The 72,089-nt window shown below is 50.4% G+C and overlaps 3 protein-coding genes and 1 long non-coding RNA gene across 4 annotated transcripts in view; 2 read left to right on the top strand and 2 right to left on the bottom strand.

The window, feature by feature from the left end:
• Window positions 1-405, top strand: part of LOC142913951 (uncharacterized) — a 3,855-nt gene extending 3,450 nt beyond the window's left edge. The window contains exon 2 of the mRNA XM_076061079.1: window positions 1-405. This exon is cut by the window's left edge and continues 1,764 nt beyond it. The gene's annotated coding sequence lies outside the window, so the exon portion shown is untranslated.
• Window positions 406-18,548: 18,143 nt separating this feature from the next.
• LOC142913953 (uncharacterized) lies at window positions 18,549-23,092 on the bottom strand. The gene is made up of 3 exons (XR_012934990.1): window positions 22,853-23,092; window positions 22,242-22,401; window positions 18,549-20,998 (listed from the first exon to the last, which is right to left on the bottom strand). It is a non-coding gene; the product is annotated as an uncharacterized LOC142913953 (long non-coding RNA).
• Window positions 23,093-42,542: 19,450 nt separating this feature from the next.
• Window positions 42,543-46,784, top strand: LOC142913952 (pleckstrin homology domain-containing family A member 6-like). The gene is made up of 6 exons (XM_076061080.1): window positions 42,543-42,813; window positions 43,344-43,499; window positions 44,316-44,452; window positions 44,585-44,727; window positions 45,012-45,125; window positions 45,459-46,784. The coding sequence occupies exons 1-5, from the start codon at window positions 42,556-42,558 to the stop codon at window positions 45,095-45,097; spliced, it is 780 nt and encodes a 259-aa protein (XP_075917195.1). The 5' UTR covers window positions 42,543-42,555; the 3' UTR covers window positions 45,098-45,125; window positions 45,459-46,784.
• A 10,028-nt stretch (window positions 46,785-56,812) lies between these two features.
• LOC142913948 (volume-regulated anion channel subunit LRRC8E-like) lies at window positions 56,813-69,377 on the bottom strand. Its single transcript, XM_076061075.1, has 9 exons — window positions 69,046-69,377; window positions 67,151-67,308; window positions 66,576-66,689; window positions 63,005-63,309; window positions 61,217-61,726; window positions 60,813-60,960; window positions 59,911-60,069; window positions 59,111-59,260; window positions 56,813-58,918 (listed from the first exon to the last, which is right to left on the bottom strand). Exons 2-9 carry the CDS (start codon window positions 67,292-67,294, stop codon window positions 57,908-57,910), a joined length of 2,541 nt encoding a protein of 846 aa, XP_075917190.1. The 5' UTR covers window positions 67,295-67,308; window positions 69,046-69,377; the 3' UTR covers window positions 56,813-57,907.
• Window positions 69,378-72,089: the final 2,712 nt, after the last annotated feature.

Here is a 72,089-nt window from a genome sequence, read left to right as displayed (position 1 = left end):
TCACACAGAGACCCATAGACTCATCACACAGAGACCCATAGACTCATCACACAGAGACCCATTGACTCATCATACAGAGACCCATAGACTCACCACGCAGAGACCCATAGACTCATCACACAGATATCCATAGACTCATCACACAGAGACCCATAGACTCATCACACAGATACCCAGACTCACCACAGAGACAGTCGACTGATCACACAGAGGCCCATTGTAATAAAATAATTGCATTGTGAAAATTCTAAATTTTTCTGAAATGTTAATTGTGTAATGTAATGAACGATGTGTTAAAGTGTCATTACAAACGTGTGTGTTGTGTGTATCATTGTGATTGATATTCTTGTTTAATATGTATGTATATTATTATTTGCGGTTATGCATAAAGTTTATCACGACTTATTATCTTTCAGTTTACCTTGTGTTATGAGGTGTGGTTCAGAGGATGAGGATGGGAGAAAATCTGGGTCACGTGACCTTGATGGTTGAGGACCAGAAGTTTCATCCTCTTCCTCGTCTAGTGAGAATGATTCTGGTGCATCAGGAATCGGCAGTCCTTCTCCGTGGGGTCCTGGGCGTGTAGCTGATGGAATGTTTGGATAATGCCCAGTCCACTTTTAATTCTTTGACAAACCTTTCCTAACTGGAGGCGCCATGCAGAAGTAACAATTGCCGATATGATCTGTTGGCTCTCTCCAAATCATTGGCACTGCAAAAGGCATAGATTTCCTGTTCAACCACTGGTGATGATTCGTTGCACAAGTGTTGCAGTATAGAAGACAGTATATAAGGCTAGCGGTCACGAGTGGTAATAACAGGCTAGGTAGCAGAGAGGGAGCGATATTGGATCTTCAGGAAGGTTCAAGAACCTTCGAGAGAGTTCGAGAAGTAGGGGCGTGGCCAGGGGTGGGTGGATGGCCACGCTGGGGGTAAAAAGGGGGCGAGGAGCGAGGTTCTGGGCTGCCGTGGGAGTCAGGGGTCGTTGCTGTGTCGCAAGTCGTCGCTGTCAAGAGAACCCTCACCAGTCAGTGTGTCTGCGAGTCATTACACGTGGATTGTGTGTGTTGGGTAGAGGGGGCTAAATAGGAGCAGCCTGAACTTCTGTTGACCCCAATCCCTCGTGAAAACCTTCGTCTTAAAGCATCATTAAACATGTTCACTATACGCAGTATTAGGGAGTATTTAGCTGCTATAGATTTCCACATTTCATATAAGCCCCTTCGTTCAGCTATCATTTGTGATAACCGGGTAGTTTCTGGCTTTACCTAGTAAAATATATAGTTTAATCAGCAGTAGCCTACTTTAGGAGCTTAATATAATACATTAATTACCTGCTATAATCACCCAGAAATGTCTGTCCGTCCCGTGCGTGACGTCACTACACAGGAGGCCTACCCCCCGCGTGACGTCACTCCAGATGAACCCCTCTCCCTTCATTAATATTCACGCACGCATGGAAATTTACACTGACGCACAAGAAGGTCGCGCACTCCACATGCCGCACCCCTTTCCCTTCATGAATATTCATGAGCGGGTGACGTCACTCTACATGCCGCACCCCTCCACAACCATGAGCCGGAGACGTCACTCCACATGGGGCAACCCCCACCCCCCCACGATTAATAATCACGAGCTGAACAATTTTTCTATTAAATATTTAAGACTTACTGCAATATACACCCGTCCTTGGACGGGCAAAAAAGCTCGTCTCACATATTAAACTAAAACAATTTAATAAATCAAAATAGCAACCAGTAACGCCTAAAACAACTGTCTTATTAAGGTTACGAGCGCGAGGGGTGACGTCACGCGGGGGGGGGTGGGGTCCGTGACGTCACACGGTCGCCCGCAACCACTCTCCCGTATCGTGACGTCACGAACGCCTGCAACCAACCCCGCACCGTGACGTCACGAGCGCAGCTGCAGGGTGACGTCACCGAGCGTGTGTCTGGCTGAGGTAAAAACAATACAAAACTATATATTTTTCTATAAATCATATTAAACATTTCGGGGTTTATATCAAGTAGAGGACGTGGGGCGGCTGTTATTTTACGTTGCCGAGTAGTTTATTTATAAATACAATTTTACACGTCTTTTTTTTTAAGACTTCGGAGTTGCTACGTCTGAGGGGGGTTTTTTGTTCTTAATTTTTTTCTCACCCCTTGAAGGTCACGAAACAAGCGATAAAAAGTGCGGGAATCCGAGTGTTTATAAATAACAAAAACAATATTACACGCTGGGGGGGGGGGGGGGCGGGTTAAAAGTCGCCTCATAGAAAAAAAGAGCGGGAAACTGTAAAAAGTTGTGAGGTGATGGATTTATTTCATTTATTTTATTTTTTATTTGGTATCACGCTGTGAGCCACGACCCAGCGTCGCTTTCGTGAGGGTGAAACTTTCATCAGCCTCATGGGGTCCACAACATTTTACTTTGCTTGGAAATACGACGTTTTACACCACCCCCTCCCATCCCCAGCGATTCGATTGCTGTGCAGTGTTTGGAATGTGCTAGGAGATGTTAACTACCTCGCCTGTCATCATCACGGTGACTAGGAGATGTTAACTACCTCGCCTGTTGTCATCACGGTGACTAGGAGATGTTAACTACCTCGCCTGTTATCATCATGGTGACTAGGAGATGTTAACTACCTCGCCTGTTATCATCACGGTGACTAGGAGATGTTAACTACCTCGCCTGTTATCATCACGGTGACTAGGAGATGTTAACTACCTCGCCTGTCATCATCACGGTGACTAGGAGATGTTAACTACCTCGCCTGTTATCATCATGGTGACTAGGAGATGTTAACTACCTCGCCTGTCATCATCACGGTGACTAGGAGATGTTAACTACCTCGCCTGTCATCATCACGGTGACTAGGAGATGTTAACTACCTCGCCTGTTATCATCACGGTGACTAGGAGATGTTAACTACCTCGCCTGTCATCATCACGGTGACTAGGAGATGTTAACTACCTCGCCTGTTATCATCACGGTGACTAGGAGGTGTTAACTACCTCGCCTGTTATCATCACGGTGACTAGGAGATGTTAACTACCTCGCCAGTCGTCATCACGGTGACTAGGAGATGTTAACTACCTCGCCTGTTATCATCACGGTGACTAGGAGATGTTAACTACCTCGCCTGTCGTCATCACGGTGACTAGGAGATGTTAACTACCTCGCCTGTTATCATCACGGTGACTAGGAGGTGTTAACTACCTCGCCTGTTATCATCACGGTGATTAGGAGATGTTAACTACCTCGCCTGTCGTCATCACGGTGACTAGGAGATGTTAACTACCTCGCCTGTTATCATCACGGTGACTAGGAGATGTTAACTTCCTCGCCTGTCGTCATCACGGTGACTATTAGATGTTAACTACCTCGCCTGTTGTCATCACGGTGACTAGGAGATGTTAACTACCTCGCCTGTTATCATCACGGTGACTAGGAGGTGTTAACTACCTCGCCTGTCATCATCGGCGACCGGGCAACGTTGGGCGGCGTCGGCGACAGCGTCGGTGGCGTCGTCGGCACTGGCGGCACCGGTCGCGGCGGCGTCGTCGTCGTCGCCCCACGGCCGCTGCCGTCCGGTGACCGGCAGGGCGGTGCCGTGGCCGCTGGCGGCACCAGGAAGGGCGAGGGGTTGGTGGTGGTGATGGAGGAGAAGGGCGAGGAGGTGGAAGAGAAGAGTGAGGAGGTGGTGATGGAGGAGAAGAGTGAGGAGGTGGATGAGAAGGGTGAGGAGGTGGAGGAGAAGAGTGAGGAGGTGGTGGCCTCCTCCTCCCACACCGTCATCAAGCGTCAGCGGAGCTACACGGGGAGGGGCAGCCATGTTTCCTTCCCACACTTGGAGCTGCAGAGAAAAAGGTACATACATACACACATACATACACACATACATATATACATAACAACAACCGCCATTCGCCACTAAGTGGCGGTGACGTCACCACGACGCTTGTGCCAGGCTATGTGCACCCTGAGGCCACATGAAGTGTCGAACGCCCGCTGGCAGGAGGTCACGGGGCAGACCGAGGTGCCACGGGTCGACTGACTGAGATGACTGGCTGGGGCACCACCTGTGCCCCCTACTGTGCCAACCTGCTGTGCTTTAGCCACCCGGCGCTCCGCTCGTTGTTATGAGCATCGCTCCTCCGCCCTCCGTTGTTGTTGGAGGGCGACTGCCTCCAACTGCCCAGTAGCATCCTTCACGAACCTCTTCCACAGAGGCCGATCTTGACACCGCTGGTACCAGTCATCGGCAAGTCCACTCAGCTCCACGTCCTCCTGTACTGCATCACTCCATCTCTTCTCTAGCCTGTGCCGCGCCCGCTTAGCCCCCTCAATCCGGCCGAACAAAAGCTGTTTCGGCATGCGTTGGCTGGGCATGCGGGCTACATGGCCCAGCCATCACAGCCTTGCCCGCCGGAGGAGCTCACCGATGGGACCTTGCCCAGATCTTTCAAGGATTTGTGAGCTCCTCACACAATCCAGTCTGGTTAAACCCAGGATGGATCGTAGGCAGGCCAGCCTAAATGTTTCTAACCGGCGAAGATGTTCCATTAGGGGGGTCCACGTTTCGCAAGCGTAGAGAAGGGAGGGAATGACCGTGGCCGAGAAGACCTGAAGCTTAGTGCGGAGCGACAGACCATGTAGCTTCCACACAGCGTTACGCAACCGATGAAAAGATATTGCCGTTCGACTGATTCGGAGTGAGACCTCTGCTGTTAAACCAGAACCGGTCATGAGCACACTGCCAAAGTATGGGAAACTCTCCACTCTCTCCACAACTGCCCTATCCCTAATTGGGAGTTATGGGGGTGGAGTGTCCGATGGTACAAAATACCCAGGCAGATGCTTAGTTTTTGGTGGGGCTGATGGTAAGGCCCCACCTCTTAGTGGCATACTCCAGGTTCAGCAGCAGCGCCTCCAACTCCTCCTCTGAGTGAGGAGCAATTACCAGATCATCGACATACATAACGTGGTTGAGCAATAGGGAGCAATCCCTTGACCGCACCCGGGCATCAATCAGCCTCCTATTGTATCTGTACCAAGTGGAAATTCCTCCGGTACAGCTATTGAAGGGCTTCAAGAACTACGTGGTCAAAATAGATGTTAAATAATGTGGGAGCCAGAGGACATCCCTGTCGCACCCCAAGGTGGACAGGGAATGGCTCTGACTCCGGGCCACGTAATTTTACCCGGGCCTGCCCACCATCATGAAGGTCCTTAATGATTGTGAGCAGAGGGTCAGGGACTCCAAAAGCACGAAGAACAACCCAGAGCCCAGGCCTTCTTATGGCATCATAGGCCTTGACGAGGTCAATAAAGCAGAGATGTAAGTCTTGTAGGATTTCCTTATACCTCTGCTCTAGCAGACGGACAAAATATGGCATCTGTGCAGGACCGCCTTCTGCTGAAACTGCATTGGGGTTCCGCAAGCCTCTCCTCAGCGTGCCTAGCAAGTTGATGTTGAATAATCCTTGCCAGGACCTTTCCCGGCACACTGGGGAGTTAGATGCCTCTGTAGTTGTTACAGTCTGTGCAGTCCCCCTTCTTAAAGAGGGGGACCACCAGGGCATCCTTCCAATCCTGCGGAACCCGTCCAGTGGTCCAGACTGTTGTTATGATGTCATATAGGGCAGTCTGTGCACAAACGCCACCCTCCCTCAGCATTTCGCTTGGAAGATCATCTCTGCCTGCTGCCTTTCCTGGTCTCAGACTCTGGATCGCCTTCAGTACTTCCTCAACAAATGTCACTTCAGCCAGCCACTCCCAGGGGGTGACTTCCTCCAATATTTGAGGCACCGCATACTCAGCAGGGTCATCCCCATTTTGTGCCACGTTGTTTTCCTGGCTGAGGGATTTCCCCTCCCCCAGGACGTCACAGAAATGCTCAGCAAATCTGCAAATCTGTTCCTGGGGGTCAGAGATTGGATCACCGTTCTTTCCCCTAATGATGGAATTAAAGAGCAATTTGTGATCGCGGGCCACTTAGGCAGACTCCATTTCCTCAGCAATGCGCGACCACCACCCATCATTGCCTCAAGGCTCTCCGAACCTCCGAGTGAAGGCTGCGGTAAGCCTCCTCATTCTCCGACGTGGGATGCTGTAGCCGATGAGAGTGGGCCTGTCGCTTTTTCTCAGCCAGCCTGAACACCTCCTCTGTCAGCCAGGGTCTCTGGGGAGGTCTAAACCGCGTAACCAAAGCAGCCATTGCAGCTGCATGACCCACAGTCCTAAACCTCGCCCATTTACCCTCGACATCAGGAGGAGTGGGGGTCGATGCCAACCCCAGCTGCAAGTGATGATGAAATTCTCGCTTGCAACTTTCATCAGCTCGCTGAGACCAGGCGTCACCCTGTCATTACACACACATACACATATACATACACACATACACACATAAACATACATATGTCTCTGTGTGGTGAGTGTCACTGTGGGTGAGTGTTGTCAATGTGGTTACCCACAGCCCCGTCTTCGGCCGAGGAATGTGGTTGAAGAAACAAAGACGCACTTGGGGGCTACTGTCCGGCTCTAAGGTCTGTATGTGTGTGTACGTGTGTGTGTACGTGTGTGTGTACGTGTGTGTGTACGTGTGTGTGTGTACGTGTGTGTGTGTACGTGTGTGTACGTGTGTGTACGTGTGCAAAACAACCCCCTACCTCCTCGCGGTGCCGGACGGGCAACTCTGTCGTGGACAGCGCTGTGGGGGGAGATCCAATTTTGATTGGCTCCTCCCCTCATGGCATATGTGTCCACCACAGGGGCTAAACGGGGGCTCTGGACGGGTGCGAGGGGCTGGTAACCCCTTCACCTTCAATTAATTACCACGAAACCACGAATTAAACTGAAATATGTAACAACTAAGCTTGTGCCGGAGGCCCCGGGGGGCCAGGCGTCTATGACGTCTCCTGGCCAAACCCCAATTGGCGGAGCCAGGAGATTGAATACCTACCCTCGGGGCTACTCCAGAAACAACGAAAAGCCACTACGGGTGGCCACGTGGAATGTTCGAACGCTCACTGCAGAGGAGAGGCTGCCACTCCTCTGTCGGGAGCTGGACCGGTACCGCCTGGATCTATGCGGCATTCAGGAGGTCCGGTGGACCGGCTCTGGCTCCTGCCACCATGAGGGGTGGACAGTCCTCTACTCGGGGCAGCAGACTGCCAAACAACAGGGTGTGGGTCTTCTTTTGAACAAAAGAATGAAGGGGGCGTGGGAGCGTGGCGGTGAGGTGTGGGAAGCTGTAAGCCCCAGGCTACTTTGGGCTCGCCTTCCCATCAACCGGAGGCGAGGAATGGTGGTCGTGGTTACTTATGCCCCCACCGAAGATGAACATCCGTGGAGGGATGCAGGCAAAGCCGATGAGTCAGATGCCTTCTATGACCTCCTGTCACAGGTGCTGGCTAAAGTGGCCCCTCGGGATAGAGTCATCATGTTGGGTGACTTCAATGCCCGAGTTGGTCATGATACTGGCACCTGGTCTGGAGTGATTGGAGGGCATGGGCCAGATCAGCTCAATAACAACGGTAGGAGGCTGCTAGATTTTTGTGCAGCCCATGGGCTTGTAATTACCAACACGCTGTTCCGGCATCGGCGCATCCACACAACATCATGGATGCATGCCGGGTCCAAGCAAGAACATCTGCTGGACTACATAGTGACGGACCAGCGAATGCGAGCCCATGTCCTTGACACCAGGACCTACCGTGGAGCTGATCTGCCCTCTGACCATCGACTAGTCATCTGTAAGATGCGCCTGCCATTCTTCCACTCCGGTGGTGGGTGTACACCCAGGACCCCATTCCAACCTAAAGTGGCCTGGTCTCAGTTATCTGATGAAAGTTGCAAGCGAGAATTTCATCATCGCTTGCGGCTGGGATTGGCATCGTCCCCGACTCCTCCTGATGTCGAGGGTAAATGGGCGAGGTTTAGGACTGTGACTCATGCAGCTGCAATGGCTGCTTTGGGTACGCGGTCCAGACCTCCCCAGACACCCTGGCTGACAGAGGAGTTGTTCAGGATGGTTGAGAAAAAGCGACAGGCCCACTGTCATCGGCTACAGAATCCCACGTCAGAGAATGAGGAGGCTTACCGCAGCCTTCGCTCGGAGGTTCGGAGAGCCGTGAGGCGCTGCAAGGATGGGTGGTGGTCGCGGGTTGCTGAGGAGATTGAATCTGCCTCAGTGGCCCGTGATCACAAATCTCTATTTAACTCCATCAAAAAAGTAACCTGCAGCGCCACACCTATTACCATCATTAGGGGAAAAAACGGTGATCCAATTTCCGACCCCCAGGAACAGGTTCGCAGATTTGCTGAGCATTTCTGTGAGGTCCTGGGGGAGGGAAAATCCCTCAGCCAGGAAAACATCGTGGCACAAAGTGAGGATGACCCTGCTGAGGCTGCGGTGCCTCAAATATTGGATGAAGTCACCCCCTGTGAGTGGCTGGCTGAGGTTCCATCTGCTGAGGAAGTAATGAAGGCGATCCGGAGTCTGAGACCAGGAAAGGCAGCGGGCAGAGATGATCTCCCAAGCGAAATGCTGAGGGAGGGTGGCGTTTGTGCACAGACTGCCCTATATGACATCATAACAACAGTATGGACCACTGGACGGGTTCCGCAGGATTGGAAGGATGCCCTGGTGGTCCCCCTTTTTAAGAAGGGGGACCGCACAGACTGTAATAACTACAGGGGCATCTCACTCCTCAGTGTGCCGGGAAAGGTCCTGGCAAGGATTATTCAGCATCGCCTTGCCAGGCACGCTGAGGAGAGGCTTGCGGAGCCCCAATGCGGTTTCAGGAAAGGGCGGTCCTGCACAGATGCCATATTTTCTGTCCGTCTGCTACAGCAGAGGTGTAGGGAATTCCAACAAGACCTACATCTCTGCTTTATTGACCTGGTCAAGGCCTATGATACCATCAGTAGGCCTGGGCTCTGGGTCGTTCTTCGTGCTTTTGGAGTACCTGACCCTCTGCTCACGATCATTAAGGACCTTCATGATGGTGAGCGGGCCCGGGTAAAACTACGTGGCCAGGAGTCAGAGCCATTCCCTGTACACCTTGGGGTGCGACAGGGATGTCCTCTGGCTCCCACATTATTTAACATCTATTTTGACCACGTAGTTCGTGAAGCCTTCAATAGCTGTCCCGGGGGAATCTCCATATGGTACAGATATAATGGGAGGCTAATCGATGCCCGGGTGCGGTCAAGGGATGGCTCCCTATTACTCAACCACGTTATGTATGCTGATGATTTGGTAATAGCTGCTCAGTCAGAGGAGGAGTTGGAGACGCTGCTGCTGAGACTGGAGCGTGCCACTAAGAGGTGGGGCCTTACCATCAGCCCCACCAAAACTAAGCACCTGCCTGGGTATTTTGTACCATCGGACACTCCACCCCCACAACTCCCAATCGGTGATGGGGCAGTTGTGGAGAGAGTGGAGAGTTTCCCATACCTGGGCAGTGTGCTCATGACTGGCTCCAGTTTAACAGCAGAGGTCTCACTCCGAATCAGTCGAGCGGCAATATCTTTTCATCGGTTGCGTAACGCTGTGTGGAAGCTACCTGGTCTGTCGCTCCGCACTAAGCTTCAGGTCTTCTCGGCCACAGTCATTCCCTCCCTTCTCTACGCTTGCGAAACGTGGACCCCCCTGGTGGAACATCTTCGCCGGTTAGAAACATTTAGGCTGGCCTGCCTACGATCCATCCTGGGTTTAACCAGACTGGATTGTGTGAGGAGCTCACAAATCCTTGAAAGATCTGGGCAGGGTCCCATCGGTGAGCTCCTCCGGCAGGCAAGGCTGCGATGGCTGGGTCATGTAGCCCGCATGCCCAGCCACCGCATGCCGAAACAGCTTTTGTTTGGCCGGATTGAGGGGGCTAAGCGGGCGCGGCACGGGCTAGAGAAGAGATGGAGTGATGTGGTACAGGAGGACGTGGAGCTGAGTGGACTTGCCGATGACTGGTACCAGCGGTGTCAAGATCGGCCTCTGTGGAGGAGGCTCGTGAAGGATGCTACTGGGCAGTTGGAGGCAGTCGCCCTCCAACAACAACGGAGGGCGGAGGAGCGACGCTCACAACAACGAGCGGAACGCCGGGTGGCTAAAGCACAGCAGGTGGGCACAGTAGGGGGCACAGGTGGTGCATCAGCCAGTCATCTCAGTCAGTCGACCCGTGGCACCTGGGTCTGCCCAGTGACCTCCTGCCAGCGGGCGTTCGACACTTCACGTGGCCTCACGGTGCACATAGCCTGGCACAAGCGTCGTGGTGACGTCACCGCCACTTAGTGGCGAATGGCGGTTGTTGTTGTTGTTGTTGTACGTGTGTAGGGAGCAGTAGTGTAGCGTTTAGTGCCACACTGCACTATGAACCCGGCGAACTGGATTCGATTATCTGAACCGGTCCTGGGCCTCGCCTAGGTATACTCAGCCTCAAATGAGTACCTGGTGCAGTGTAGTAAACATCGCCACTCGGGATACAAAGGCGGTCGGGCGTGGTGCTGGCCACCCACCCCCTCGTGTACCGTTCCGGCCTTCATAGGTGCTCGCTAACAGCACTTGCCCCTACATTCTATTAAGGCTATAATAGGGAATCTTTGTATGACCATGTGTGTGTGTACGTGTGTGTACGTGTGTGTACGTGTGTACGTGTGTGTACGTTTGTATGTGTGTGTGTACGTGTGTGTGTGTGTGTGTGCAGATATTGTCTCTGGAATCGTACGTCTGGAAAACGGTCTACGAAGACAACGAAACCGATGACGACTTTCCAAGCACACAGACTCAGTGACACACAAACGCAGAGACACAGACACACACAGAGACACAGACACACACAGAGACACATAGACACACACACAGAGACACACACAGACACATAGACACACACACAGAGACACAGACACACACACACAGAGACACATAGACACACACAGAGACTGATAGACACAAACGCAGAGACACAGACACACACAGAGAAACATAGACACACATGCAGACACATAGATACACACACAGACACATAGACACACACACGCAGACCCATAGATACACACACAGACACTCATGGACACACAGACACATAGACACACACAGAGACACATAGACACACACAGAGACACATAGACACACACACAGAGACACACACAGACACATAGACACACACACAGAGACACACACACAGAGACACATAGACACACACAGAGACACATAGACACACACACAGAGACACACACAGACACATAGACACACACACAGAGACACACACACAGAGACACATAGACACACACGCAGACACATAGATACACACACAGACACATAGACACAGACACGCAGACACATAGACACACACACGCAGACACATAGATACACACACAGACACATAGACACATGGACACACACGCAGACACATAGATACAGACACATAGACACATGAACACACACGTAGAGACACATAGACACACACACAGAGACACATAGACACACATAGACACACGCATAGACACACAGAGACGCATAGACACACACACAGAGACACATAGACACACAGACACATAGACACACAGACAAATAGACACACACGCAGAGACACATAGACACGAAAAGACACAGACACACACGCAAAGACACATAGACACACACAAAGACATGGACACACACAGAGACATAGACACAGACGCAGACACACACACATAGACACACACACATAGACACACACACAGACACATAGACACACAGACACACAGACACACACAGACAGACACATAGACAGACACATGGACACACACGTAGAGACACATCGACACGCAGACACACATAGACACACACACAGACACATAGACACACAGACACATAGACACACACACGCAGAGCCACATAGACACACAGACACAGACAGACACATAGACACACACAGATACATACACACACATAGAAACACACACACACATAGACACACACACAGACACACACAGACATACAGACACAGTCACACACACAGAGACACAGACACACACACAGACAGAGGCATGTGTCTGTGTGTGTGTCTGCCAGGATGAGTAAAATAAATGTGTCTCGATAAAAAGATGACCGATAAAAGTGTTTTGAAGTTATATCCGTTGACTTGTGAACCGAATAAATCCTGTGTTCTTCACACACTGAGTCTTGTCATCGTTTTTCTTTTCTTACCTATAAAAGGCATTTTTTTCTGTGTGTCTGTCCGTCTGTCTCTGTGTGGACGCACACTTGCTCGCGAACCGTGGAGTTTACTTTTAAAAAAAGTAGCCGGGTACCACGCCGTAAGCCCCGTGGTGAGCCAGCGGCATTCCGTTTTCCCATCCGTAAACTTTAAAAGTTGTTAAATTAACAATTTAGTGCTATTTCGCATTTAAGTATTTCCTTGCGCCGCTAAAGCTGCCCGGGGGTTGCCCCTAGCAATGCTCGCGCGTCATCGGTGGAGGGTGGGGGGGGGATTTCTCATTTGCGTTCAAAATGGTTTTACTTAACTTGATTCCTCTGTTTGTCGTGGCCAAATCTTGTGATGAAAATTTCATCCACTTCCCGCCGTCCAATCAATTCCACATTTTGCACACGGTACTCAGATGCGGTGACAATGCATGCCTGTATCAAAATCGGCATCAATCAATTCATTCGCTACTTTAAAGAAATTTACATTTTGCATGGACGCCTTTTTATATATATTTGTGTACGTGAAAAACGCTGCGGTCCCTAAACTGTGAAATCGGCTCGCACAAAAAGCCGGCGCCACGTGTCTCAGGGGCCATTGACGTACTTGTCGACCATGAGTTAAACGAAGTTGTTAATAAAACTGTTGTTGTTTTTTTAGAAAACTTTTTGTAAAGGAGTTTACTTCCAAGGAGCATTCATCAGCAACAATGAGGCCATTTGCAGAATTCTTGGCTTCCCCATCCATGACCGTTCCCCGCACAGTCGTCCATTTGGCACTTCGCCTCCAAGAGTGAAGCCGGTGGTAGCCGTAGGAGGTGCTGCTCTTCCCGGTCGGTGGGGTTGGCTAGTGCCCCCATCAGACTCGAGGGAGAGAGACCGGAGCTAGCCGGGCTGGACCAGGACTTAGTGTAGGACCCCTAACCCCTGGGAAGTTGTCACACCCTTTGTGCTAATGTAATACACTTAATAAACCTTTGGCGAAAGCCCTTACCTTCAAGCCGTCTCCGAGTCATCGTCGGGAACTTCTCAACACATGGACTGCTAAAAAAATAAATGGAAGCTACGTGCTGCTGACGGTGAATCTGATGCCTTGGGACGAGTCTACACGGTTCATCCCAACAATCGGCAGTGCTGCTTCCCTCCCAATGCTTCTCCATGCTGCCAAAGGGCACACATCTTTCCAAGACCTCTAAACAGTGGAAGGAGTTGTCTGTGAAACATACAGGGAAGCTTTCAGTCTTCGTGCAATTCTTGCGCGTGATCATCGTCTTCAGGAAGCTATGACAGAAGCTTCTGTTGGTCAGTCCCCTTTCCAACTGACTTTGCTCTTCTGCATAAATCTTCAAGTTTGCAGCCCATCTAACCCCATGGGACTCTGGCAAAAATACAAAGAGGGCCTGAGTGAGGACATCCTCCACGGAGCTCACGCCTGGCCACCTTTGTCTCCCCTAGTGGCGATGTTTACACACCGCACTTGGCACTCATTTGAGGCTGAGTCGACCAAGGGGAGGCCCAGAGCCGGTTCGAACTCGGGGACGCTGGATTCTTAGCGCAGCCAGTTAACCGCTGCACCACACGGCTCCCCATCCTGACGGCTCACACACGCACACATACACACACCCATCCACCACCACAGTTAAGACTCTCCACATCCTACCCACCCGGCTAAAAATATCAGTCTCCACAGTCCAATGGCTGCTGGAGCAATCGTCCAATAGACACCTCAGAGCCATCGGTGCGGCGGCGGCGGAGAATGAGGTCCGCTACGTTGTCCTGGTTTGCTCCGTGTAATGGACCCATCAGAAATCATCCCGAGCCGTCAACAGGCCCAGCCTCTGGTGGTAGTTACACGCAGCCCCACCGCACGCACATTTCTCCACCGCAATGTACAACAGAGAGAAGCTGTCGTGACAGAACGGTGCTCTCACAGCTCACTCAGCCGTCACGTAATTCGCCATTTAGCCAGGCAGAGGCTAACGTACACCATCAAAAACAGTTTCTTCCCATCCGCTGCGGGCCTCTTAAACAAGGCCAAGGGCTAACACTGACTTTATCATTTTATCTACAAAATGACACCTTGCCAATATTAACCATGTTACCCTATTTGTATTTTTTTATTTTTAGATTGTATCTTATAGCTATTTTATATTTATTCAATTTTATATACTTTAGCCCCTTGGTGTTAGTTACACTTTGAACCCTTAGTATAGTAAGACTTGTTTACCACTTATTTAAGATTTTAGATTCCTACATGTTGAATGTATGCACCATCCTGCCAAAGTAAATTCCGTGTCTGTGTGAACTTTCATGGCGAATAAAACCCTTTCTGATTCTGATTTTCTGCTTTCACCTATTAAGAAATCATGAACAGGTGGCCAGGTTACAGGGCAAGAGATTGTTTTTGATAAGGTTATTACACCAGTGTCCAGAAATATTAATAATATAAATAATAAAAACTGAATTGGATGAATTGTCAATATCCCAAATTAAATTAAATATTGTACACGAAGGCTGCCCACTTTCTTTCAGGAGTGAAATGTTCCAAATAATGTATTTATATGATGACTTAAGTCTATCCACATTAAATAATTTAATCAAGGGTTAAGTCATTCGTTTTTTTTATTAACACCATCCGAGGCTAAGAATGTCTTGCCCGTGAACAGGTTACGGTGTTCCTATTGAACCGATTAAGAAGAATCTGACAATATTATTGTTGCGGATTTCCTCGTGCTTGCAAGGGAAAAACCAAACATTCGTGCGGGAGTGCCGGCTTCGTTACGATGTCGCTCCTCGCTCGTTGAGAGTCAGTGACTCACTCCCCCACGTGGCCAGAAATAAAGTTACTCTTTGGTTCTATTCGGTAAAGTCACGTAGGTAAAAAATAGAACAACAAAAATCACGACGTTTCGGCCACAACACAAGCGGCCTTCATCAGGTGAAGGGACCAGGCTGTCTCGAAGACTGCGCTGGAGTGAAAGTCTTCGAGACAGTCCGGTCCCTTCACCTGATGAAGGCTGCTTGTGTTTGTGGCCGAAACGTCGTGATTTTTGTTTTATTTTTTAGCTACGTGACTTTACCGAATAGAACCAAAGAGTATGGATCCTTGCAGTCACGAAAGCTTCAAATCTAGAACAGAAATAAAGTTGTAAAATAAACGGATTACTTTGAGAGACAACAAAGTCCGCTGACCCCTTCTCTCGGGCTTGACCCCCCCCCCCCCCCCACATTCTAGACGGGTCGTCGCATCGCCAGACAGCGCGATGGGAACGGCTTGTGGAGGCCTCTACCCCGCAGCGGATAGATCATGGCTCACAATGAGCAACAGCTGCACGTGTTCCCATGCAGCACGTGACATTCTTCGTGGTTCTAAACTTCTGTGAGTAGTAACCATACTAATAAGAAGACTTGCACACGATAAATTGTGTGTGTCCTACACATTTAAAAGGCATACAGCACAGAGCAGTATGGGTATTGCATTGCAGCATGTGGCCAGCAGCACTTGGTGCTGCTGTCTGGCTCACGAAGATGTTCGAGGAGCAGAACTCACTGCCATGTAGAGATATATTTTTAGATGAATCCCGTGCCATTGATTACGAGGGCGGTTAGAAGGAGGGCATTGAGGACTCCTTTAAACAACGGGGTTCTGGCGTGTTATTATGATCATTAAACCTCCTTTGCCAGTACCAAAATGTAATAATAGGGGTTTTTCCTCTTTTTTCTGGCAACAAAACTGAAACCTTTTTACAAGGATTCATGTTACTGCATTAACCACAATACCTGCAGTCAAAATGCAAACAAAAAACAAATACTATGATAATATATATGATGCATTGTCCTTGAAACTGATTGAGCCTCGACCCAATTGGTGCTCGACCACATGACGCCAAAAGGCACCAATTGGGTCGAGGCTCAAAAGAAAGCCGTCCCTTGGTGTGGACCAATCAATTTCAAGGACAATGCCACATATATATTATCATAGTATGTTTTTATTTTTGCATTTTGACTGCAGGTATTGTGGTTAATGCAGACATGAATCCTTGTAAAAAGGCTTCAGTTTTGTTGCCAGAAAAAAGGGGAAAAACCCTATTATTATGTCATTATGACTCATGGAGTCTATTTCATGACCAAGTAATGTTCATCAAGGGGTGTTTGCACCTGCGAGAACGCTTGCTGTTTATCCCACTATTGGAATTACCTGAACACGTGTTCATCCCTTTGCAGTCACTAATGACGTTACGTCACGTGCAGTGACGTCAGAGAGTGACGTCATGCACGGCGGGCGGGACGGTGACGTCATGTCCCCCTGGGTTGGGACCCGTGACATAAGCGAGGTCGTCGCGAGGAGCCAGGGACGTGTGAAGTTGGAAGTTGGGACCCAGGGTAGGGGGAAATTGGCACCAGGCTAGGGTAGCCTGTGGGTGTGCTAGGGACCTCCCCAGTACCCTACCCCTGGGGTGTGGAGTGTGAGAGGAGATGGTGACACGTGCCTGCAGTGGGAACAGCCCAGCCGCCGCCGTCGCCGCCGCCGAGGGAACGCTCGGGCCCCACCTCGTCGCCGGGCGGTGATGGCGAAGTCTCACCGAGTCTCAAAACCATTTTTTAGGTCGGTCCTGCAATTGGATGTTTGACCAATAGCACTAAAGAGTGTTTGACACTTAATAATAAAGCCGATCAGCTGAACTGTACTCAGAGAAAACCCGCGCACGTGATGGGATAACAACTGAGGTTCCGCACTGATAGTTTCAATTTACAAACACATCAATTCAATAAATATGCAGATTGAGTCTATTCCCGTACTTAAATTTCATGGTGACTTCACAACCTGCAGCCCCATGCGGCCCCAAACTTGATATCCTCTGGTTTGACCCTCTTTAGTTTCTGAGCTCCAACTAGGTTGGGCACAAATGACCACATTCATGGTGACTTGGCATAGCTGAAGGCCATGACTTTGTCTTGTTGGACAATCATGTTGAGTTGCAACAAACCAATGTAATCTTTATATCATGTCGAGTAAAGACTAACAGGGATGAACTCAACTAAGTCAAGCTGTGGGGGGATCATGTTGGTTTGGGCTCGTGTGATCAGGTTATTTCCACAATGAGAAGTCCAGACAGGGATTTGAAATCACAATTCTTTCAAGAGCACATAGAGGCACTTTGCCACAGCTCTACCCAGCCAAAAGTTTCATGGAAACGATCAAATTATTGTCATAAAATATCACACATTTATTTTCAGAAAGAACCATGCACCTTAAACCTTGACTTAAAGCTTGTGCGACTGCAGGAATTCATATTATTTTGATCTTTCGGTAAAGTCACGTAGATAGGTTCAAGAGAAACTAATCAAAAACGTTTCGATGGCAACGCAACGCAATCGTCATCAGGAGGAAGCCAACAAAAAGAGGACCGCTTGTGTTGCGATCGAAACGTCGTAGCTTTTTTTTTCTTTCTAGATTTGAAGTTTCGTGACTGCAAGGATCCATACTCTTTGGTTCTTTCGGTAAAGTCACGTAGGCAAAAATTAAATAATAAATAAATCAATAGAAAACATTAAAATCATTATTTTTCTATTTTTCTTTTCTTTGAACCTATCTACATTACTTTGCTGAAAAACCCAAAGAATATAAAACACGTACCCCATACTTACGTGCGACTACCAGGCTGTGGTTTGCTCCACAATCCACCTGGATGACCTCCAGATCCTCAATAACGACTTCCACCACCACCACCTCGTCTCCGCTTCCCACTCCCGGCCGTCCAAAAGTGTTGCCACTTTGAAGACGAATTGTTCAGAAAATGTACGTTGTTTTCTTCTTCCCTATACAGTATATTTACATATAACACGGCCAACGTCAACTACACGGAGCTAAGGTTATATTTCTTATAAAGCTTTCATTTTTGTTTGAAGTTATCCATATATACATTTTTTAAAATTCTATTGTCATCATTGCCATCAAGGACTGGGCCTAGAGTTACCCATCTTTGTATTGGTGATGATACCACACTGATGAGTCTGATCAATGACTAAATGGGCCTAGAGTTACCCATCTCTGTATTGGTGATGATACCACACTGATGAGTCTGATCAATGACTAAATGGGCCTAGAGTTACCCATCTCTGTATTGGTGATGATACCACTGATGAGTCTGATCAATGACTACATGGGCCTAGAGTTACCCATCTCTGTATTGGTGATGATACCACACATGATGAGTCTGATCAATGACTACATGGGCCTAGAGTTACCCATCTCTGTATTGGTGCTACCTGACAGTCGGTCAGATTTGCTCAGATTTATTTTGACAGTGACCAAAGGTAAGAGAACCACAATGCACTGCTTATAAAGAAACCGTTCATGTTTATTTGCAAGTAAAACATGATTTTACAACCTGCGCTGTTATGATCGGATTTTTTCGTCAATTACAGGTTTAAATACTCTTTGTTGGTGATATTAAAGGAATTACCAACACTGGATCAGGACCACAAATACGAATATCATGCCATGATCGTTTGAGCAGGAAGACAGTTTTATCAGTAACATAATTTCTTCTAAATTAATAGTCTAAAACAATGAATGATTCCCTTGTCTCACATGCAAGAGATAATTCTGAATCTAAATGCTGTCACCCAGTCACACACAGAATTAAATGTGCCCATTTAAAGTGTACATAATTATCCACAATGAAATTACAGCATTACACCTGTCCGTAGCAGCATCTTTCACATGTCGAGCAGGAAGACAGTTTTATCAGTAACATAATTTCTTCTAAATTAATAGTCTAAAACAATGAATGATTCCCTTGTCTCACATGCAAGAGATAATTCTGAATCTAAATGCTGTCACCCAGTCACACACAGAATTAAATGTGCCCATTTAAAGTGTACATAATTATCCACAATGAAATTACAGCATTACACCTGTCCGTAGCAGCATCTTTCACATGTCGATGCAGAAAACTTCGAAACTGACTTTGCCATCCCTACAATTACACGTAATTTCATTAATACACGTTCTTTCTGAGAGGTGCATAAGTGATAAGGACGCAATATATAAAAACAAGTAGCAGACAGTTCTCACTGTTTAATGGAAGTGTCTGGGTGGCTTTGGGCTAACACTATGCCCCAAAACAGAGACATGAGATTGGTACAAATTCCACGCATGGTTATTTTTGTTTCTCAATTATTTTAACGGCTAAACAGGTGGCACATTATGTTCAGTGTATTTGGTAATGTTGTTCAGTGTAGCGCAGTGATAAAAGTGTCCAACCTATAACCAGATAGTCGCCAGTTCAATTCCCACACAAGAGGTAGATTCTACAATTATTCCAGTTTAACACGTAGGCTTTCGCGACCAATTATTCCTCCGGGATTGACGCAGTAAGTGCCGCTTTGTGGAACGGCAACGATCGCTTCACAGACGTGTCCTTAAAAAATACCTTAATTGGCTGAGAAACTCCCGTGAAAATAAGCATCAACCAATGCTCACTTAGGCTTGAAGACATTTTCTTACTATGTCTCTTTGGCCATTTGAATTCATGGCCAAACATAAAATGGCCAGAGTGGAGCTGGGCCTGAACAGCGTGGCTTTTAACTGCAGGCCGACCCACTATTTGTCGGCGTTCGGCTGGCCTCTTGACCAGCGGAAGTCGGTTTGCGATATTCACGGGATTGCGTGCGGCACGACGCCTCATTAATTGAAATTTGCAACCGTCGCGAAGATTCTGCGACGCTTTCGTTGCCGGTAATCTACAGCTCACTCCAGCGCTGTCCTCCAGACAGTCTCGTCCCTTCACCTGATGAAGGCCGCTTGTGTTGTGGCCGAAACGTCGTGAGAATTTTATTATTTTATTTTTTACCTACGTGACTTTACCCAATAGAACCAAAGAGTATGAATCTACAGCCTCCTTGAACACCCCCCACCCCCCCACAGCTTGCCGACCAAAGCTCTGACGAGCTGAGCAGCTTTGACCGACAACTCGCTCCGTGTTCTGCATTCCTGAAATCGGTGCCCTGCCGAAAACGCAACAGCAATCACCGCACAGCCTGCTGATCTATCTGTTGTGCGGCTCGATGGCCAGGTTCCTGCTGACACGCGGCTTGCGCGGCCAAATCGTGGTCATCCCAAATGTTGCCAAGTGTCTCTTTGCTGAACGGCAGCAGCAGCGGCGGCGACGACGACTCCATCTCCTGACCCACCTCCACAGGTGGCGTCTGCACCGACTTGGGCACCAGATGCTTGGCCGGCACGAGGCAGCGTGGGGGGGGGCACGGCGTGGGGGGCACGGCGTGGGGGGCACGGCGTGGGGGGCACGGCGTGGGGGGCACGGCGTGGGCACTCAGTGCTTCTGCTCCTCCTGCTGCTGCTGTGGCTGCTGCTGCTGCTGCATCATTTGTTGCTGCTGTTGCTGCTGCTGTGGCTGCTGCTGCTGCTGTGGCTGCTGCTGCTGTTGTTGCTGTTGCTGCTGTTGTTGCTGTGGCTGCTGCTGCTGTTGCTGCTGTTGCTGTTGCTGCTGCTGTTACTGCTGCTGTTGTTGCTGTTGTTGCTGCTGCTGTTGTTGCTGTTGTTGCTACTGTTGCTGCTGCTGCTGTTGCTGCTGTTGCTGCTGCTGTGGCTGCTGCTGTTGCTGCTGCTGCTGTTGCTGTGGCTGCTGTAGTGGCTGTGGCTGCTGCTGCTGCTGCTGTTGAGTTGACTGGTGACGAGGCACACGTGGTATGGCTGAGGCTGAGTGGGAGGGCTGCTCAGAGTGGACAGCAGGATTTTCCTGAAGCTCCATGACCTGCTTCCTGTTGAAGTTGTATTTACTGAAGAGTTCGAACACAGGGGGAGGACGTAGAGTTAGTACAGACACACAGGTCCATGCCTGTGGGTCTCATCATGTTAGGTACAAGCCCATCTTGACACACACAGGTCCATGCCTGTGGGTCTAATCATGTTAGGTTCAAGCCCATCTTGACGCACACAGGTCCATGCCTGTGGGTCTAATCATGTTAGGTTCAAGCCCATCTTGACACACACAGGTCCATGCCTGTGCGTCTAATCATATTAGGTTCAAGCCCATCTTGACACACACAGGTCCATGCCTGTGTGTCTAATCATGTTAGGTTCAAGCCATCTTGTAATCCTTGAACCCAATATCACACCGTGCCCTTGACAGCAATATAAGAATTTGACATCAATAAAAACACATGGGATGTACTGCAGTAATTAACACCACTGCATAGTACTGTCGTTTGTAGTAGTTTGTCCTCAATATAGCATAAGTGGAAACAACCCTGGGGCAAAATCTGAAAAGCATACTTCCCAATCTCTAAAAATTAAGAGTGTACAACTTAATGTTGTTAAGTTTAAATAACGGTCGCTAAGCACAGGCCCAAAATGCTAAGAAGCCAGCAACAGCACCGTAAGAATGTCTTCATCTGCTTATTTAATTCAGCAAGGTGATGAGAAACCTCAACCATAAGGGCCCATCTACCAATGAGTCACAAGGCACCATGGGTAATGCTGGGGCCCCTCACCGAGTCTCAGGGCATCCGTGATGGACTAGGACGTGAAATTCGCACGCACAGGAATCCACATATCAGCTTCATTTAGTCGTCATGGATATTGTTTAAAATATTTGCCATCTGTTGCACAATGGCATACTCGTTGGTTTTTTTAGTAGTCTCTCGTCATGCCAACTTGACAACAGTATTTGTCCTCTGGAGATACTGGCCTCCACCGTGTGAATGTTGAATCGACACGAATACCTTGGTCCCACCGACATTGCTCATTTGATCTGGGAGACACTTTCACCTTCCTGTGACTAACAGTTAATCTTAAAGCAGTGATGGTTTGGGCAGCAGTGATGGTTTGGGCAGCGATGCATAACCTGTATTCAATTTCCCTTGGGTAAATTCGGCTTTAACGGGTAACTGGTATTGGTTTGTAAACAAAAATTGTGGAGAGAAAAGAGCACGTTGCTGCCTCGTGAGCCACAACTCAGCCTTAATAGGTCTCTTAAACGGTCACTTAGGAGAGCTTTGTGTTGTTTGTCGTGCAAATCACCAAATCAGCTGCTCCGCGCATGGCAGGATCATCTCCCAGGCAAGGCCAGTGAAGTGTTGCATGTACAGAGTCCACGCAGAGGGCAGCTTTACTTCTATACGGGCCAATGCTATGCTTGCAGCCGCCACCACGGATGGACGGAAACTCAGGAATACGTGGTCTGCATACACACAAACAAAGACAAAAACCCTCCGTTTAGCCTTAACAGACTGTTGGGGCTAACATTTCACTGTGCAATACAGTATTGTAATAAATACATGCGGTATATAGTTTATACTGCACTACTGTAAATTATCTCTGTTTTTGCTAAATTATCACCATTCTGTAAGACTCCCGGCTAGGCTAAGGACGATATTTCCGAGTTACGGTGTTGGTCGCTGTAACGCAACTCTGTCGTAAGTCGAGGACTACCCTGGAAACGCCTTACACACAATAACAACAACAACGTTTTATTCTTAAACAATGCTTTCTTATTTTAAAGTGAGCGAAAAGGTAAAGAAGAAGAAGTCGAGTGGGCAACGGGAAGTGGACGACGTTTTGATCACAAGCTTTAAAGATTAACAATAATAACAATAATAATAACAACAATAATGAAATAGTTTATAACTCACCGCCGTGAGAGAAGGACGTGGCGCCTGCTTCCCCGGCGAGGCGATTCCACACTTTAGAGACCGCGGCGTTTCATTGACCTAGCCAAAAAAACATTAAATTAAATCATTCGTCCATACAAAAAAATTGTAAATTGCTTTAAAAGAGCCTCTTAATTGATCGATTACTTTATAAATTAATCTTCAACGTGCTACTTATTTTTTTGTGTGTGTGTGAGATGCTGTCCGTAACTCGTTAACACGCGCACGGGGCAGGCGCGCCTAAGACACGCGGCGCCTGCTCGCCGCGCAAGACGATTCCGCAGTTTAGGGACCGCGGCGTTTTTCCCACCCGCACAAATTTTTTTAAAGATGCCGTCCATAAATCTTATTTTTATAAGCTGGAAAGGAGGCAATGAATTGATTAATTGACGCCGATTTTAATACAGGCTATGCATTGTCATAGCCTGTATTAAATGTAGTAGACTACATTTTTATTACAAGAATTTGACCACGACAAACAGGGGAATTAAGTTCGGTAAAAGCGTTGAAAAATTTAGAGGGGCAGAAATTACTCCATCGAGAACACAACATTTCAATTCAAACCCAGTAAACATGCAACGTTGAGCCAACGTTGGCATTTGGTTAACATAAATGTACACACACAGTGTGATTAACATAAGTGTACATACACACACACAGTGTGATTAACATGGTGTACACACACAGTGTGATTAACATGGTGTACACACACACAGTGTGGTTAACATGGGTGTACACACACAGTGTGATTAACATGGTGTACACAGAGTGTGATTAACATAGTGTACACACACAGCGTGATTAACATGGTGTACATACACACACAGTGTGATTAACATGGTGTACACACACAGTGTGATTAACATGGTGTACACACACAGTGTGATTAACATAGTGTACACACAGTGTGATTAATATAGGTGTACACACACTGTGTGATTAAAAAAGGTGTACACACACAGTGTGATTAACATGGTGTACACACACAGTGTGATTAACATGGTGTACACACACAGTGTGATTAACATGGTGTACACACACACAGTGTGATTAACATAGTGTACACAGAGTATGGTTAACATGGTGTACACACACACAGTGTGATTAACCATAATAAAGGTTTTTGGGTTAGATCGCGTTTATTTATAAATGTGTCGTAACCCTCCACCACCCGACACGGCCAATCAGCAAAAAAGTGTCACGTTGACAAAAGACAAATAATTCACTACTTCAGCCCACCGGTGTGTTGAGTTAATCCACATTCACAGTTTGAGCACGACGTTTCGCTGGTAAATACATCCAGCGTCATCGGGCAATTCGCCAGAATGGTAAAGCCCTCGCTTGCTCCCGGTTTTATATAGAGCAGCAGGGTGACATCATCACTTAACTCATATCAGGTGCAGTGATTAAAGGCGGAGGGGGGGGGGGTATTGTAATTATATAATCGATTAGTAATCAGTCATTGGTTATGATTAGTAATGAGTTGTAGATTAGTAATTCTTTAAATAAAAATGTAATGTGTATTATTCAATAATACGCTTCCAGGCCGCACTAAGCCGGTAGCTGTCAGAGCGATTAAAGTTATTCTTGTTCCTCTCAATTTCAATGGATTCTCTAATTAGTCTTTGCCAGTAATAATTAGTTTTACACACCACTGCAACATTGTCAAAATCAATTGAGTGTCCTTGTTGACAAGCATGTTCTGCCACTGCCGACAGTTGTGTTTGAGATAATTTAATATTTCTCTGATGTTCTTTTAGTCTTACGCTGATGTTACGTCCCGTCTGCCCAATGTAGCAGCTGCCACATGAACAATTAATCTGATATACACCTTCTGTTGATAGTTTAGGTAATGCGTCTTTAGTGCAAGATACTAGTTTTTTTAATTTTGTGTACTGTACCAAATCTTACTGTAATGTTTTGCTTTTGCAAAACACGGGCTAATTTGTCAGTTACTCCTGAGATATATGGAATTTTTATTGTTTTAACAATCTGGTCGCTTTCAGCAGTATTGCTTTGCGATCGTGATTTGGCATTCAGTGCTCTGTTAATTTGAGCATTATTGTAGCCATTCTGTCGTAGTGCGTCTTTAACGTGTTTAATCTCTCTCACTAGACTCTCACCATCTGACACTGTTTTAGCCCGATGTATGAGCGTCTTGATAAGAGAGGATTTCTGAGCTGGATGATGATGTGATTCTGCATTCAGATAGGCATCAGTGTGCGTTTGCTTTCTGTAAACGCTGTGTGTTATTTTACCGTTTAGGCCATGTCCAAGCAAAATATCTAGGAATGGGAGTGTGTTATTCACCTCCATTTCCATGGTGAACTGGATGGCCGGGTTTTGTGCATTGAGATGATTTAGAAAATCATTCAGTGTATCTTTACCATGTGGCCAGACAACCAAAGTGTCATCCACATACCTAAACCAAAAGGATGGTTTTAATGTGCTCGAGGCAAGTGCTCTTATTTCAAAGTTTTCCATGTACAAATTTGCTATAGCAGGGGATAAAGGAGAACCCATTGCTGCTCCTTCCTTTTGTTTAAAGAAATCTCCTCTCCATAAGAAGTAAGTGTTATTTAAACAATGGCCAGCAAGTTTCGGAATATCTTTTGGTAAACCGGTATTCTTTACTAGTGTATCAAGTAATTTAAGCGATTCGTCCACTGGAACCTTAGTGAATAGAGAAATCACATCAAAACTTACCAGAATATCATCAGGAGTAAGTTTAATATCTTTAATCACATTCACAAGATGTTCTGAATTTTTTATGAATGAAGATGTCTTACCGATGTAGGGCTGTATTTGTTTGGTTATATATTTTGCTAATTGATATGTGGCAGAGCCAATTGTACTGACTATGGGTCGTAATGGGATGCCGATTTTATGAATCTTTGGTAGCCCATAGAGTCTAGGTGGTTTTGAGGCCCTTGGCTTAATTAGGTATTGCTCCTTTTTAGGGATTAATGAATTTGCAATTATTGCAGTGGTCTTACGTTCTAAAGTATTAGTTGGATCTCGTTTAATTTTAATGTAGGTACTTTCCTCTAGTAAATTTCTAATTTTATTATCATAATCGGCTCGTGACATCACTACAGTAGTGCGGCCTTTATCAGCTGCTAGGATTTGGATATCCTTATTTACACGCAGCTCTCTTAAGGCTTTTGCCTCGTTAGAGCTAATATTTACTTTTGGAACTTTGCTATTCTCAATTATTTTAGCAACCTCATGTCTAGTCATCTCTGCCTCATTATGTGGAAGGAGTCTAACTGCTGATTCTACCTCAGCAATTATCTCATCCACTGGAATTGTGCGTGGGGTAACGGCAAAGTTAAGGCCTTTAGAAAGGATAGAGACCATGTCACCGGTTAATACAGTGTTGGTCAAGTTCAGTACAGTTTTGTTTTTAAATTTTTGGTTTTCAGTAGGGATTTGTTTATTATGTAGTCTAGAAAATGTATTAATTTGGTTAGTTTTTGTTAGTTTAAACACATTATCAGCCGATTGTTGTGTTATGTTATCGATTATATTCCAATAATGCATAGATACACTATTGCTTATATCTAAGTGTAACTGCTTTAGCGATTCCGAAATGTAAGATAATTCACTCCTATTGTGCTGTATTCTCTCTATTAATAATAATTCGCTAGCTTTGTGTAGTATTTGGTTAGCTTTAGAAGACTTTATGTGATGTGTTATTTTAACTGCGTTTGGTATTACCTTTGAATCTCTGCACCTTTTGAGGAACGCCAGTGGAGATATCAATTTCATCCGCTTAATGCGAAGCTTCTCCAATTTTCTGGTTTTAAGAAAAGTATCCTCCCCATAGAGGTTAGTCAGTTTAACACGTAGGCTTTCGCGACCAATATTATTCATAATAAAGGTTTTTGGGTTAGATCGCGTTTATTTAAAAATGTGTCGTAACCCTCCACCACCCGACACGGCCAATCAGCAAAAAAAGTGTCACGTTGATAAAAGACAAATAATTCACTACTTCAGCCCACCGGTGTGTTGAAGAGTTAATCCACATTTACAGTTTGAGTACGACGTTTCGCTGGTAAATACATCCAGCGTCATCGGGCAATTCGCCAGAATGGTAAAGCCCTCGCTTGCTCCCAGTTTTATATAGAGCAGCAGGGTGACATCATCACTTAACTCATATCAGGTGCAGTGATTAGAGGCGGAGGGGGGGGGTATTGTAATTATATAATCGATTAGTAATCAGTCATTGGTTATGATTAGTAATGAGTTGTAGATTAGTAATTCTTTAAATCAAAATGTAATGTGTATTATTTAATAATACGCTTCCAGGCCGCACTAAGCCGGTAGCTGTCAGAGCGATTAAAGTTATTCTTGTTCCTCTCAATTTCAATGGATTCTCTAATTAGTCTTTGCCAGTAATAATTAGTTTTACACACCACTGCAACATTGTCAAAATCAATTGAGTGTCCTTGTTGACAAGCATGTTCTGCCACTGCCGAGAGTTGTGTTTGAGATAATTTAATATTTCTCTGATGTTCTTTTAGTCTTACGCTGATGTAAGACATCTTCATTTATAAAAAATTCAGAACATCTTGTGAATGTGATTAAAGATATTAAACTTACTCCTGATGATATTCTGGTAAGTTTTGATGTGATTTCTCTAATCACTAAGGTTCCAGTGGACGAATCGCTTAAATTACTTGATACACTAGTAAAGAATACCGGTTTACCAAAAGATATTCCGAAACTTGCTGGCCATTGTTTAAATAACACTTACTTCTTATGGAGAGGAGATTTCTTTAAACAAAAGGAAGGAGCAGCAATGGGTTCTCCTTTATCCCCTGCTATAGCAAATTTGTACATGGAAAACTTTGAAATAAGAGCACTTGCCTCGAGCACATTAAAACCATCCTTTTGGTTTAGGTATTTGGATGACACTTTGGTTGTCTGGCCACATGGTAAAGATACACTTAATGATTTTCTAAATCATCTCAATGCACAAAACCCGGCCATCCAGTTCACCATGGAAATTGAGGTGAATAACACACTCCCATTCCTATATATTTTGCTTGGACATGGCCTAAATGGTAAAATAACACACAGCGTTTACAGAAAGCAAACGCACACTGATGCCTATCTGAATGCAGAATCACATCATCATCCAGCTCAGAAATCCTCTCTTATCAAGACGCTCATACATCGGGCTAAAACAGTGTCAGATGGTGAGAGTCTAGTGAGAGAGATTAAACATGTTAAAGACGCACTACGACAGAATGGCTACAATAATGCTCAAATTAACAGAGCACTGAATGCCAAATCACGATCGCAAAGCAATACTGCTGAAAGCGACCAGATTGTTAAAACAATAAAAATTCCATATATCTCAGGAGTAACTGACAAATTATCCCGTGTTTTGCAAAAGCAAAACATTACAGTAAGATTTGGTACAGTTCGCAAAATTCAAAAACTAGTATCTTGCACTAAAGATGCATTACCTAAACTATCAACAGAAGGTGTATATCAGATTAATTGTTCATGTGGCAGCTGCTACATTGGGCAGACGGGACGTAACATCAGCGTAAGACTAAAAGAACATCAGAGAAATATTAAATTATCTCAAACACAACTGTCGGCAGTGGCAGAACCAACGTCTCCCCCAGGATTTCCGAATCGTCGCAACCACCGCAACAACAACAGCAGCCGCCGCAACAGCAACAACATCATCAGCAACATCAGCAGCAGCACCAACACCATCATCAGCAGCAGCATCAGCTGGGCGGAGGCAACGGAGGAGGGGAGGAGGAGCTGCTGGTGGTGTGTGACGCGGCGCCGGCGCGCCCGGTCAGCGTTTCCAGCGGGAGCTCTGCCACCGCTACCACCGCCGCCACCGCCGCCGCCACCGCGCAATGTCCGGCCACTCGGCAGGGGGAGAGCACGACGGGGGGGGCGCCCCCCCCAGCCCCGTGCCTAAGGTGCGTGCGTGCGTGTGTGTGTACGTCTGCATGCGCGTGTGTGTACGTGTGCGTGTTTGTACGTACGTGTGCGTATGTGTGCACGTGTGTGTGTGCGTGTGTGTGGGGAGCGGTAGTGTAGCGGTTAGCGCGCTGCGCTACGAACTTGGCAACCCGGGTTAGATTCCCGCTCACGGCCAACACCACTGACGATTATCAGAACCGGTCCTGGGCCTCCTCTAGGTCGACTCAGCCTCAAATAAGTACCTGGTGCGGTGTGTAAACATCGTCACTGGGAAGACAAAGGCGGTCGGGCATGGTGCTGACCACCCACCCCCCTCGTGTGCCACAGTGCCGGCCTTCTTAGGTGCTACTCGCTGACTAGACAGATTCCCCGTAGAGTCAGTGAAGGCTTTACGGGGAATCTGTCGTAGGTACAGCTGTGTGTGTGTATCAGGCGATTGATCCCTGGGTGAGGTTGAGGGATGGCTCCCTCGCGGTCGACCACTCTGTGTGTGCTGATAATCTGGTAATTGACGCTCACTCTGAGAGTCGTTTAACTCATCTGCCGAACCTGGAGCATGCCACTCGGAGGCGGTGGGGGGGGGGGGGGTGATGACGTCGTCCTGCTGCTGTTCTATTTGAGACCGGAAGCAGGTGGATTGCTTCACTATTCTGTCAAATTACCCAATGCTGATGGTTGATGTAATTACCAGCGAAGCGTCATACTCAAATTGTAAATGTTGTGGATTTACTCTCCAACACACCGGTGGGCTGAAGTAGTATACACTACACTATACACTACACTATACACCACACTATATAAGTAACTAATTAGCGTTTGTTTACGTGATAGATCCCTTACTAATTGGCTGTCGGGTGGTGGAGGGTTACGACACATTTATACTTACGCGATCGGACCCAAAAACCTTGATTATCAACAATAATATTGGTTGCGAAAGTTTATTGCGTGTGAAACGAACAACCCCCCCCCCACCGTTTGCCTCTACGCTGCGCCCCATCAGACACTCCGACCCCCACTGCGCTCTGCGCGAGTCGAGGCTGCGCTCGCGTAGAGGGCTGACGAGTTGCCACACCTGGGCGGCGTGCCTCTCGCACACCGCCTCCGCTTTGGCAGCAGAAGCTCCCCGGCGGTTCTCTAGGCCGTTAGAGCGGCGTTATCTTTTCACCAGGTCGCGTGACGCCGCGCGCGCGGGACCTGCCGTGCCCGTCTCCGCACGACGCTTTTGGGCTTGTCGCGCCACGGTCGCGCCCCCCTCCTCTTCTCTACGCTTGTGACAATGGGGACCCTCTTTGTCCCCGAGCGCCGGTTGCGACGGTTGCGCAAACATTCAGGCTGGCTCCCCGCCCCCCCCCCCACCTACGATCCGTCACGGTTTAATCAGGCTGGATTGTGCGAGGAGCAAGCTGGCTGGAGTCACGTAGCCCGCGTGTCCGGCCACCGCAAACCCGCCCAGGCATCTTACGATTTGTTGGATAGAGAAGGGGGGGCTGAACGGACGCAAGGGACGCGCGTAAGAAGGGACGGGCCCTTGTGTTGCCAGCGGCGTGAAGATTGGCGTCTGCGGAGGAGGCTCGTTAAGGACGCTACCGGGCGGTGCCGGGCTAGGTGCGCTCTGAGACTACTGGGCAGTTGGAGGCAGCAGTCCGACAGCAACAGCGGAGGGCAGAGGAGTGACTCTCGCAACGACGAGCGCAGCGCCGGGCGGCTAGAACACAGCGAGGGGGGGGGGCTCATTGGGGAAGCCCTCATCCGGCAGTGGATCGGCAAGAGGACTGCACGTGCTTGTGCGATCGTGTGGTGGTGGTGACGGAACGTTACGCGTGTGACGCAGAACGCCAAGGGCTCCAGGAAGTTCCAGAACTTCGGCAAACGCTCGCATTCCATCCGGCGGAACCCCAACGCGCCCGTCATGATCCGGGGTTGGCTTCACAAACAGGTGGGGTGGATTCACCGATAGACTCACATAGAGACCCACAGACTCACAGAGACCCACAGATTCATCACACAGAGACGCACAGACTCACACAGAGACCCACAGACTCATAGAGACCCACAGACTCATCACACAGAGACCCACAGACTTGCATAAAGACCCACAGACTCATCACACAGAGACCCACAGACTTGCATAAAGATCCACAGACTCACAGAGACCCACAGACTCACACAGAGACCCACAGACTCACAGAGACCCACAGATTCATCACACAGAGACCCACAGACTTGCATAAAGACCCACAGACTCACACAGAGACCCACAGACTCACAGAGACCCACAGACCAATCACACAGAGACGCATACACTCACACAGAGACTCACAGACTCACACAGACCCACAGACTCATCACACAGAGACCCACAGACTTGCATAAAGACCCACAGACTCACAGAGACCCACAGACTCATCACACAGAGACCCACAGACTCACACAGAGACCCACAGACTCACAGAGACCCACAGACTCATCACACAGAGACGCATAGACTCACACAGAGACCCACAGACTCACACAGACCCACAGACTCATCACACAGAGACCCACAGACTTGCATAAAGACCCACAGACTCACAGAGACCCACAGACTCACACAGAGACCCACAGACTCACAGAGACCCACAGACTCATCACACAGAGACCCACAGACTCACACAGAGACCCACAGACTCACACAGAGACCCACAGACTCACAGAGACCCACAGACGCATCACACAGAGACGCATATACTCACACAGAGACCCACAGACTCACACAGACCCACAGACTCATCACACAGAGACCCACAGACTTGCATAAAGACCCACAGACTCACTGAGACCGACAGACTCACACAGAGACCCACAGACTCACAGAGACCCACAAACTCATCACACAGAGACGCAAAGACTCACTCACAGACCCACAGATTCATCACACAGAGACCCACAGACTCATCACACAGAGACCCACAGACTTGCATAAAGACCCACAGACTCACAGAGACCCACAGACTCACAGAGACCCACAGACTCATCACACAGAGACCCACAGACTCACTCAGAGACCCACAGACTCACACAGACCCACAGACTCATCACACAGAGACCCACAGACTTGCATAAAGACCCACAGACTCAAAGACACCCACAGACTCACACAGAGACCCACAGACTCACACAGAGATGCACAGACTCACAGAGACCCACAGACTCATCACACAGAGACGCATAGACTCACTCAGAGACCCACAGACTCACACAGACCCACAGACTCATCACACAGAGACCCACAGACTCATCACACAGAGACCCACAGACTTGCATAAAGACCCACAGACTCAAAGACACCCACAGACTCACACAGAGACCCACAGACTCACAGAGACCCACAGACTCATCACACAGAGACGCATAGACTCACATAGAGGAGTCTCGTCCTAACGCAGTGGCTGTGTGGCTGTCGGCACCACAGGACAGCACGGGGATGAAGCTGTGGAAGCAGCGTTGGTTCGTGCTGTCCGACTTCTGCCTGTTCTACTACAAAGGTGAGTGGTGCACTCTGACCCCTGACTTCTCACCCCGAGCCCTCACCACCTCGTTACCCCGGTTACTTGTGACGTGCCGGGAGCCGAGTCGCCACGAGTGGGCGGGCCCGGTCGCTCCGCCGTCGTGCCGTCGCTGAGGCCTCGATGTCCGACGTTCCGCCCCGTGCCACGGGAGCTCCCTGGCAACGGGCTCGCTGTCCCCCCCCCCGCCCTCCCAACCATGCTGACTCTGCCCCCCCCCACCCGCCCCGTGGCCGCCTGCCGTGGGGGAGCGCAGACAACAAGGAGGAGGGTGTCCTGGGCAGCATCTCCCTGCCCAGCTTCCAGGTGAATCCGGTGGAAGCCGACGATAAAATCAACCGCAAGTTCGCCTTCAAGGTACGGTGGGCAAGCGAGTGGGCCTAGCGGGCGGGCCTGGCGGGCGGGGCCTAGCGGGCGGGCCTGGCGGTGCGGCGTGTAAACATCGCCACTGGGGAGACGAAGACGGCCGGGCGTGGTGCCAGCCACCCACACCCTCGTCGTGTGCCGGGATGCCCCCTTCCGCTCGCACGCGGGGGGCCCACGGCGCCGGGTCACCGCCGCTCACTCGCGTCACCGACCGTCGCGGTGAAGTACGGTCACCGAGACAACGACCGCGGCACGTGGGAGGTGGCAGTGGGGGGGGGGAGCCTTTCATCCCGCGGCGGATTGACGAACGCCCGCACATTCTCGTTTTTGTGATTGTCATCACAACAATAATATTCACCATCGTTTTAAGTGGCCGCTGGTCACGTGTGCTTTGTGTTCTCAGATGCGACATGACGTGAATGTCCAGCGTGCTCGTCGTTGCACGGGGGGGGGGTTGTTTTTATTATTTTTTTTCGGCTCGCTAACTTTTTGACTGCCCGCCCACTAACGGATTTCCCTGCCGCGCGCTCACTAACGCCCTGCTCAGGTGGGCAGGGGTGGGGGCCTCGGGTGGAGGGTGCGGGGGGTGCGACCGCTTGCCCGCTACGCCGCTCACGCTGTCCCCTCGCTCACGTAGAAGGCGTGATGTGTGACGTACTAGCGTGTGTGCGCGAGTGTGTGGTATTAACGTGTGCGTGTGTGTGTGGTATTAACCGCAGTAATCACCACGCACCATCTGCTTCGTTCAAAGTGGACGTTGAGAAATTCTGGATAGCTCCATCACCCCCACCCCACGCCACACGTCTAGACTGTTCTAACGATTGGCGTTACAGTTTGCTCGCAAAGCGACGCTGCGTCTCGACGCACGTGGTAGTAACGGCACGGCCACCGAGGCGACGTCGGTTTGCACCCCCCCCCTCCGTGCACTTTCAGAAATTACCTTTCCTGCACGGTCTCCGTGCCGCAGCCGGCTGCTGCAGCTGCTACGCCCCGTACAGCGCGCGAGTTTGAGAAACCGCCGCTGTGCGGTGAGACGGTGCGGGGGGGTCTGGGTGCGATGCGGGGTCTGGGTGCGATGCGGGGACTGGGTGTGATGCGCGTGGCTGCTTGTGCGTGCGTCGCCGTCGTCAATGTGTTCCCCCCCCCCCCGTGCCGCGTGACCCCCTGGGAACTCTGGGAACGCCTCTTCCTCCTCTCCGTGCCTCTCTGGGTGTCTTCTCGGTTGGACCGTCGCTCCTTTCACTCCGACCTCGCGAGCCGCTCGCTCGCAAGGCGGCTTCGCTCGCCGGACAAAGGTACGCGCCCGCATGGCTGGGCTCGGGGTCGCGAGGATTTGGGGATGGACGGGGGGGGGGGGTTCTTGCCGCGTTTTGTTTTTAGCCCAAAACAGCTCCTCGGCTTTTCAGATAAAAATTTCCGTGCGGTCGCCATGGGGCGTTGGATCTCGGGAGTGGTTCTGGGACGCCTCCTTCCTCGTGGCGTTCTCCGGACACGCCTAGGCGCTTTCCGCGGTGGGCTCCTGCTGGCAGATGCCGCTCTCTCTCGTCTCCAAAGGAGTTCAAAAACCGGCGACGATTTTTTTTCAGAAGCGGAAATTATTGACGTTGCCGTACATCGATTAAAAAATAAATGAAACCCTTATAAGACGTGGGGGAAAGCCTATGGGAGAAAATACTCGCGTCGAATTTTCTTTTTATAAGACGAGCTGACCTGCACGTCGTCGCACAGGGCTAAAACAATAAAAAATGCAAAGCTACTCGAGAGGAAGCTGTTGGCCAATCAGGTCGGGGGGCAGGGACCCTCCTGAGGAATGGAGTTTCGGAGACTCGCTGGGCCCAAGGCTTTCCAGAGCGGTGAAGTATGGCCAAACAACCCCCGTGGCTGACACGGCATGAGGAGGGCTTCATCCGGCAGTGGATTGGCAAAACGAGGAGTAGATGACAATGGCTATTTTAATGGGCTTTCATTGATGAATCGATGACATTAATGAATATTTATTTACGATGTAATTTTGGTGCTCTGGAAAGCCTCACTTGTATGCGAACAAATACGCACTTGTGTACACGCGTGCGATGTCTGTGTTCGCGCACGCACACGCATTCACGCAAAGTATGTATTTTTTTAATCTCATAAGTTAAATGCCAGACGAATACAACTGCAACAGTGAAGTTACACTTCGCCGTTACTTCGAATGCATCAAAGCAATGCAGGCAAAAACGGGAAATACAATCGCGACGGAGTTCACGAAGTAAAGTCCGGCCGGGTTATAATGCAGCTGACCGGATTATAATGCAGCTGACTGGGTTATAACGTAGCTGACTGGGTTATAATGCAGCTGACTGGGTTATAATCCAGTTGACTGGGTTATAATGCAGCTGACTGGGTTATAACGCAGCTGACTGGGTTATAACGCAGCTGACTGGGTTATAATGCAGCTGGTCGGGTTATAATGCAGCTGACTGGGTTATAATGCCGCTGACTGGGTTATAATGCAGCTGACTTGCGTGCGTGCCTGCGTGCCTGCCTGCCTGCGTGCGTGCGTGCCCACCTCCTCTGTTCTCCCCCCCCCCTCCCTCCACAGGCTGGGCCTCCGAGCCAGAGGCACGAGAAGCCGGCGGGGGGTGGGGGGGGGCGCCACTTGACTCGTGTGCCGTGGCAGGCGCGGCACGCTGGCATGCGCACCTACTACTTCGCCGCCGACTCGCTGGAGGAAATGCGCGTGTGGATGAAGGCGATGGCGCAGGCGTCGCAGCTGCAGATGGAGATCCCGCAGGGGTGAGACACCTCCTCCCCTCCAACCCCCCCTCGTGCGTTTGCGTGCGCGTGCGTGTGCGTTGAACGCAACGTACGTAGCCAGCCGTGCTAATCGGAGGTGCGGGGGAAGGACAGCAACCTATACACAAAGAGGAGTTCTCAAGAATTTAGTTTGTCAATCTAGATGATGATGATTTAAAATTGCGTAGCTCCAGCGGCTCCAGCGGCTTCCCAATATCGGATGGTAGCGTGGCACAGGGTGGCGCAGGGTGGCGCAGGGTGGCGCAGGGTGTACACCGCCCGGCACGTACACCGCCTGGGAGTTCACAGCGACGTGGCCACAAACGATAGTTCAACGAAGTGGACATTTCTCGCAAGCCATACACTCTAAACCATCGATTTAGGTGACAAACCTTGCTCAATGTCGGTTGGCTGGTGGGTTCAACGCCATATTTATATCAGTTTAACGCGTAGGCTCTTAGGTTGACTCAGTAATCCCCCCCCCACTTTGCGCAAGAGCGCAGAAGTGTGGTCACCACATCTACGCCTCTATATAAGGAACGTAGCAGGTGGAGGACTTCTCCACAAATCTGGCTGTCGCCTGATGAATCTGGTTGTATTTACTGGCGAAGCGTCACGATATTCAGAATTTAAATGTTGTGGCTTGGCTCTCCAACACACAACCGGTGTGCTGTACTAGTACACTACACTATACACTACATTATACACTACACTACTATACACTACATTATACACTACACGACTATACACTACACTATACACTACATTATACACTACACACTAGTGCTGTACTAGTGACGAATTGGCCACGTTCTGTTTACATGACAACCCTTACTAGTTGGCTGTGTCGGGTGGTGGCGGGTTTTAACGACACAACATTTACACATTTACGCGATCTAACCCAAGAAAAAAACCTGGGATATCAATTCTAAATGTGGAGAAGAATCCACGTAACCCACGGAAGAGAGAGTCGGGATTGAACCCACGACCTCCCGCGTACCAGGCGAAGTAGTCAACATCTCCCAGCCACCGCGGCGTCTCACGCGATCTGATCCCAACGTCCAGCAACGGCGGTGGCGGCGGCGGGGGCAACCGCTCACGCGGGCGAGCGGCGGCGGAGGAGGAGGCGGGGGGGCAGGTGCTCGTCGACGGGCTCCGTGGGGCGCCGGGAGATGTCGCGGCGCCGGCCCGGTGGAGGCCGCCGCGCTCCGACGACGACGACGAACGGGGGGGCGGCCCTCGTGGCGATGTGGAGATCGTGACAGAGGAGGGGCCGGCTCGCTCGCGGGCCGGCACGGACGACGACGACGACGCTGCGGCGGCAGCCGTGGCCGCGGAGGAGCTCCGGCGGCAGCTGCGCGACGGCGATGGCGAGAGGGGGGCGGCCGCGGAGCGGCGGGACGGCGACGAGAGGTTCGACCCGTCGGCGGGCCCAGGCCGAACGACCGCGGAGGCCGCCGATCGCCCCACCGCCGGCGCCGCGATCTTACGGCCGGAAGCGGCGGCGAAGTCCGGCGTGGTTCTATGTCACCCGAACCAGCAGCAGCCGCAGCAGCCGCAGCAGCCGCTGCAGCTGCAGCTGCGCCTGCAGCGGCACAGCACGGACAGGATGGGGCTTGCCGGCAGCAGCAGCAGCAGCAGCAGCCTGTCGGCGTTCAACCAGGACGAGTTTGGCTACGGGGCGGCTGACGGCGCCGGCGAGGGCTACCGGGCGGCGGCGGCACTGGAGAGGCAGACGCGTGACTCCACGGTGCAGCTGGAGCAGTGGATGATGCGGTCGCTGAAGGAGAAGAACGAGAGAGACCGCTTGAGGTGAGGGAGACGCCGGGGTGCGGTTGGGGGGGGGGGTAGAGGAGGGGTGGGGGGGGAGCAGCTCAAAGATTGGTGACAGGGAGTGAAGGAGGAGGGGGGGGGGTGAAGATGGGAGGTGGAGGGAAGGAGGTGGAGGGGAGGAGGTGGAGAATGGTTAGAGACGAGATGGGGGGGATGGCCACGCGTGGCTGTGAACCCTGCGGGTCGCAGCGGTGAGGCGTCGCTGTGAAACCTCGAGCAAGGAATGGGCCCTGACCCCCTCCATCCTCCTCCTCCCCTCTCCTCTCCCCTCTCCCTCCTCCCCCCCGTAGCATCGCGTCCACCCAGACGCTGCCCAGGTCCATGCCCAGCTACCGCCAGTCGCTGGTGGTGGTGGGCGCTCCCGGGGGGGTGGACGTGGCGGCGGCCGCCCCGGGGGCGCGCCGGCAACGCGCTGCCGAGTTCAGCCACGGCCACGGAGCGCGGGTACGGCTGCCCCCCCCCCCCACACACGTATGGCGCTGTCTGTCGGGCTTTCTGTCTATCGGGCTGTCTGTCTATTGGGCTGTCTGTCTATCGGGCTGTCTAACTGTCTGGCTGTCTGTCAGGCTGTCTGTCTGTCGGGCTGTCTGTCTATCGGGCTGTCTGTCTATCGGGTTGTCTAACTGTCTGGCTGTCTGTCAGGCTGTCTGTCTGTCGGGCTGTCTGTCTATCGGGCTGTCTGTCAGGCTGTCTGTCTATCGGGCTGTCTGTCTATCGGGCTGTCTAACTGTCTGGCTGTCTGTCAGGCTGTCTGTCTGTTGGGCTGTCTGTCTATCGGGCTGTCTGTCTATTGGGCTGTCTGTCTATCGGGCTGTCTAACTGTCTGGCTATTTGTCAGGCTGTCTGTCTGCCGGGCTGTATGTCTATCGGGCTGTCTGTCTATCGGGCTGTCTGTCTATCAGGCTGTCTGTCAGGCAGTCTGTCTATCGGGCTGTCTGTCTATCGGGCTGTCTAACTGTCTGGCTGTCAGGCTGTCTGTCTGTCGGGCTGTCTGTCTATCGGGCTGTCTGTTTATCGGGCTGTCTGTCTATCGGGCTGTTTGACTGTCTGGCTGTCTTTCCCTATGGTCTCGCAGTGCACGCAGACGCTGGATAGGAGGCCCACACCGTCCATGGTGCACACGTCCACCCCGCAGTCCACCCCGCAGTCCACCCCGCCCAGCCTGCAGGGCCGCACGGTGAGACACACGCCGCTCACCCCCACGCTCACCCTCGCCGCTCACCCCCATGCTCACCCTCCCCACTCACCCTCCCTGCTCACCCCCGCGCTCACCTCCACGCTCACCCTCGCCGCTCACCCTCCCCGCTCACCCCCACGCTCACTCCCGCGCTCACCCTCGCCGCTCACCCTCGCCGCTCACCCCCACACTCACCCTCCCCACTCACCCTCCCTGCTCACCCCCACACTCACCCTCCCCACTCACCCTCCCCGCTCACCCCCACACTCACCCTCCCCACTCACCCTCCCTGCTCACCCCCGCGCTCACCCCCACGCTCACCCTCGCCGCTCACCCTCGCCGCTCACCCCCGCGCTTACCCCCATGCTCACCCTCGCCGCTCACCCCACGCTCACCCCCGCGCTCACCCCCATGCTCACCCTCGCCGCTCACCCTTCCCGCTCACCCCCACGCCCCCCCACCCTTCGCAAAAGAAGTTCAACGAACATTGACCTCTTGACCTCTTGACCTTTCCTTCCGACGGCGAGTCAAACCGCTCTCGCCCCGCCCGACGGCTGCGCCACCCGGTGGCCGTCTGGTCGGTGCGTCCACGGCAATCCCGCTATCGGGGTGGACAACGCCGGTGCAATGGTAACGGGGTGGCGGCCGATGTTGCTCCGTTTGTGCGGCGATGGCGGTGTTGATAATGCTGACGCGACGACGACGATGATGATGATGATGATAGCAGCGACGACGGTGATGGCGGTGGTTACGCACAGCCAGAGGAGCTGACCCTGCTGCTCATCCAGCTGCAGAGAAACCAGTCACAGGTCCGGCACGGGGGGGGAGGGGTCACGAGGTCACGCGGGAGGTCACGGGGCCACCGGGGGGGGTCACACGGGGGTCACACACAGTCACGGAGGGTCACAGGCGGGTCTCCAGGTCACACGATGGGGTCACAGGGTCACACGGGGGTCTTGGGGGATCGGAGGTCACGGGGGGCGTGGGGATGGGGCGCCACATCGGAACGAGGACGGCTGACACGGTAGCGGCACGCTAGCCACGTGCTCGACACGCACACGAGGTGCAAGATCGATTCACTGCCTCTGCGCTAGACACATGCTTAGTACTTTATATATTATAGACATGTGCTCGATTCTCTGTACTCTAAGACACATGCTTAATACTTTATATATTATAGACACGTGCCCGATTCCCTGTACTCTAGACACACGCTTAATACTTTATATATTATAGACACGTGCCCAATTCTCTGTACTCTAAGACACATGCTTAATACTTTATATATTATAGACATGTGCCCGATTCTCTGTACTCTAGACACACGCTTAGTACTTTATATATTATAGACACGTGCCCGATTCTCTGTACTCTAGACACATGCTTAGCACTATATACTCAAGACACACGCTACCTACACATAATACATGCCCCACTCACAACACATGCTCTACCCCTTATATCGTATTTCACACACACACACACTACCCAAAACACACACACACACCACCCTGCCATCCTCCCACACACCACCACCCACCACTCTCACCACACTCCCTGGCCACGCTCACCGCGCTCGCCATCCCGTGTCTTTGCTGTGCCACCCACGACTCCCCCGTGCCCCGCTGCCTGCTCAGTCGTTGGCACCACCACTGCACCTGCAAAGGAACCTGCGCTTGATTGAGAGCCAGGTGAGGCAGTATGGCATCATCCTCACCAGCATCCTCACCAGCATCCTCACCACCACCACCACCACCATCCTCACCACCACCACCAGCATCAACCTCACCACCATCCTCACCACCACCATCATCACCACCACCAGCATCATCCTCACCACCACCACCAGCATCATCCTCACCACCATCCTCACCACGACCATCATCCTCACCACCACCACCATCATCATCTCTCACCTGCATGGCCCCCACCGTCCCCATGGTTGCAGCCAGTACACCCCCAGCCCCCCATCCATCGCCCCCCAGCCCCATCGTCACCTCGTTACCCGCACGGTGCCCCCTCGTCCCGTGCCTCGTCACGGACCTCGTCACGTACCTCTTCAAGTGCCGTCACACCAACCCCCCTCCGCCCCCCCCCCCCCCCGTTCCCCCTGCCCGTTAGCTACCCAGTAGCCCAGCGGCGTAGCTGCCGGTGGCATGTGCGGGGCGGGCCGACCGCGGGGGGGGGGGGGGGAGCCCCAAGTGGTCACACAGCGGGAGCAAACGTCGCGAGTGCTGCAGGCGGTGCAGTCGTACCGTTGGTGAGGCCCAGGTGCCAGGCTGACGAAGGGAGGAAGTGAAGGGGTTGGTGGAGGGGGGTCCACGCCACCTGCGCCGCTACGCCACTCGGGGGCCCATCGCATGCCTGACGTCGCGTTGCTGAGGCCGCGTTATCCCTTTACCCCGTCGTTTAGTTACCCCCCCGCCCTACGTCACGAGAGGGTCACGAACGGCGGGGTCGCGCAAGCTCGATTGCGCCGCCGCCCCCCGCCGGGTCTGGCTGGGTTGGAAAATAATTTCACTGGAGGGGTAGGGGGAGAGACAAAGGCGGCCGGGCATGGTGGCGGTGGTAGTGCCGGCCACCCACCCACCCGGCTCGTGCGCCACAGTGCCGGCCTTCGCAGGCGCCGCTGCAGCGGGCAGCTGCAGCGGCGCTCGCCCCAGCGCCCTCGTTGAGGCTGCGTGCCGCCGAAATCGCGGTGTTATCGGCAAGCGCGGAAAAATATTCGGCGACAAATGAAACCTCCCCCACCAATCCCCTGGGGGATGGGAAATCCCTCAGCCATGAAAACATCGTGGCACGAAATATTGGAAGAAGTCACCCCCTGTGAGTGGCTGGCTGAGGTGCCATCTGTTGAGGAAGTACAGAAGGCGATCCGGAGTCTGAGACCAGGAAAGACACTGCTGCTGCTACTCGCTAACAGCACTTGCCCCATCAGTCTGTGAAGGCTATACGGGGGGTCTTTGTCTCATTCATACGCACTGATGCTGCTACTCGCTGACAGCACTTGCCCCAACAGTCTGCTAAGGCTATATGGGGGATCTTTGTCTCATTCATAGGCACTGCTGCTGCTACTCACTGACAGCACTTGCCCCAACAGTCTGTCAAGGCACTTTTATTTGATTTTGGAGAGCGATGGTGCAGTGATTAGGGCCACGCTTGCGCTGAAACCCCATCTACCCGAGTTCAATTCCCGCTCAAGGCCTGCATCGGTGACGGCAATTATCTGAACCAGTCCTGGTCCTCACCGAGGTCGACTCGGACTTAAATGAGTGCTCTGTGCGAAGTGGAATCATCGGCAGTGGGGGGACGTGGCGACGCTACTCGCCGTGACGGCACTTGCCCCGACAGCTTGCAAAGGCTACCCGGGTGGATGGAAGGCATCTTTATCTTTGTGCGTGTGTGTGTGTGTGCGTGTGTGCGTGCGTGCGTGCGTGTGTGTGTGTGTGCATGGGTACGTGGGTTCGTGCGTGGGTGCGTGGGTGCGTGCGTGTGTATGTGGGTGCGTGCGTGTGTAGGTACGTGTGTGGGTGCATGTGTGGGTACGTGGTTGCGTACATGTGTGGGTACGTGCGTGTGTGCGTGGCGGCGCAGGCGTGCATCGAGTCGTCCCTGGAGGTGCTGCACCTGCAGATCGCTCAGCGACGCTCGCACGAGCAGCAGCAGCAGCAACGGCTGCTGCTGCTGCAGGCCGACCTCGTGCACCTCCGTGCAGACGGCGCCCGGCTCAGCCGGGTGAGAGGGACCCCCATGCCCCATCCCCTCACCCTCCCATCCCCTCAACCTCCCATCCTCCCACCCACCCATCCCCCACCCGATCACCCCCCCCCCCATCCCTCTCATCCCCCACCCAATCAGAGGCGACCTGGCCACAAATGTTGTGACCGTCACTCGTTGTTGTGACCGTTTGCTCGTTGTTGCGAGCGTCGCCCATTGTTTGTCACCGCCGTCGTCATCATCGTCACCATCGTCGCCGCCATCGTCATCGTGGCCATCGTTTTTGTCATTGCTAGGAGCGGCCCAAGAGCGCGATGGACGCGCTGTACCCGGCGGGCGGTCCCGCGGGCGGTGCCGCCCGGGGCAAGATGACCGCGGAGGAGCAACTGGAGCGGCTCAAGCTTAATCAAAAGGCGGCGGCGGCGGCGGCCGGGAGCGGCGTCGGGGGGGACGCGGCGACGACGGTGACCCCGGGGGGATCGGGCCGATGCGGCCACGCGATGACGCTCGATCGCCGGACCGTCCTGGCGGCGCGGTCGCCCACACGGCCCGCGTCCGTGGACGTCTCGCGGGTGTGTGAGTGTGTTGGGGTTGGCACGTGCCCTGTATGTGTGGGTTGAAGATGGCACGTGCCCTGTGTGTGTGTTGGCACGACCATGGTGCTGGCCAGCCCACCCCCTCGTGTGCCGTGCCGGCCTTCATAGGTGCTGCTACTCGCTAGCAGCGTTTGCCCCGACGGTTTGTTTGTTGGCACCAGTAGGGGGGCACAGGTGGTGCATTTGCCAGTCTATCTCAGTCAGTCAACCCATGGCACGTACAAAGTAGCACAGAGAGGACGGCCATCCCAGTCAGTCGACACGTTCCACGAGCCGTGGCTTTTCGCGCCGTTGCTACGTTGAGGTGCCGCCATTTCCGCGTCATTACCACTCGGTGGGCCTGGCGTCAACCGATGTGGCGCATTTTATCGCGGGGGAGACACCGTGGCGAGACTGTGGGCGATGCCTTGGGCCATGAGGTTTTGGGCCACGAGGCCATGGGCCATGAGGCCGTGGTGGTGTGGTGTCCGCCTGCCTTATCCAACACCGCCGCCGCGTCATTGCAGCTCACGAAGTTGAGGCAGCGCCAAGACGACCTGGACATCGCCGAGATGGAGCGCGCTGTGCAGGACGCGCCGGCGCCCGAGACGCCGGCGCAGGAGATCGCGCGGCTCCGCACCGCATTCACGGAGCTCGACGGCAGCTACGATCCGGGGTCAGAGGTGAGATGCAGCCGGGGGTTCGGGGTGAGAGACGGTGAGGGTCAGAGGTGAGAGACAGCCAAATCCTGGGTGAAAGTGGGAGGTGAGATGGCAGGGTCATAGGGGTGGGACACAGCCTGGGTCAGAGTTGAGACACAGCCGGGGTCAGGAGTGAGACACACTAGGGCCAGGGGTGAGAGACGGCCAAGGTCAGAGGTGAGACACAGCCAAGGTCAGAGGTGATCCAGGGTTAGAGATCAGTGGGTAGAGATCCGGGTCTGGATTGAGAGCTATATCCGGTTGATGAGTGAGAGGTGGGGGGGGTGTTGGGATGGTGAGAGATGTGGCGCTTGGCGGTGATGTTTCAAATGCTGCTGAGAGTTCTGGGATTTTGGGCTTACGAGGCCTGGGTTCCAATCAGGAGTCGGAGGTCAGGAGCGAAAACAGCTGGACCCGGGCAGGAGGTCACGGAGAGAGAGATCCAAATCTGAGCATTGTTCTGTGTCTGTTGTTAGGTGCTGGTGATCACAGCCATAAAGGCAATGGTAGCGTTGTGATGTAGAAAATGATTTTGATTATAGCAATGCTAATTATGTATATGATGATGGCAAAGGCAGCAATGATAACCGTAGTTACGACGACGATTGTCATGACGATGACAGTGGTAAAGAGAGCCATGACGATGTCAGTATTCATGACCATGGTTACGATGTTTGCAACGGCATTTGATGGTGACGATGACAGCGAGCGATGACGACGATGTTTACCGATGATAACGGGAGCGATGATGTTGATGACGAGCCGGTCACGGTTATGCCCCCTCCCCCCGGCCCGCAGGTGCCCCCCCCTCGTCGCCACGTGACGGTGCCCGAGCTCCACGTGGACGAGGACCCCGAGGAGCCGCCGATCCCCCTGGGAATGGAGGCGTGGCAGAAGAACACGGAGTGGATCAAGGCGATGCTCGCCAAGTCCAGGTACAGCGTCGTCACGCTCGCGTCGTCACGCACGCGTCACGGTGCGTCGCGGTATTAACCGGGGCCGCCTTCCGGTTTCGCACCGCCGCGACCGCCCGCCGTCACATTTCCCCGCCCCCTCCGCGTTGCCAGCGTGCAGAACGCGGCGCCGCCGCCGTCGCCGGCGAGCTGCGAGGCGACGCGGGGCAAGGCGGAGGTGCACGTGCAGGAGCTGGAGCGCATCGTCAGCATGTCGTGCGCCCTCGCCGAGGAGGCGTGCCAGCGCAGCAAGGCCGGTACGGCGCCACCGCCGCGGGCGGCTCGGCCGCGCGTCGGCGGCACCTGGCACGCGGTATTCCAGGGGTCCCCCTCACGGGGTTTGGCGCCTCGCCATTTGTATTTGTTCACCGGGTCGCCGGTAAACTGCGGTAGGTGGCGCTCGACTCCGTGGTATACCGGACGCGGTGTGCCGGAGCGGGGATATATTTTCCGGGTGACCAACCCGGCCGAAGCGAGTCTCCGCGTTCCTCACGCCCGTCGCTCCGCTCTCTGGTTTTGTTTCCTGCCGCCCGCCCGACAGACAAAGTCGCTTCCCCGACGAAGGAGGCGTCCCCTTCCCAGGATGCATCGGCGCCCGGCGACGGCAGCCATTCTACGCTTGTTTAAAACGCCAAGGTTTCCGCTCAGCTCAGCGGTGAGAGACTCACTCGCTCACCCACTGGCTCATCCGCTCGCTCACCCACTGGCTCATCTGCTCGCTCACCCGCTCGTTCGCTTGCTCACTCACCCACTCGATAACCCGCTTGCACGCTCACCCAATCGCTCAACCTGCTCGCTCATGGACTTTCTCACCCACTCGCTCGCTTGCTCAGGCACTCGCTCACTCACTCGCTCACCCACTCGGAACAATCTCGGGCTCACGGCCACCGCTGTGGTTGACATCTCGGCATGAGTACTCGTGTTGCCGGTGGTACCCTCAGTTTCACCGTTGCTCTTGAAATCCCCTACCCCCCCCCCCCACCCCCAGGTGTCATACACCTGGCGGAAGAGGTGAAGGAAGAGGACGACGACGATTAAGGGAACAAGAAGAGGTGTCCGCGAGAACGCGGCCGCACGGGGAGGAGGGGGCGGGGGGAGAATGCAGGACGCCGCCGCGAACGGCCGTGCGTCTGTCGCCGTCGTCATCCCGACGATCGTTACAGAGCCCCAATGACGAGCGGCGTCGTTACCGGATGAAGAAGTGGCGGTGCGGGCGGTGCAGGTGGTGTGGGCGGTGCCCCTTCTCCGCTCACAAAGAGTTTCTTCAAGTGTTCGATTCTCGTAGAAGGGAGAGGGAAAGTTGTATCGGCATTCTTAGCAGATTTTATAAAAGTGTACAGTAGATTTAGCGACCCTAGGGAGCTACTGTTTGTATGCCCACGTTAAATGGTGATAACTTTAAAATGACCCCCAAACGATTTTATAACCACACTTGCGTTTGGAATATTAATGAGGATGACGACGATGCTCAACCGTCAAAGACAGGATAACAACACGTGACGATTTCCAGACGCACGCATTTTGTTCAAATGCTCTCGCTGCGGGGAGAAAATGGCCTTTGATTGTATTCTTACCCCCAGGTATCCTTTTTTGCAAGAGACTTTAGCCCCCCCCCAACGCCCATATCGATGTCTGGGTTTTAATGTGGAGGTTGGCGAAGGTAACTCTCTCTATGGCCGTCCTGGGTGCTCTGGGTGAGTCGACCCACGCACGCGGCACCTGGGTCTGTCCCCTTCGTCACGGCCTCAGGAGGGCCACCACCTCGTCTGGCGCACAACGCCGTGGCGGACGTCGCCGCCACCTCGACAACGAGCAGCGGTTGTTGTTTGTTTGTTGGTTGTTTGTTGGTTGTTTGTTGGGCCAGCGACGCGCGCCCTCTCCCAACATGCGCGTGCCGCACCCCGACCTCAAGCGCGCCCGTGTCCGTTGTGACGTGGCCCGTTGTGACGTGGTCCATTGTGACGACGAATGGCGTCAGCCAATCAAATCCATCGTCGCACGCACGCGCCTTGAGTCACCCCCCCCCCTCCCCCCCCCAAGGTTGCGTTTTTAGACTTTAAGCGACAGCATCTCGGTGCCTATATATTGACGTGCCGCATTTGGCAAAGCAATGCACCCCCTTTTACCCGATGGGTGGCATTTGCACCCAAAAGTTGCTGCAAAAAAATAAACTACTAGCGGTGTATTAAAAGTTAATAAAAAAAACAAACGAAGTGATGCAAAAATATGTAAAACACGCAAAAAAACATGACACTTCAATACAGCACGTTGGTAAATTATCCCGTTACATTTGTGGTGGTTATAAATTTACGAATAAAACTTCTGATCAGGCAACACATGTATCATCTTTTATACAAGGTCCCTAACACAAAGGGTTTATCGGTGTTGAGTGTGTGTATCAGTCCCTTAACCCGATGCCTGGGGAGGTATGGCCTCTATGAGCCCTGTCACTGGGCAACTCGCTCTCTATCACTGGGCAACTTGCTCCCTATCACTGAGCAACTCGCTCCCTATCACAGGGCAACTCGCTCCCTATCACTGGGCAACTCGCTCCCTATCACTGGGCAACTAGCTCTCTATCAGTGGGCAACTCGCTCTCTATCACTGGGCAACTCGCTCCCTATCACTGGGCAACTCGCTCCCTATCACTGGGCAACCCGCTCCCTATCACTGGGCAACTCGCTCCCTATCACTGGGCAACTCGCTCCCTATCACTGGGCAACTCGCTCTCTATCACTGGGCAACCCGCTCCCTATCACTGGGCAACTCGCTCTCTATCACTGGGCAACTCGCTCCTTATCACTGGGCAACTCGCTCTCTATCACTGGGCAACTCGCTCTCTATCACTGGGCAACTCGCTCCCTATCACTGAGCAACTCGCACCCTATCACTGAGCAACTCGCTCCCTATCACTGGGCAACTCGCTCTCTATCACTGGGCAACCCGCTCCCTATCACTGGGCAACTCGCTCTCTATCACTGGGCAACTCGCTCCTTATCACTGGGCAACTCGCTCTCTATCACTGGGCAACTCGCTCTCTATCACTGGGCAACTCGCTCTCTATCACTGGGCAACTCGCTCCCTATCACTGGGCAACTCGCTCCTTATCACTGGGCAACTCGCTCTCTATCACTGGGCAACTCGCTCTCTAACACTGGGCAACTCGCTCCCTATCGTCCTCCGGCTGGGACCTAGGGGAGGCTATCTGACCCCACCGTCCCGGTCCGTGGGTTCTGACCACTGGCCTCACTGAGCTCCGGCCCTTAGAAGGACATCAGAGCTTGGGGTCCAGGGTCCTCTCTTCAGCCCAGGTCTTCGTTCTTCAACTTGCAGATGACTGAGCCAGACCTCTGAGAGGTCCGGCTTATATACTGGTTCGTGGCTTGCTCCGCCCTAGCCACGCCTTCCTTCTGGAACATTCTGGAAGGTTACGTCATCCCCCGGTTCCCCCCTCCCGGGGCCCCGGGCAATGTGTCCCAGGATCCGTTTGCTGGGTTTTGTCGTTGGTCCCTTTTTGGGCCCATGGACATTTGCCTTGTCGTGGTTTATTTATTTCAGTTTTTTTTTTATTTTGGTATAGCCCTGTGAGCCATTCGGCTCTTGAATCGGGTGCAACCACAACAAACAAAAAACATTGCTCAACCTCTATCATCTGACCTAATAATTAAGAGTAATCAAATTAGTAAACATTAAATTTATGTTTTAATGGAGCTGTGAATATATAAGCGTTTTGCGCATGTGCAAATGTGTGCTGTCGCACGCTGAGCGGTAAAATAATAAGTAAAAATCTCACTAAATCGTGAATTAAACTACCTTAAAGTTTAGGGATGGGAAAACGGAATAGCCTATGCCAAGCAGGGGGCTTAGGGCTTGCCGCCCAGCAATGTTATTTTTCTACGCGAACCCCGCGGTTAGAAAGCCAAATCCCTCGCAAGCGAGCGTCGTCGCTTCAAGACGATTCTAAAGGAATCTACAACCTTTGATTCCTTTGCGCGATTGAAATAATCGATTCTTGGCGCGCTCGGATTTTATTTTAAACGGATTTTATTTTAAATTAATGAGTTATCTTTTCATTTGTATGTTAAGTTTTTAAGTTTTCAGACGTTTTAAAATGTTTCCCCGCTAGTAGCAGTATATATCGACTCTATAGCACAAAGTACTCACCTGACAGATTGCCGTGACGAGGCCTAGTCCCGTGCAAAGCCTCCGGCCTCGCCTAGATTGCCCGGCCGGCCGTGGCTGTGGGCTGGGCCGCTACCCCCCCCCCCACCCCACAATAATCCTATTTAATCGCTATATTTTTAGTATCTACGACCCTATAATAGTAAGTGCACACATTGGGGTGGAGGGGGACAGAAGAGGACGTGACACTTTGATGAATTTACCTCAGCGTCACGTGTACATTTTTTGCATTTTGAATGAGAAATGGCGTCCCCCCTGCGGCGACGGCGTCTGTGCATTGCCAGGGGCAACGGCGTTTCGCGCATGCGCAGCAGTGAGCCGGTCGGCAAAAGTAAATAAATAAAGATAAATCGCACCAAAACGTTAATTAAAACACTTTAAAGGCGACGGACGGGAAAACGAAATAGCCTATACCAAGCGGGGGGCCCAGGGCGTGCCGCCTGGCAAAAAAATTTCCACGCGAACCCCGCGGTCCGAGAGCCAAATCCCTCGCAAGCGAGCGTACACAGACAGACAAAAAAAATGAGTTTTATAGGTTAAATAAAACAAAGTCAGTACAGTCGAAACTTGCACCTTTTAGTCCAAATCAAACTCAAGATCACCAATTTTTATACTTCCGACTGTATGTCGCTGTTAAATCCTCTAAACTTGCAGCAGTTTCTAGGACATTGCCGGGTGAATATTAGCAAATTAACACGAAGCACTGAATCATGCAGGGCGATGTACATCCTAATTCATTGGGGTGAAAGCAACTGCCTATCCAGCTGGGTGGTGCTGAAGGTTGGAGCGTTGAGCTAAGCATGGGAATGTTGCGAGTTCGAGCCTAAGCTGAGGTTCAACTCAGCCCATTAACCATCCTTCATCGGTAAAATGAGTTTGATTTCATGGGAAATCAGCAGTGGTTATGTAATAAAAATGCTTGCTCCATCCATAAGAATGTGGAATGTGTGACCACTATTTCAGAGCTTCCAACATAATATGAGCTTGTTTTGGGGGGGAGGAATGCTGCCATCATCATTATCGTCATTATCATCAGTTGACAAGACTTTATTGCATTACATCTCTCAGTTCATTAAGCTTTGCTCACTGTGTGATTAGCTTTCAAAGTAAGGTGGAATATCACAACTATGAGACTTAATACATGGACATGGCCGATATATAGTAATAATAGATATATGATGGTTCTGTTGTTGGTGGCGTTTTAGACAGATATAATATTTGGACATGGCCGATATATAGTAATAATAGATAAATGATGGTTCTGTTGTTGGCGGCGTTTTAGACAGATATAATATATGGACATGGCCGATATATAGTAATAATAGATATATGGTTCTGTTGTTGGTGGCGTTTTAGACATATAATACAAGGACATGGCCGATATATCGTAATAATGGAGAGATGATGGTTCTATTGTTGGCTGCGTTTTAGACAGATATAATACATGGACATGGCCGATATATAGTAATATAGTATTATATCTGTCTAACACGCTGCCAACAACATAACCATCATCTCTCTATTATTACTATATATCGGCAATATCCATGGATTATATCTGTCTAAAACGCCGTAAACAACAGATATAATACATGGACTTGGCCGATATATAGTAATAATAGAGAGATGATGGTTCTGTTGGTGGCGGCGTTTTAGACAGACATAATATATGGACATGGCCGATATCTAGAAATATAGCATTATATCTGTCTAAAACGCCGTCAATAACAGAACCATCATATATCTATTATTACTATATATCGTCCATGTCCATGTATTATATCTGTCTTAAACGCCGCAAACAACAGAACCTTCATCTCTCTATTATTACTATATTTTGGCCATGCCCATGTATTATATCTGTCTAAGACGCAGCAAACACCAGATATAATACATGGACTTGGCCGATATATAGTAATAATAGAGAGATGATTGTTCTGTTGTTGGTGGCGTTTTAGACAGATATAATACAAGGACATGGCCGATATATAATAATTATAATAGATATATGATGGTTCTGTTGTTGGCGGCGTTTTAGACAGATATAATTCATGGACATGGCCGATATATAGTATAGTATTCTGTCTAAAACGCCACCAACAACAGAACCATCATCTATCTATTATTACTATATATCGGCCATGTCCATGTATTATATCTGTCTAAAACGCTGCCAACAACAGAACCATTACATATCTAATATTACTATATATCGGCCACGTCCATGCATTATATCTGTCTAAAACTCCCCCAACAACAGAACCATCATATATCTATTATTACTATATATCAGCCATGTCCATATATTATATGTCTAAAATGCCGCCAACAACAGAACCATCATCTATCTATTATTACTATATAATCGGCCAGTTCCATGTCTTATATTGTCTAAAACGCCGCCAACAACAGAACCATCATATAACTATTATTACCATATATCGGCCACGTCCATGTATTATATTGTCTAAAACGCTGCCAACAACTGAACCATCATCTATCTATTATTACTTTATTTCGGCCACGTCCATGTATTATATTGTCTAAAACGCCGCCAACAACAGAACCATCATCTATCTATTATTACTATATATCGGCATCGTCCATGTATTATATCTGTCTAAACCGCCGCAAACAACAGAACCATAATCTAAATATTATGTCTATACATCGGCCATGTCCATGTATTATAGCTGTCTAAAACGCCGCCAACAACGGAACCATCATCTATATATTATAACTATATATCGCCCATGTCCATGTATTTCATCTGTCTAAAACGCCGCCAACAACAGATCCATCATATATCTATTTTTACTATATATCGGCCATGTCCATGTATTACATCTGTCTAAAACGCCGCCAACAACAGATCCATCATATATCTATTTTTACTATATAACGGCCATGTCCATGTATTATATCTGTCTAAAACGCCGCCAACAACGGAACCATCATCTATATATTATAACTATATATCGACCATGTCCATGTATTTCATCTGTCTAAAACGCCGCCAACAACAGATCCATCATATATCTATTTTTACTATATATCGGCCATGTCCATGTATTATATCTGTCTAAAACGCCGCCAACAACAGATCCATCATATATCTATTTTTACTATATATCGGCCATGTCCATGTATTATATCTGTCTAAAACGCCGCCGAAACGGGACCATCATCTATATATTATAACTATATATCGACCATGTCCATGTATTATATCTGTCTAAAACGCCGCCAACAACAGAACCATCATCTATATATTATGTCTATATATCAGCCATGTACAAGTATTATGTCTAAAACGCCGCCAACAACACAACCATCATCTATCTATTATTACTATATATCGGCCATGTCCATATATTATATCTGTCTAAAACGCCGCCAACAACAGAACCATCATTTATCTATTATTACTATATATCGGCCACGTCCATGCATTATATCTGTTCAAAACGCCCCCAACAACAGAACCATCATATATCTATTATTACTATATATCGGCCATGTTCATACATTATATCTGTCAAAAACGCCGCCAACAACAGAACCATCACCTATCTATTATTACTATATATCGGCCACTTCCATGTATTATAGCTGTCTAAAACGCCGCCAACAACGGAACCATCATCTATATATTATGTCTATATATCGGCCATGTACAAGTATTATATCTGTCTAAAACGCCGCCAACAACAGAACCATCATCTATCTATTAGTACTATATATCGGCCACGTCCACGTATTATATTTTCTAAAACGCCGCCAACAACAGAACCATCATATATCTATTATTACTATATATCGGCCATGTCCATGTATTATATCTGTCTAAAACGCTGCCAACAACAGAACCATTATATATCTAATATTACTGTATATCGGCCACGTCCATGCATTATATCTGTCTAAAACTCCCCCAACAACAGAACCATCATATATCTATTATTACTATATATCAGCCATGTCCATATATTATGTCTAAAATGCCGCCAACAACAGAACCATCATCTATCTATTATTACTATATAATCGGCCAGTTCCATGTCTTATATTGTCTAAAACGCCGCCAACAACAGAACCATCATATAACTATTATTACCATATATCGGCCACGTCCATGTATTATATTGTCTAAAACGCTGCCAACAACAGAACCATCATCTATCTATTGTTACTTTATTTCGGCCACGTCCATGTATTATATTGTCTAAAACGCCGCCAACAACAGAACCATCATCTATATATTACTATATATCGGCATCGTCCATGTATTATATCTGTCTAAACCGCCGCAAACAACAGAACCATAATCTAAATATTACGTCTATACATCGGCCATGTCCATGTATTATAGCTGTCTAAAACGCCGCCAACAACGGAACCATCATCTATATATTATAACTATATATCGACCATGTCCATGTATTACATCTGTCTAAAACGCCGCCAACAACAGATCCATCATATATCTATTTTTACTATATATCGGCCATGTCCATGTATTATGTCTGTCTAAAACGCCGCCAACAACAGAACCATCATCTATATATTATGTCTATATATCGGCCATGTACAAGTATTATATCTGTCTAAAACGCCACTAACAACACAACCATCATCTATCTATTATTACTATATATCGGCCATGTCCATGTATTATATCTGTCTAAAACGCCGCCAACAACAGAACCATTATATATCTATTATTACTATATATCGGCCACGTCCATGCATTATATCTGTTCAAAACGCCCCCAACAACAGAACCATCATATATCTATTATTACTATATATCGGCCATGTTCATACATTATATCTGTCAAAAACGCCGCCAACAACAGAACCATCACCTATTTATTATTACTATATATCGGCCACTTCCATGTATTATAGCTGTCTAAAACGCCGCCAACAACGGAACCATCATCTATATATTATGTCTATATATCGGCCATGTACAAGTATTATATCTGTCTAAAACGCCGCCAACAACAGAACCATCATCTATCTATTAGTACTATATATCGGCCACGTCCATGTATTATATTGTCTAAAACGCCGCCAACAACATAACCATCATCTATCTATTATTACTATATTTCGGCCACTTTCATGTATTATATTGTCTAAAACGCCGCCAACAACAGAACCATCATATATCTAATATTACTATATATCGGCCATATCCATGTAATATATCTGTCTAAAACGCCGCCAACAACATAACCATCATCTATCTATTATTACTATATTTCGGCCACTTTCATGTATTATATTGTCTAAAACGCCGCCAACAACAGAACCATCATCTATATATTACTATATATCGGCATCGTCCATGTATTATATCTGTCTAAACCGCCGCAAACAACAGAACCATAATCTAAATATTACGTCTATACATCGGCCATGTCCATGTATTATAGCTGTCTAAAACGCCGCCAACAACGGAACCATCATCTATATATTATAACTATATATCGACCATGTCCATGTATTACATCTGTCTAAAACGCCGCCAACAACAGATCCATCATATATCTATTTTTACTATATATCGGCCATGTCCATGTATTATGTCTGTCTAAAACGCCGCCAACAACAGAACCATCATCTATATATTATGTCTATATATCGGCCATGTACAAGTATTATATCTGTCTAAAACGCCACTAACAACACAACCATCATCTATCTATTATTACTATATATCGGCCATGTCCATGTATTATATCTGTCTAAAACGCCGCCAACAACAGAACCATTATATATCTATTATTACTATATATCGGCCACGTCCATGCATTATATCTGTTCAAAACGCCCCCAACAACAGAACCATCATATATCTATTATTACTATATATCGGCCATGTTCATACATTATATCTGTCAAAAACGCCGCCAACAACAGAACCATCACCTATCTATTATTACTATATATCGGCCACTTCCATGTATTATAGCTGTCTAAAACGCCGCCAACAACGGAACCATCATCTATATATTATGTCTATATATCGGCCATGTACAAGTATTATATCTGTCTAAAACGCCGCCAACAACAGAACCATCATCTATCTATTAGTACTATATATCGGCCACGTCCATGTATTATATTGTCTAAAACGCCGCCAACAACATAACCATCATCTATCTATTATTACTATATTTCGGCCACTTTCATGTATTATATTGTCTAAAACGCCGCCAACAACAGAACCATCATATATCTAATATTACTATATATCGGCCATATCCATGTAATATATCTGTCTAAAACGCCGCCAACAACATAACCATCATCTATCTATTATTACTATATTTCGGCCACTTTCATGTATTATATTGTCTAAAACGCCGCCAACAACAGAACCATCATATATCTAATATTACTATATATCGGCCATATCCATGTATTATATCTGTCTAAAACGCCGCCAACAACAGAACCATCATCTTTCTATTATTACTATATATCGGCCATGTCCATGTATCATATCTGTCTAAAACGCCGCCCATCATCTGTCTATTATTACTATATTTCAGCATCCTCCATGTATTATATGTCTAAAACGCCGCCAACAACAGAACCATTATCTGTCTAAAACGCCGCCAACAACAGATCCATCATATATCTATTATTACTATATATTGGCCATGTCATGTATTGTCTGTCTAAAACGCCGCCAACAACAGAACCATCATATATCCATTATTACTATATATCGGCCATGTCCATGTATTAAATTGTCTAAAACGCCGCCAACAACGGAACCATCATATATATTACTATATATCGGCCATGTCCATGTATTAAATCTGTCTAAAACGCCGCTAACAACAGAACGATCATCTATCTATTATTACTATATATCGGCTACTTCCATGTATTATATTGTCTAAAACGCCGCCAACAATAAAACCATCATATATCTATTATTACTATATATCGGCCACGTCCATGTATTATATTGTCTAAAACGCCGCCAACAACAGAACCATCATCTATATATTATGTTTATATATCGGCCATGTCCATGTATTATAGCTTTCGTGACTGCAGGAATTCATATTCTTTGGTTCTTTCGGTAAAGTCACGTAGGTAGAAAAAATATAATAGATCACGACGTTTCGATCGCAACACAAGCGACCATCTTCAGGTGTGAAACAAACACAGGCGGACTGCTGACGTAGGAGAAAGAGCCGCTGCAACAAGAGGTTATATAGGATATTGGTGGGCCCAACCCACTGATAAGTGGGTGGAGCTAGAGAAGGAATTTGTACCTAAATGTAAATGTGGGAGATTAGCATGTCAACGTGAGATGGCCCAATGTCAGAGAGCCGGGCAACAGGAACAAAAACCCCTAAGAGCAAGAGGTACACATGATGAGAGACACACAGAGAGTCGGAATAACAGCTGACATAGGCTGGTAGGAGGGAAAGATCACAGTCAGTTAAGAATTTACTTGGTTAATAAAGTCCTTCCAATGATTGCTCAGTTTGTACCCATCTTCTCGGTTGAAGTTGTTTGTGTTTATATATCTGGATGGCTTCATGAGCAAATCTCTGAAGGTAGCCGGTAGGTTTGCAGAGTAACTCCGTATTGGAAAAATATATTTCGTGTGAGCCCACAGCGTTAAAACAATGATCGGCAATGGCAGAGGTATTGGTCCTACCGTGTTTCAGATCTGCCTTGTGTTCACGAACACGGTCCGAGACATGTCATTTCGTTTCCCCAATGTAACTGCTGCCGCAACCATAACTCCGTTTCTAGACAACAGGCTATTGCATGTCAGGAATCACATCCTTTACAGATGGGATTAAATCACACACACAAACTGACACACACTGACACACACAGAGGATTTATAATGGTTGTCTCTCTCTCTCTCAGGGGATTCATAATAGCGCTCTCTCTCTTTCTCAATGGATTCATAATGGCTGTGTCTCTCTGGGGATTTGCAATGGTTAAGACGGAGACATCGAGATGCTGGGTTTCCAGCTCTGGGTCCATGTGTATCAGCATCTCCTTTGGCCGCGCGTCTCTTCAAGGAGGGTCCTGGCGGCATGGCCTCGCAGAGACAATCAGAACACCCAAGGCAACGAAATCAACAGGACGCAGCAAACAAAGACAGCCTGGTCAAGATGGGGAAGCGTTTTAATGTTTGCATTCACGCTCTCGAGCATCCCGGCGGAAGCGGCGAGAAGAAGCGATTCACGGACCGCCCTTAAAAGCTGGGGGTTATGATCAAGCGCTTGGAGCCAACGGAGAAAAACAAAAAACCGGGGGTCCAAATTGGTCAACGGTGGCTTCCCCTAATACAGGTTTTGTATTTATTTTGGTGTTAGATCCCTTATCAGTGACTACACTCAGACCTGTCAACCCCTTATCAGTGACTACACTCAGACCTGTCAACCCCCTATCAATGCCTACACCCAGACCTAACAATCTCTAATCAATGGCTACACCCAGACCTGTCAACCCCTTATCAGTGCCTACACCCAGACCTGTCAATCTCTAATCAATGCCTACACCCAGACCTGTCAATCTCTAATCAATGCCTACACCCAGACCTGTCAACCCCTTATCAGTGCCTACACCCAGACCTGTAAATCTCTAATCAATGCCTACACCCAGACCTGTCAATCTCTAATCAATGCCTACACCCAGACCTGTCAACCCCTTATCAGTGCCTACACCCAGACCTGTCAATCTATAATCAATGCCTACACCCAGACTGTCAATCTCTAATCAATGCCTACACCCAGATCTGTCAATCTCTAATCAATGCCTAAACCCTGACCTGTCAACCCCTTATCAGTGCCTACACCCAGACCTGTCAATCCCTATTCAGTGCCTACACCCAGACCTGTCAACCCCTAATCATACAAACTCCACTCACTCTCACTGTAGAATAGGGGGAGATAGAACAGGGGGAGATTATACAAATTATCAGACAAGCTACTTCACGTGACTTTCAGCCACGGATTATTCAATGCGCATAACTGTAGTTTGCGGCTACATGAACCAACTGTTCGATCAATAAAACACAGACACAAGACCGTGTATTATTAGGCCCACCCTAGACTTACTGGACGTGTGCGACCCACTCGGCCCAAACTCAGTCCGCTGGTCGTCTGGACCTTCATTGGTGTCTACGCCTTGGTAATTGAGACGTTAACTACCTTACCTGATATACAGGAGGTCGTGGTTGTAATTACTGGTAAAAGCATCTCAGTGTCTTGGGGTTCCCTCCCAGTTTCTTGCGTTTCTCTCCCGGCTTCCAGAGGGGCTCTGCGTCGTTCTGCTGGGCTCGCCCCGCATCGCCTCCTTCACCCGCGCGGGCAGCGACTCGAAGAGCTCTTCCTCCACCACCAGCCCCCCGCGCCTCAGCTCCGCGCACTCCCCCAGCTCGGCCGGCAGCTCCGTCAGCCGGTTCCCCACCAGCTCCAACCTGCGCAGCCTCCTCAGCCTCCCCACCAGGCCGCTGAGTTCGCACAGCTCGTTGTTGGCGAGCGCCAGCGTCCGCAATCCCTCGCACCGGAACAACTCATCGGGCAGACGCCGCAGGGCGTTGCCCGACAGAAGGAGGGTGCTTAGCTGAGTCAGCAGCCACACGTCGGGCGGCAGGGCAGCGATGGCGTTGCGGCTCAGGTCGAGGACGCGCAGGTCGTGCAGGCGGAGCAGCCCCGCGGGCAGCTCGCCCTCGATGAGATTCCCGTCGAGGAAGAGCGAGCGCAGGGCCGGCGACCCCGCCCCCGCCGCGAACCGTGGGACGCTCACGAGGGCGTTGTCCGAAAGGCGCAGGACGGCGAGGCGCTCCCAGGCGGCCGCCGGCAGCGACGCGTCATCGCCGTCGCCCAGCGAGCGGAGGCCGTTGCGGGACAGGTCGAGGTCGCTCAAGCGTCCCAGCGCCAGCAGGGGCCGCGGAAGCTCGGCGGGCTCCAGGCCGCAGCGCGTCAGCCGCAGCGTCTCCAAGCCGCGCAGCTTGCTCAGGGGCGCCGGCGACTCGAGGCGCACGCCGCCGTTGTCGAGGGCGAACGAGCGCAGGCCGCCGCCAGCGACGGCGGCCAGGCCGGGCGGGAGGCGGGCGACGCTTGTCGTCAGGCGCAGGCCCCGCAGGCGCCTGAGGCCGCCCAGCGGCTTAAGGAGCGCGGGCGTCAGGGGCCCCTCCAGGGACAGCTCCTCCAGGTGGCGCATTTCACGCAGCCAGCCCGGGACCTCCGCCTTGACCGCAAACTTCACCTGCAAGAGGGCGCGGGGGGGGCGGACGCCGCGAACGGCAACGGTGAATATCGGTCCCCGACACTGCGACTTAAATACATTTGGTGGGGGAGGTGACTTTTTGGTGATGTCATGGCCGGGTCAGTGGAGCCGAATGGACCGCTCCGACCGACCCACCCTCGCGCCCGCCCGCCCATCCACCCACCCACGCACCTCCAACTGGTGCAGCTCCTCGCTGAGGAAGGCGAGTGCGCGATTGTCAACGCTCACGGTGCAGTTCAGCAGCCGGAGTTGGTGCAGGTTCACCAACTGCACCACCGCCGCCCCCAGCGCCACCCCGTGCATCGAGTCCAGCGTCAGCACCTTCGGTGGGGGATTGGGTATGAGGGTGAGTGAGTTGGTGGGTGAGTGGGTGTGTGGGTCAGTGGGTATGTGGGTGAGTTGGTTGGGCGAGTGGGTGAGTTGGTAGACGAGTGGATGTGTGGGTGAGTGAGTTGGTGGGTGAGTGGGTGTGTGAGTTGGTGGGTGTATGGGTGAGTGGATGGGTGTGTGGGTGAGTGGGTTAGTGAGTGAGTGGGTGTGTGGGTGGGTGTGTGCGTGGGTGGGTGTGTTGGCGAGTGAGTGGGTGAGTGAGCAAGTGGGTGGGTGTGTGCGCGAGTGGTTGGGTGGGTGTGTGGGTGAGTTGGTGGGTAAGTGGGTGTCTGGATGAGTGGGTGGGTGTGTGGGTGAGTTAGTGGGTCAGTGGGTGTGTGAGTTGGTGGGTGTATGGGTGAGTGGGTGGGTGTGTGGGTGAGTGGGTTGGTGAGTGAGTGAGTGGGTGTGTGGGTGGGTGTGTGCATGGGTGGGTGTGTTGGCAAGCGAGTGGGTGAGTGAGCAAGTGGGTGGGTGTGTGCGAGAGTGGTTGGGTGGGTGTGTGGGCGAGTTGGTGGGTAAGTGGGTGTCTAGGTGAGTGAATTGGTGGGTGAGTGAGCAGGTGGGTGGGTGGGTGGGTGCATGGGTGTGTCCACGGGCACCTGTATCTGAGTGAGGCGGTATGTGTCCACTGGCACCGCTGCCAGCTTGCAGAGGCGTAGCTCGCTCTCGCCCTGCGCGTTGATCTCCAGTAGCCCCGTCAGATGCGACAGGGTCCACGCTTGATCCACGTTGACCTGCCTCAGCTTATTTTCGCTCACCTGCAGCAGCAGCAACAGCACCAGCAGCCAAGCGTGGATGGATTTTATTTGTTTCAGCAGCGAGGGCCCAATGAGCCGTACCGCCCCATGTTATACATATGTAGTGAGCAGCTTCCGAGACACATCGCGTAGAGGCCTTCTTATTTATTCTCACACTGGACGATACGTATATGTAAACATCTCTACGTAGCTACACAACCCCATCGTCGGCGTCCAACTACACAGTTACTTGACTTAGCGCAGCCAGGACTCAGGACCCCCTCATGTACACCCCGGTGCGGCCAAGCCCCGCCTCCGGCCACGTCCCCTTCCAGAATCTTCAAGCAGGTTCCCGGAGCTTGCGGTCTGACTCAGCCTTTGACCTTTACTACCGATACGCCCCCCCCCTTATAATTAGTCATTACATAACTTGCCCATAACTATAATTACCCCTCCAGGCCGACAGGTGGCACCCTGTCATTACACATAGACTAACACGGCCCATAGACTCAGACAGAGACCCAAAGACTCAACATCCCCCCGTATAGCCTCGATGGACTGTTGGGGCAAGTGCTGTTAGCGAGCACCGATGCAGGCCAGGCCAGAACGGCACACGAGGGGGTGGGTGGCCAGCACCACGCTCACCACACAGAGACCCACAGTTTGTTGTCCTAACCCCGCATCTCAGATCAGCGCGGTCGGCTCCGTCCAGTGTACGGCGTGCGTGCAGCGCACAGCGTGCTCTGCGAGCGGCTTCTCCTCACCTCGGACAGGAAGACGGAGAACTTGGATGCGTAGCAGGGGTCGTACTTGTCCACTAGGTGCAGGAGGAAGGCGAAGTCGTTGCGCACATCCGGAATGTCGTCCACCCCCGTCTCCTGGCGCGTCTCCGCGAAGCTGTACTCCTTGAGCCTGCAGTGTCAGCGCCCCCCCCACCCCCCAGCACAGAGAACTCAGTGCCCGTCGACCCTTGTCCCGACGCGGAAGATCTCCCACGAAGCCAATAGTAAAACGTTACATTTAGATCTTTGTTGCAGTGTCGCCGTCCGCGCTAACCGCGTCTCCACGATCGCCGAAAAGCCCGTAGGCCAAAGCCAGAAGGCTGCCAGACGGCGATCCGGTGCCACACAACCGCTCTGCGGCAGCACCGCCGCCCCCCCCCTCTCACCTGCAGGTCACCACCCAGTAGACGACGTAGGCACAGGTGAGCGCGTAAACACACATCGTGGTCGCGTAGGCCATCCACATCATGCGGAAGATGCGCCACAGCCCGTGGACGCAGTAGAAGTTCCCGTAGCCCGTGATGTACTCGCCTTCCACGCAGTGGATGTGGTAGCGCATATTGGGGCAGGCGTAGCCGGTGTACGCGAGCACCACCAGCGCCTGCAGCAAGCGGGCCGCCGTCTGCAACACGTATATCCTGTGGAGCCCGCCGCCCGCCTCCGTGTGAGCGCGGAGTTTCTTCACCTTCTCGAAGAGAGCCTTGGCCTGCTCGCCCTCCTTCTTGTCCAGGATGCGATCATCCGATGGCGTCCGCCGGTCCTCGCTCTGCCCCGGGGGGGACCGGTCGGGTGGTGCGGCCTCGCCGGGGTCGACAAACTGGACGGAGGGCCGGGGCGGTCCCGGCGGAGACTCAGGAGGCAGCTTCTCCATGGGGATTTCGCCGGATCTCGGGTCGCTGCGTACGTGGGATTGCGTGGACATCGGGCAACGCGTCATGACGCAGAGAAGCACAGAGACCCATAGAGACTCACAGAGACCCTTAGAGACTCAGAGACCCATAGAGACTCACAGAGACCCGCAGAGACCCACAGAGACCCATAGAGACTCACAGAGACCCATAGAGACTCAGCGACCCATAGAGACTCAATGAGACCCATAGAGACTCACAGAGACCCATGGAGACTCACAGAGATCCTTAGAGACTCAGAGACCCATAGAGACTCACAGAGACCCACAGAGACCCACAGAGACCCATAGAGACCCACAGAGACCCATAGAGACTCACAGATACCCGCAGAGACCCATCGAGACTCACAGAGACCCGTAGAGACCCACAAAGACCCATACAGACTCACAGACACCCACATCACACACGCACACAAAGATCCCCTGTATAGCCTTAACAGACGGTAGGGGCAAGTGCTGTTAGCGAGCACTTATGAAGGCTGGAATTGTACAAGAGGGGGTGGGTGGCCAGCACCACGCCTGGTCGCCTTTGTCTCCCCAGTGGCGATGTTTACCAGGTACTCATTTGAGACCGAGTCGACCTAGGGGAGGCCCAGAACTGGTTCAGATAATCGTCGCTGGTCTTGGCCGTGAGCGGGAATCGAACCTGGGTCGCCGGGTTCATAGCGCAGGTCGCTAACCGCTTCACTACCGCTCCCCACAAAAACAAAACAAAGATCCCCCGTATAGCCTTAACAGACTGTAGGGGCAAGTGCTGTTAGCGAGCACCTATGAAGGCTGGAACGGTATACGAGGGGGTGGGCAGCCAGCACGACGCCCGACCGCCTTTGTCTCCGCAGTGGCAATGTTTTTATTCACCACACCAGGTACTCATTTGAGGCTGAGTCGACCTAGGGGAGGCCCAGGACCGGTTCAGATAATCGTCACTGGTGTTAGCCGTGAGCGGGAATCGAACCCGGGTCGCCAGGTTCATACCACAGCAGCGCGCTAACCGCTATACTACCGCTCCCCACACACACGTCACACACACGTACACACACACGCACACCGCCAACCGTAAGCCAAACCGGTTATGAAACGCAGGGGGATAGAGATATGTGTGAACGGGCTCGCTGCCCCAAACCCACGCGGGGTCCCCCTGCAGGGAGAAAGGGGAACTTTTTAGGTTTTTTTTACTTAAGGGGGGAAGGAATGACAAAGGCAAGAGAGGGGATAATAATAACCAGGAAGGAGCCGTGGGCCGTCTCTCCGTCAGCCCCCTTCTGACCTGCAGCTCCCCGCCGTGGCGGGCAGCGACGGCCGCAACGCCGCCGCCGTTGTTGCCACCCCATCAAGCGCGGCCTCGTGGACGGCGTGCGTGGTCCACTGCGAATCCATGCACTTGCCCAGCACGGACACAAAGTGCTCAATCTTGGAGCTCGTCTCCGGGAACCTGAACCAGAAGTTTCTGGTGGCCGTCAGGACGAGCGTGTGCAGCACCACGAGGTGCGGGAAGTACTTGCTGATCCACAGCACCGCGTTGTCGTAGCAGAACTGGTTGATCAACCGGTACTGGTACTGGTCGAAGCCGGTCTGGGCGAGTGTGGGAACGCACGCAGAAGGGCAAAGTGAACTGGCGTGGCGGTGATATCGCATGCCCCTCCCTTGCAGGGTGACAGAGCTGGCTCAAATCTGGCTTTCGCCTGATGATGCCGGTTGTAATTACTGGCAAAACGTCACCGTACTCAAGATCGTCAATGTTGTGGCTTTGCTCTCCAACACACTGGTGTGCTGTACTAGGATATTACACTATACACTACACTATATATTACACTATACATTACACTATCACGTACATTACAATATACACTACACTATAAATTACACTATACACTACACTACTATACACTACACTATACATTACACTATACACTACACACCACACGTTATACTATACACTACACTATACATTACACTATACACTACACTATATATTACAATACACTATACATTACACTATACACTACACACCACATTATAGTATTCACTACACTATACATTACACTATACATTACACTACACTATACATTACACTACACTATACATTACACCACACGTTATACATTACACTACACTATACATTACACTATAATGTACATTACAATATACACTGCACTATACATTACACTATACACTACACTACTATAGACACTATACATTACAGTTTAACACGTAGGCTTTCGCGACCAATATTATTCTTAATAAAGGTTTTTGGGTTAGATCGCGTTTATTTTAATGTGTCGTAACCCTCCACCACCCGACACGGCCAATCAGCAAAAAAAAGTGTCACGTTGACAAAAGACAAATAATTCACTACTTTAGCCCACCGGTGTGTTGAAGAGTGAATCCACATTTACAGATTGAGTACGACGTTTCGCTGGTAAATACATCCAGCATCATCGGGCAATTCGCCAGAATGGTAAAGCCCTCGCTTGCTCCCGGTTTTATATAGAGCAGCAGGATGACGTCATCACTTAACTCATATCAGGTGCAGTGATTAGAGGCGGAGGGGGGGGGTATTGTAATTATATAATCGATTAGTAATCAGTCATTGGTTATGATTAGTAATGAGTTGTAGATTAATAATTCTTTAAATCAAAATGTAATGTGTATTATTTAATAATACGCTTCCAGGCCGCACTAAGCCGGTAGCTGTCAGAGCGATTAAAGTTATTCTTGTTCCTCTCAATTTCAATGGATTCTCTAATTAGTCTTTGCCAGTAATAATTAGTTTTACACACCACTGCAACATTGTCAAAATCAATTGAGTGTCCTTGTTGACAAGCATGTTCTGCCACTGCCGACAGTTGTGTTTGAGATAATTTAATATTTCTCTGATGTTCTTTTAGTCTTACGCTGATGTTACGTCCCGTCTGCCCAATGTAGCAGCTGCCACATGAACAATTAATCCGATATACACCTTCTGTTGATAGTAATGCGTCTTTAGTGCAAGATACTAGTTTTTGAATATTGTGTACTGTACCAAATCTTACTGTAATGTTTTGCTTTTGCAAAACACGGGCTAATTTGTCAGTTACTCCTGAGATATATGGAATTTTTATTGTTTTAACAATCTGGTCGCTTTCAGCAGTATTGCTTTGCGATCGTGATTTGGCATTCAATGCTCTGTTAATTTGAGCATTATTGTAGCCATTCTGTCGTAGTGCGTCTTTAACGTGTTTAATCTCTCTCACTAGACTCTCACCATCTGACACTGTTTTAGCCCGATGTATGAGCGTCTTGATAAGAGAGGATTTCTGAGCTGGATGATGATGTGATTCTGCATTCAGATAGGCATCAGTGTGCGTTTGCTTTCTGTAAACGCTGTGTGTTATTTTACCGTTTAGGCCATGTCCAAGCAAAATATCTAGGAATGGGAGTGTGTTATTCACCTCCATTTCCATGGTGAACTGGATGGCCGGGTTTTGTGCATTGAGATGATTTAGAAAATCATTAAGTGTATCTTTACCATGTGGCCAGACAACCAAAGTGTCATCCACATATCTAAACCAAAAGGATGGTTTTAATGTGCTCGAGGCAAGTGCTCTTATTTCAAAGTTTTCCATGTACAAATTTGCTATAGCAGGAGATAAAGGAGAACCCATTACTGCTCCTTCTTTTTGTTTAAAGAAATCCCCTCTCCATAAGAAGTAAGTGTTATTTAAACAATGGCCAGCAAGTTTCGGAATATCTTTTGGTAAACCGGTTTTCTTTACTAGTGTATCAAGTAATTTAAGCGATTCGTCCACTGGAACCTTAGTGAATAGAGAAATCACATCAAAACTTACCAGAATATCATCAGGAGTAAGTTTAATATCTTTAATCACATTCACAAGATGTTCTGAATTTTTTATGAATGAAGATGTCTTACCGATGTAGGGCTGTATTTGTTTGGTTATATATTTTGCTAATTGATATGTGGCAGAGCCAATTGTACTGACTATGGGTCGTAATGGGATGCCGATTTTATGAATCTTTGGTAGCCCATAGAGTCTAGGTGGTTTTGAGGCCCTTGGCTTAATTAGGTATTGCTCATTTTTAGGGATTAATGAATTTGCAATTATTGCAGTGGTCTTACGTTCTAAAGTATTAGTTGGATCTCGTTTAATTTTAATGTAAGTACTTTCCTCTAGTAAATTTCTAATTTTATTATCATAATCGGCTCGTGACATCACTACAGTAGTGCGGCCTTTATCAGCTGCTAGGATTTGGATATCCTTATTTACACGCAGCTCTCTTAAGGCTTTTGCCGTTACCCCACGCACAATTCCAGTGGATGAGATAATTGCTGAGGTAGAATCAGCAGTTAGACTCCTTCCACATAATGAGGCAGAGATAACTAGACATGAGGTTGCTAAAATAATTGGGAATAGCAAAGTTCCAAAAGTAAATATTAGCTCTACCAGCGAAACGTCACAGTACTCAAACTGTAAATGTGGATTCACTCTTCAACACACCGGTGGGCTAAAGTAGTGAATTATTTGTCTTTTGTCAACGTGACACTTTTTTTTTTGCTGATTGGCCGTGTCGGGTGGTGGAGGGTTACGACACATTTATAAATAAACGCGATCTAACCCAAAAACCTTTATTATGAACTATACATTACACTATACACTACACTATACACTACACTACTATAGACACTATACATTACACTATACACTACACTATACACTACACTATACATGACACTATTCCTCGGGCAACTGTCGGTGGCGCAGCCGGCCTTTCCGCTGGCAACCAGCGGTTCCCCCCCTGCACGGTGGTGCCGAGCCGGCCCGAGGGGGACCCTCACTCACCCTGTGGGCCCTGGGGTTGGCCACGAGGTCCCTCAGCACAGTCTCGTTCCACTCCTTCAGATCCACGTCGAAGCCGCTCGGCACCGGCACACACAGGATGCGCTCGTTCATGTTCTGGGCGGAGGCGGGGGAAGTGGGTACCGCGTGACCGTGAGGAGCGGTCGTCATGGTCACGTGACGCTGTGTGGTCTCCTGGAGGACGCCGCTCCACGCAGGTGGTTCACTTTGCGCGATTCCCGGTGTGTACGGGGGGGGGGGGGCAACCCATATCGACCCAAGATTCGCTCTCTAGCCAGCGCTTTGAGTTAGCTCGCACGCAGAGTTGGAACCCACGACCTCCTGCGTGCCAGGCGAGGTAGTTAACATCTCGCGGCCACCGTGCTGATGAGACATACGCAGAGTCCGAATATGCAGCAGGGGTCGGGGATGGAACCTATGACCTCCTACATACCAGGCGAGGTCGTCAATATCTCCCGGCCACCGTGGCGCGATGTTATACAATATCCATGAGCAAGGCGGCGACATTGATGAATGTGCGTGGGGGGGCTCTCTGGAGCGTTGTTGGAACGACGCACCTGCAGCATCCCGGCAAAGATGCCGATCATGAACATGGGCACGGAGAGCATGTCGCACAACACGTCCCACCAGGGCTGAAGGATCTTGAGGTCCTGGTGACCCTCCAATGAGAAGGAGGAGGTCAGGGCTCCGATGGGAATCATGACTCGGGCCGAGACTGCACACAAGCAGACATCAGGCGCGCAGAAACACGCACAGAGAGACACTCGCACAGAGACGCGCACATAGAGACGCACACAGAGACACACACAGAGACACACACACAGAGACACACACACACAGACACACACAGAGACACACACAGAGACACACACGCAGACATCAGGCGCGCAAAAACACGCACACAGAGACACTCGCACAGAGGCGCGCACACAGAGACACACACACAGAGACACACACACAGAGACACACACACAGAGACACGCACACAGAGACACATACACAGAGACACACACAGAGACACACACGCAGACATCAGGCGCGCAGAAACACACACACAGAGACACGCACACAGAAACACACACACAGAAACACACACACAGAAACACACACAGAGACACGCGCACAGAGACACACACAGGCAACAAAGACGCACACAGAGACACCAACACAGGCAACAGAGACACACACACAGAGACACACACACACAGAGACACTCGCAAACAGAGACATTCGCACAGACACACACACAGGCAACAAAGACAAAGATCCCCTGTGTAGCCTTAACAGACTGTAGGGGCAAGTGCTGTTAGCGAGCAACTATGAAGGCCGGAACGGTACACGAGGGGGTGGGTGGCCAGCACCACGCCCGACCGCCTTTGTCTCCCTAGTGGCAATGTTTACACACCGCACCAGGTACTCATTTGAGGCTGAGTCGACCTAGGGGAGGCCCGGGACCGGTTCAGATAATCGTCACTGGTGTTGGCCGTGAGCGGGAATCGAACCCGGGTCGCCAGGTTCATAGCGCAGCGCGCTAACCGCTACACTATCGCTCCCCACAAGGCAACAAAGTCGCACACACAGACACGCACACAGAGACACACACAGAGGCAGACACACACAGGCAACAAAGACGCACACAGAGACACACACAGGCAGACACGCACACAGAGACACGCACACACAGAGACACACGCACACACAGGCAGACACACACAGAGGCGCACACAGAGACACACACACACACAGACACACGCACACAGAGACACACACACACAGAGACACACACACACAGAGACACACACACAGAAACACGCACACAGACACTCGCACAGAGACTCGCACAGAGACACACAGAGACACGCACACACAGAGACACACGCACACACAGAGACACACACAGAGACACACACAGAGACACACAGAGACACAGACACACACACAGACACACACACAGACACACACAGAGACACACACACACAGAGACACACACAGACACACACACATACACACACAGACACAACACAAATGTCTCCCCGTGTAGTCTCCCTGACGGGCTGCGTGAGGCTGACAGACACACACAGACACACACACACACACAGAGACACACACACAGACACACACAGAGACACACACAGACACACACACACAGAGACACACACACAGAGACACACACACACAACACACACAGAGACACAACACAAATGTCTCCCCGTGTAGTCTCCCTGACGGGCTGCGTGAGGCTTACAGAGACACACACACACAGAGACACACACAGACACACACACACAGAGACACACACACAGAGACACACACACACAACACACACAGAGACACAACACAAATGTCTCCCCGTGTAGTCTCCCTGACGGGCTGCGTGAGGCTGACAGAGCCCGCGCGTCTTTGTGGGCCTCAGGCTGTGAGGGCGAGAGGTCGGCTCCACTCTCTCACTCACCGCCCTCGTTGTTGTGTCGCTCGCTCTCGTTCACGTTTTTGTTTTATTATAGTCGTAGTAGTTGTTGATGTTACAGTATTAGTTATTAAAGCAGTTCATGTTTTTATTACTATTGTAATTGTTTATATTATTGCTGTTGTAAGTTGTTGATGTTATTATTGTTTATATTATTGCTGTTGTAAGTTGTTGATGTTATTATTAGTGTTATAGTTATGATTGTAGATGTTGTTATTATAGTAGTAGTTATACTTATGATTATAGATGTTGTGATGGTGGTGGTTGTTAGTCTCCTCAGAACACACAGCCGCCTTCTCCCGCCAAAACGCGACACTTTGGTGGTGGAGGGAGAGGGTCGTGGGCGAAACCAACGCGAGCAGCGGGCGAGGAAGGGGTGAATGTAACTGGCGAACTTAAATTGTTTTAATTTAGGGGGGTACACAGCAAACCCCACCGTTCACTAACGCTAGCGAGCCCCTCTTGCTTCTTGTCGCTATGGATGAAATAATTAAACATCAAACAAATTCGCTACATTTATTCAGCGCGTCTTGAGTTTTGATGCTTTTCATACCCCTCCCCCTCTTCCGGGCTATGTTTGGTATAGTCCGAAACGCAGCAGCGCCTTATCTAGTCTATGCTATTTACCATGGGCCTTAATCCGGGCTATGAAATAAAGTTCAATATCACGTACAATGGAGTTGACCAATTAAAAAACACCCACAAAATGTCAACACTACGTGACTCGTGGTGGGAGGGGGGTTGCCATCTTGGTAAGGGAGAAGCCACCACACACCCCCCTACCCAAGGTGACCGTCCACACGTTGTTTGACTGGTTGTTGGGGAGAACCTCTGATAGCCAATAACGACTATTAGGCGACTATTCACACTCGACTATTGCGGAGCTGTAGAAGCCCATCACGCTTTTACCCCGTCGTGGTCTTTGCGCAGGCAAAGTGAGTTCTCAGGCCCGTAGGGGCGTACAGCCGTTTCAATACGGGCAAACAACAATACAAATCCGTGTCGATTTGTTTGTGTTTCTTCTTTGTGATGGGACTTTGTAGGATTAACGTTGAGATTTATAAGGGGCACGGGGTGATCAGTAAGGTCTGAATTGGTCTGTAATAAGGTAGGGCACTGATAAGGGGTTGACAGCTGTGTAGTGTATAGTGTAGTATAATGTATAGGATGAACGTTGAGATTTATAAGGGGCACGGGGTGATCAGTAAGGTCTGAATTGGTCTGTAATAAGGTAGGGCACTGATAAGGGGTTGACAGCTGTGTAGTGTATAGTGTAGTATAATGTATAGGATGAACGTTGAGATTTATAAGGGGCACGGGGTGATCAGTAAGGTCTGAATTGGTCTGTAATAAGGTAGGGCACTGATAAGGGGTTGACAGCTGTGTAGTGTATAGTGTAGTATAATGTATAGGATGAACGTTGAGATTTATAAGGGGCACGGGGTGATCAGTAAGGTCTGAATTGGTCTGTAATAAGGTAGGGCACTGATAAGGGGTTGACAGCTGTGTAGTGTATAGTGTAGTATAATGTATAGGATGAACGTTGAGATTTATAAGGGGCACAGGGTGATCAGTAAGGTCTGAATTGGTCTGTAATAAGGTAGGGCACTGATAAGGGGTTGACAGCTGTGTAGTGTATAGTGTAGTATAATGTATAGGATGAACGTTGAGATTTATAAGGGGCACGGGGTGATCGACAAGGTCTGAATTGGTCTGTAATAAGGCAGAGCGCCGATAAGGGGTTGACAGCTGTGTAGTGTATAGTGTAGTATAATGTATAGGATGAACGTTGAGATTTATAAGGGCCACGGGGTGATCAGTAAGGTCTGAGTTGGTCTGTGATAAGGTAGGGCACTGATAAGTGGTTGAGAGTTATGCTACTGACACTAACGGTGTGACTATGCATACGTAGCCGTTCAGAGTGTTCAACGTCGGCCTGGGCGCTGCGGTCGTCCAGGCGGGCACCGTTCTGGCCCACGCAGTGGCCGCGTGTCGTGGGGAGGCCGGCAAGGCGACCACAGATGTCTCGTGGCCACGGTGAAGCGGAGGAGCGAGCCGGGCGAATCATGGATGGACGCGCTGCGCTGCAAGAATTCCGATTTTATCCGGCGAGCGGCGGGGCGAATTTTCAAAACATTTTCAGTCAGGGTAAATATGACACTTTGGCCGCACGTCCCTGATGGCAGCACCGCATTGACACAGGCAACGCCGCTTCAGTACGCCAGAATTCACACGGGCTCAGTCGTCAGGAGGAGGACCACGTTCGCCACTGCGGTCGACGAGGGGAGCTCTCGTTGTTCCCGTTAAGAAACACGATGGGAGTCTGCGGCTTCGCGTGGATTTCCACAAATTGAACAGGGTCTCCGTGGCAGATGCACACCCGCTCCCACGGATGGACGATTCTTTGGATGCCCTGTCGGCCGTGTGGGTTTTCTACCACACTTGACTTGTCGTCGGGGTGTTGGCAGTTGCCTCTTGATGAGAGCTCTAAACCAAATCCTGCGTTCTGAACACCTCGGGCTCTGTTCCAGTTTAATTGTCTCCCGATGGGACTCCACTCGGCTCCGGTCACGTTCCAGCGACTCACGCAGCTGGTCCTAGCAGGCCTCCAATGGGACTCGTGCCTTATTTATTTGGACCACGTGATCGTCTTCGGATGCATGTTCCAGGAGCAGCTGCAGCGGTCGCGATCGGTGTTTGTTAAACGTTCTGGCGGCCAATCTTACGTTTAAAGCAGAGGAGTGTCATCTCGCTACTTGGGGCACATCGTCAGCGAGTCCGGGATAGCCACGGACCCCAACAAAACTGCGTGCGTGCGCAACATGGCCAACCCCCACGTCGGTGGGTGACGTTTGCAGCTTTGTCGTATTACCGCCGCTTTGTGCCCAAATTTTGCAAAAATTGCAAAACCGCTCCACGCTCTCACCGCGGAAAGGCCAAAGATTTCGGTGGGGAGGGGGGGTGGAGGAGGAAACCACGTTTGTCGCGCTGTGGGACGGCCTCGTGACTGCTTTGTGACGTCATACATC

This window comes from Petromyzon marinus, unplaced genomic scaffold, assembly GCF_048934315.1.
Source record: "Petromyzon marinus isolate PM22_M1 ecotype Great Lakes invasive population unplaced genomic scaffold, UKy_Petmar_22M1.pri1.0 PM_G_Scaffold_27, whole genome shotgun sequence".
NCBI lineage: Eukaryota > Metazoa > Chordata > Hyperoartia > Petromyzontiformes > Petromyzontidae > Petromyzon > Petromyzon marinus.
This window is presented reverse-complemented; position numbering and strand designations above follow the sequence as displayed.

Coding starts and splice junctions, on each gene's coding strand:
- LOC142913948 (XM_076061075.1), bottom strand. CDS start 67,294: ATGATTCCCATCGGAGCCCTGACCTCCTCCTTCTCATTGGAGGGTCAC. Junction 61,727..63,004: donor GCCACGGCGGGGAGCTGCAG/GTCAGAAGGGGG, acceptor CCACGTACGCAG/CGACCCGAGATCCGGCGAAA. Junction 60,070..60,812: donor TCTCCGTCTTCCTGTCCGAG/GTGAGGAGAAGC, acceptor CTGCTGCTGCAG/GTGAGCGAAAATAAGCTGAG.
- LOC142913952 (XM_076061080.1), top strand. CDS start 42,556: ATGGACGCGCTGTACCCGGCGGGCGGTCCCGCGGGCGGTGCCGCCCGG. Junction 43,500..44,315: donor GCTACGATCCGGGGTCAGAG/GTGAGATGCAGC, acceptor CCCGGCCCGCAG/GTGCCCCCCCCTCGTCGCCA. Junction 44,453..44,584: donor GCGATGCTCGCCAAGTCCAG/GTACAGCGTCGT, acceptor CCGCGTTGCCAG/CGTGCAGAACGCGGCGCCGC.